The sequence below is a fragment of the Mixophyes fleayi genome, chromosome 1 (genome assembly GCF_038048845.1).
Source record: "Mixophyes fleayi isolate aMixFle1 chromosome 1, aMixFle1.hap1, whole genome shotgun sequence".
NCBI classification, from domain to species: Eukaryota; Metazoa; Chordata; class Amphibia; order Anura; family Limnodynastidae; genus Mixophyes; species Mixophyes fleayi.
Window position 1 is genome coordinate 225,906,216 of NC_134402.1, and position 72,089 is coordinate 225,978,304.

The window sequence follows — 72,089 nt, forward strand, 5'->3', positions numbered from 1 at the left end:
TCTCCAGCAATCCAGCACTTATATTTGAAATTGATCCAAAGTAAGCAACTGCCAATCTGTTTCAATTGTGAAAATCCCCCCAGACCCAATATTGCAGTCCTATTTTTACCCTATATCCACTAATATCCTTCATTTTCATTAACAGTCGTATCCCTGGATACACTTTTTCTGCTAAAAATTTGTCTAATCCTTTCTTAAACATATCTATTGAATCTGCCATCATGACCTTCTCTGGCATTGAATTCCATATCTTGACTGCCCTTACTGTAAAGAACCCCTTCCTTTGCTGGTTGTGAAATTTCCTCTCCTTTAACCTTAGGGAGTGACCACGTGTCCTGTGTATAGTCCTTGGGGTAAAAAGTTCCCATAAAAGTTCTCTGTATTGACCCTTAATGTATTTGTACTTGTGCAGATCAGTCCGTTTTCCAAATCAACCCAAGGTTTTGCATGCCAGACCAACAGTTGACTCAACTGGGTGGCGTTATAATATCTGCAGAACAAAGCTAATCCAAAGCCCTGGCCAGAAGATACCTCTTTAGTCAACATTTTTTATAATTCCAAATAAATTGTGACAAGTAACATGGAGGGTGGTAATTGATCGAGGCAGTACAGGCAAAGGTTGGTTCTGAATTAGATAGACAATTTTAGACAAAAAATTCCTCTTGATTGTATTAACCGTACCTATCCATAATATAAAATATTTCTTCAAGTGGAAGATGTCCTGTTCAATTTTGTGAATTATTGGAGGAAAGTTGGCCTTATATAATTGGTCATAGGACTTTGTAATTGTGACTGGATCACTTATAAATAACTTATGGTATAAATTTATTTAAAGGAAATAGCGCAGGGCGTTTATTTGTATAATTGCAATTGTACTTATTTTTGATATTGTGTGTATTTTGGTAAAGGAAATATCTTTATCTCTGAGACTAGGGGAGGAAATTCATTTTTTGTTTTAACTTTGCTAGAGGAAATGCATTATTTCTGAGGTATATACCTGATGCAATAAGCCTTTGTTGAGGAAGTCTTTTGTGTATTATGGTAGGGAAATTACTTTTTGGGGTTTTGTAACTTTCCTTTGGGAATGTGTATTCGGCAACTGTCTAAAGAAAGGACTCATTTAGTCCTTTTGATGTGTGAGTGTCCAGCACCTGAAGGCACAGGAAGGTTTAATTAGACTTACTGTTAGATTTTCTCTGTGTCTAAAGCAAGATGCAGGAAATCACATCAAGTTCTAGGATATCACAGATAAGTGTAAATATTGTTAGCTTTGCATTGCATGTAAATCCATGTTTGGGTAAGTTCATTGCATCCTGATTTTAAAAATAGCTCAGACCTCAGGGGCTGGCTTACCCTGTGAGGTTGTGTCCAAAAACTGTATAAAAAGCACTGTTTTGTATTGAAAATCGTTCTTCTTGTTTCATCTGACCTGCTCCCTGGCACCTTCAACCAGGGTGAGCAAATAAACATCACTTGCTTCAAAGACCTGCTTGGAAACTTCTCTATCCCTGTAACCTACAGATTAGACCCAACTGTAATCCGTTCCCGGCTGTTTCTGAGGTTTGGACCCAGCTTTCCGGTATCACCACTCTGCCCGCTACCCAGCAGCTCTGGCCAGTGTGATAGGCCAGAGGGGATCCATCCACAGCAACCCGGATCCATAGGAAGAGGTCAGGGGTACCAGCCAGGGTACACTAGCAGTGTCAGTTACCCAGAAGAAACCCTGTAATGGATGCTTGTAAGGAGTACAGTGGTAGCAGCATTTTTAAGCCCCTTCTACTGCGGTTAGAGGGTGCATTTGGGATAACGAAAGGGAATGGTGGCAAAGTGAGCCCAGCTGGTTCCCAGCAACAATAGACAGGGTGACATACGCGGTAGATCCTGTCACAGATTTCTAGTGGCAAGTGGTGGGATAACCCCAGGCGGCTTTTCATGCACTAGTCAGGAGAGCCGAGTTATTCAGGAGAGGAATTACTGTAGCCAGGAGAACGCACAGGATGTCTAAGTACAGTAAAATGTCCAAGACGGACTTTTGAGATACTGTGCCAAGCGAAGAAGTTATAAATTCCTTATACGGCAACAAGGAGCAAAATAAATAAGACTTTGAAGAACACTGACGGCCCTATTATTACAATTTCGGTTTCAGCAGTGAACCCTGCCACCTCTCCTGTTTCTGAGTGAGCTATGACACAGTAAAATGTAACCAAGCCAGAGAGCTCTATTATTTCTATTTCAGCAATGACTCATAGCAATGGAGCAGTCCTCTTTGTCTGTTACCTATATAACGCAGTACAATTTGACTGCAAATTCTGAAGACAAGCCTGCCAGCCCTCCTATTTGGATTTCAGCAATGACTCTTAGCAATGGAGCACTGCTCTTTGTCTGTTACCTATATAACACTTCTGAATTTGCCTGCAAATGCAGAAAAAAAGCCTGCAAGGACTTGTATATTTGTATTTCAGCAATGATAAAATTACCAACGCAGCTCTTCTCTTTGGGTGTATATAACACCCTAAACTTATTGGTGCCAATTCAGAAAAAAAGTCTGCAAGGACTTGTATATTTGTATTTCAGTAATGGAGCTCTTCTCTTTGCCACTCTATCCTATCCCTTCTGTATCCCTCTCTCAAATGGCGCTAGATCGCTGTGGAGGGCGGTATTTATAGATTCCAAAACTCGCGAGATCCGACGACGTCACAATGACGTTTTGCCTCATTTTGGAATCCGAAATAGAGCGAAAGTACCGAGTCGGTTTGTCGAATCTAAATCAGATTGTTCACCTGTAAGTGTCAGTTTATCAGTTATGAGCTCATCAGCTGGAGAGAATTAAATACACTACATGGTTTGAGTGTACAATAAACTCTGCTTTATTAGTTACAAGTCCCTATTTATATAGCAAACAACATGTATTACAGAAAACTACACCCCAAAAAGGTTTTAACCACTCATGTTCCCTTCACACAGATGTTATTCTCTCATTATTTACACTAGAACTCCCTAGGGGGGGGGGGGGGGCTTATCTCCTGTCTGGTATGTCCATGGATAAGGATAGCCTTGCAAATAATGAATTACTCCTACAAAACAGGTGCACCTAATTTGTATTTAAGCTATAACAGAACAAAATGGCTATAAGGCAACAAGATGGCGTCAGCTTAGCAAAATCACATTTCTCATTTCCCATCTTTTTATTCATTATTTGCTCTAACACTACCTATCAGAGATCACATTCTTGCTGTCGCTTTTAATGGGTATTTATACGCATACACCCTTCTAACAGAACATATGAATAGGATTGCCTAAAACTGGATACATAGAACAACCCATCCCCCATCAATAACAAGTCCATTATCCCTCTTCTAGCTGATAGATGGTCAATGAGTCGACAACCGTCTTGCACCCGCTGCATGTCCTGATGTCAGATCTTCACATATATCAGTGAACATAAGAGACTCTGAGGCCTCTTCTGCTTCCTTTTTGTCTTTTAACTATGGATTTTTTTTAGCAAAGGAAAAAAGGAAAGGAAGGGAGAAAATACACAGTGCGCTCGGCAAGTGCTATATGTCACTTATTTCACAATAGTAGGGATTGTCCATTGTGCTGTATATCTTCATAAGGATAAACTTCAGTAACGAGCATGAGTTCACACTCATTAGATGGGGTGTACAGTACAGCGGTTAAGACAGATGTGGTAACTTTAATTTTTCTGGAAGAGAAACACTTAGCTTTAATACATCAGTTTTATTAGTATATATATTATAATAAGGATTAGTAACAGTCCCTGAAGTACAACATGTATGAAACCTGATAACCATCCTCCTATACCCTTGAACTAATCGGCCAGGTACAGCCATGAAAACTATCCTTCTAGATAAGCATCTCCAGTGTGCTCCTTTAAAAAATTATATTTTATGTCTTAAATTTTTGCGTTCATCAAACATTTTCTCTGGATCATCTCCGTCACTAGTTAAAAAGGTGCAACCCTGGGCTTCAATTTACATATTTAGGGTCAGTCAGTACCCTCCAGACTAAGGTGTCGGATAGTCCAATATTAACCTATTGTCTTGTGTAAATGTAATAATGTGTTGGGCCACAATACTCCCAAATACATTTCTGTATTTGGTGTAAACCACTACAGTCATCGATTGCTCTTTTCTTATTTGGTTGGGTTAAACTTTCATATTAGAATTTTTCTCATTATGTATATTGATCTCTACATTACTATTGGTATGAGACGAGTCTGGTTCTGCCAGACCTAGCTTTCCTTTCTAGACTAGTACACATCTACAGACTACAGCAAAGGAACATAATGTGCAATCAATATTCCTCCTGCTGATATCAATGAACACCACTCTCTGGTCTCCCTTGGACCTTTAAAAAACTTGTAAAATACATTTTACTCAGACTCCCCTTGTCTGAAGATCTTGCAGTGGGATACATGTATTCAGGTGTCATTTCCCTGTACTTCCACTATCATGGGAGTCGTCAATAAGACCTGGAAGGGACTCTCATATCTGGGTTCAAGACTCTTACTGACGTGCTTTTTCATGACCACCCAGTCCCCTGGTTGCAGTTTATGGGTACCTGCATCAAAATTAGGGCCTGGAATGGAAGAAATCACTTGACCATGTATTTCAGTTAGTTGTTTCTATAATAAAGCAACGTAGTTCAACAAATCACCATGTACATGCTGTAGTTGCTATGGAAAGTAACAGCCTGTTCTGTGTGCTGTGCCAAACTGTATCTGATTTGGTGCTAAACCCGTGTCTTTCCTAGCAGTGTTTCTTACTCAGTGCAGGGCCATAGGTAAATATGAGATCCATGGCAGACCTGTTTCAGCCATTATATTCTGCATTTTGAATTCAGAGTACCATTAAGGCGCTCCACACATCCCGAACTTTGGGGTCTGTGAGGGGTGTGAAGGGCAGATATGATTCTCATGTCTTTTAACAGTTCCTTGAATCCTTGCCCAGTAAAGTGTATCCCTTTGTCACTTTCAATGACCTCTGGTACCCCATATCTGCAGATTACCTCACTCGTAAGTTTCGTGGCTACTGCTTTAGCATTTGCTTTTCTATACAGCCATGTCTCCAGCCAATGTCTAAAGAAGTCGACACAGACTAGCACATTCTCAAAGCCTGAGCATTTGGGAAGTTGTATAATGTCTATCTGTATCCTCTTATTAGGGATATTATGTCTGGGGTGTGGTTTTCCATAGGACAGACTTACCCAGGTTATTCTTTGCACAGATTTAGGGATCCTGCCACATATGACTGTGCTGCTTGGGCGAACCCTGGTGCTATCCATAACCTGTTCCCAGATGCACTTTCCCATGCGCTATATTAGCCATAATGGGGTAAAGGGCTTTTGGCAGACACAAATGCTGACCTTTACACCTGTCACATTTTATGCAGGAAATATCACTGACTGGTATTAACGCAACTAACCTGAGAGGCGCGGAGTCTAACACACCACCGGTGTTCACCAGGGACCTCCGCAAGGAGGTTTGGGCTTCGCTGCGTGCGATGTGCAGGTCGCGGTTCTCCCGGGAAGTCACCAGTGCAGCGATTAGAGGGTAGTCAGACAGGCCGAGTCGAAACCAAGGAAGCGAGGTACCACTAGGAAAAGGCAAGAGAGTAGTCAGGAACGGTCCAAAGGTCAATACCAGTGCAGGCAACGAAGTACAGGGGATATCTGGAAGAGAGGTCAAACAAGCCAAGGAGTCAAATACACAGGAGGTCAGGAACTGTAAACAAACTAATAGCTGGAGCTGGTAGAACCAATACTCTGGCACTCAAAAGGTGCCAGAGTGGAGTTTAAATAGTGACTGGCAGGAAGTCCTCATGATGGAGTTCCGGCGATCAGTCTCAGCTGATCGCTGGGGAAGCGTCTGGGTTGCCAGGCAACAGAATCGGCGCATCGCGCTTGCGCAAGCGCCGCGGTCACGTGATCGCGTCTTGTTGCTTAGCAATGGGACGTTCCTTCCGGGCAGAAGGTGTCCGTCTCCGGCACCCAGCGGAGGTGGCACCTGACAACACCACTCTCCTTGCACTTCTAGTGCTCCATGTTTTGCCCAAGTCTTTTTCTCATTCTCTGTTGCTTGGCTCTGCATAAGTTGAAGTGTGGTATGGTCAACCTTGGGGTCAGGGGGTCACCATGTAAATAGACTTCCCTTGGGGTACTGGGGCTATGGCGGCTTCTCGTGCGGCTTGGTCTTCCAGTCTATTTCATGTAGCTTTGGGGGTAGTATCTCTGTGTGTGTCTTCACCTTCATCACTGTTTGGAGGACAGCTAGAATGCAGTGAACAGTGCCCTGGTATGTTCAGCATATTGCCTGGTTTGCTTGTTGAACCCATAAGGTTCCTACTTTTCCATATAGGGCCATAATCATGCGCAATTACAAACGCATAACTTGAATCAATGTAAATGTTTACTCTTTGTCCTTTTGCATGCAAGTTTCAGGGCCTTTAATTCAGCATCTTGCGCTGACATGTGACTCGGTATAGTCTGTTGAATCACTCTTTCTGTGTGTGTGGTTACAGCACACCCTGTATAAGAAACACCATCTATGTGGTAGCGTAAGATGTCTGCATTTGGTAGCAGTGTATCTATGTCAGATAAAACCAAAGATCCTTGTCTCATTAGTTCTACACAATCATATTCAAAAAAATTTTGTGTTTGCATTTTTTTCTTCCTGTTCGAGCTGGGATGGGATTCCCCCAAATCTTTAGGGGAACCCCGATATATACAGGTACTTCTCCCATCTTTTGAAACTCGCTGCAATAAGGCAGCAGGATTCAACATTGTGCACCACTTAAGTGTAACGTTACAGGGAGTTAGCAGTGCTACATAGTCTGGCTGCTGAGAAGTGTTTTGTTTGTGCTTGATTTAAAATTTCTGTTACCGCATGTGGCACCATTAGGGTTACTGGGTGCCCTAGCACAATATCTGTACTTTTTCCAAACACCATGGAGCCATTGCTCATATGACTAGGTCTAATTGTGCGGGGGGGCCTGGCTTATCTCCTGTCTGGTATGTCCAAGGTTATAAGCATAGCCTTGCAAATAATGAATTACTCCTACAAAACAGGTGCATCTAATTTGTATTTAAGCTATAACAGAACAAAATGGCTATAAGGCAATAAGATGGCGTCAGCTTAGCAAAATCACATTTCTCAGGTTCGGTACTCGGATCCCCGAACTTCGGGTGGGTTCGGTTTTCAGGAAACCGAGCCCGCCCATCTCTAATATATATATATATATATATATATATATATATATATATATAAATAAATAAAACCCAGCACCTTTCTCTGGCCAGCTCTGACCTATTAGTGACAGGCCCTGACATTGGTCTGCTTCCTAGGGCTCCGCACTCCAGCCCACTCCTGGCTTCCCTGGGATCTCTCTCCTGTCCCTAGGGTGCTCTCTGTGATGGAAACAATCACTAGGAGGCTCTTTGCGTTGTGTGGCGGAGACTAGGATGCTCTCTGCACTATATGGCTGACCTTAGATGCTCTATATATTATATGGTGATCACTAGGATGCTCTCTATATTGTATGGTATGACTAGAATGCTCTCTGCATTATTTGGCAGTCACTGGGATGCTCACTCTATTGTATGGTGGCAGCTAGGATGCTCTCTGTATTGTATGGTGGTAATTATGATGCTGTCAGTAATGAATTGCAGTAAGTAGGATGCTCTCTGTATTATGCTGTAATCGCTAAGAGGCTCTCTGTGTTTTATGATGGCTCTGGCAGCTGGATATGCTGGGACATGCAGTGTCACTGCAGCTGGAGAAACTATAACAAGCCCAGTACACTGAAATAACCTCAAATAACTTCATATATATTTCCACAATTTGCATTATATGGCCAACACATATATGCCATCTATATTTTACAATTCTCTTGATATTTATCAATACATTTGGGCATGCCCCCAAACTGTCCTGATTTAAGGGCTCTGACCCACCCGTGGACACCTTTGTACCATGGATCTGAAAGTTGAAAGGTATGACTGGTGCGAGTAGCAATGAATGGGTCTTCTAAGTGTGGCGGAGTCGGGTAAGGGACAGCCTAGCGATTCAGAAGTGCTATGCACACTCCTAGGATTGTCGCCATGCCCCCATTGTGAAGTCACCACTCCCCCTTAGCTGTGAAGTGCTGTAAGGTGGGTAAGGTATGAATTAGGTAAGAAACAAGTAGGATTTCCACCCAAAATCAAGTGGTTTCACAATACTAAGCAAGCCTATGCTCATCCGAGTTAGCTTTCTGCAGGAACTGCTTGCTCCCTGGAGCTATTACACATACCCACAGATGCCACCCCTGCTGCATTTGTTGACAGTAGCAGTGGTTACCTGTAACCTTGTTATTATTAACTCCATGATTTTTATGCTTATTAATTTAAAATCCACTCTTGCTTTTCCATACTTCCTCAAAAGTCTTTATAGCAAAATTGTACAACATTTGATTAGGAAAGAATACTTTTAAGAAACAAATTGGCATACTACCTTGAGTGGATTGCATTTTTACTAAATATCACTAGATGACAGTAGAGGGCCAGAATGTTTATATATAAATGTGTATCAATAGCTGGGGACTGGACTGAATCAAGTCCGAACGCAACTCGCACGTAAGTTGATTTTAAAAAAGAGCACAGAACTTGACTATAGTTCCAACCGTATTTAAATTAAACCGGATCTCGAGATGCTTTTTTATTTGTATCTGGGTGTATCTCTTCCTAAATGTTACTTGCTGTATGTAGGCAGAACAGAATGCAATATATACACAAGCGTATGTGCAATATAAGGTTATAAGGTCAAATCAGAACGCATACAAAAATTTTATAATGAATGAAAACAACGGATTTTATGTGCACTGTACGTACAATGCCTTTTTAAAGTCTTGCTTGCATACACATTCTGTTCTCTCTAGTGTCACGCATACCTGTAGTTTTTAAAACAAAGACTATGCCGTGTTAGTCATCGCTATCAGTCGGCACTTACACCTGCCCTATAGCTGGTGCAAATGATACGGCTGAAACAATGCGTACTTATGAGAAACCCAGGACTTCAATCGGCATCATCTGCGATGAAACAACCTCGGCACGCCCTTACAATGGATCCTGAAAGTTAAGGAGTAAGTAAACCCACTACTGAAGACCAATATGTATCAAAGCTTGTTAGTCAATGGAATATTATAACTTGTATAAGAAAAGTTTTGATACAATCTGTCCAGGATTTTAGCTGGCCCATTTGTACGTTCAGTACTTACATGTTTAATACTGTATAGTAGGTAATGATTCTCTATCTTGCATTTTTTATTATAGAATACACAAGAGGGGCAGTGCAAAGAAGCAGATGATTACATGCGTTTGCAGACTTGCAGTCTCCTTAGTAACAGAAATGCTCAGTACATATTTGTGGATTTAAACACTGTCAAACAAATTAAGATACTGCATGTTTGATGGAAATTTCAAACTTTTTATAGATACTTCTTGTGACCCATTTTTAATGTAGATTGCTTAATATGTGGTCCATTGTGTATATGAAATAAATACCATCCGTGCTGATACTATCGTCATAGTGATCTATTGAAGAATATGCTAAACAAAGTTCTTCAGTACCTCTTGAATATCTCTGATTACATCCTAAGTCTAAGAACATAAAGTTGTCCAACATGTTAGAACATTAACACGTTGTACATATAGGAATATTTATAAGACAAGAATTAACTATACTCACACAGAGGGGCGTATTCAATTGTAAGGGGCGTATTCAACTGTCAGTGTTAACGCTGCAAAACGAGCGCTCGAAAAATCTTACCGTTAATACGGTAATTACTCGCGGAATTTCAGCTCGCCGCTCCCTGAGCGGCGAGCTGAAATTCCGTGAGTAAACTACCGTATTAACGGTTTTCGCTCGCAATATTACCGTATAAACGGTAATATTTTTCGAGCGCTCGTTTTGCAGCATTAACACTGACAATTGAATACGCCCCAGAAAGTTGGATTACAAAAAGGAATATGAAATCATTGTGATGAACTTTCTTGAAGCAAATGTACACTTTCCTATGTAGCTTCTTACTCAAATGATTTACAGTAAGTATCAAGAGGAAAACACCTGCAAATCTATCATTAAAATGTATATGCAAACTATGTCTGGCTGTTTTTAAACAGCAAAATGGCATTCAATATGGAGTCAGTAAACTTTGAGGGTGATGATGGGCAGACCTACGAGGATGGGGCTATTGCTTAATGCTGTTGGACAGGGAAAATAATGTATTGTACTATAAAATGAATCTAAGAAATGAGAGGGGTGGAGATTACGCATATTTGATAGATTCCAGATTTTGCAGGCTATTGCCTGGCTTTTAAACACCATAAATGGACAGTGGCTATGAAAAACATTTATCCATATTGGCATTTTCCTATTTTACTTTTTACATCATAGCATCAAAATGGATTTGTCAATGGATTTAGCACAAAATAATCTGTAATATCAAATGAAAAACATTTCTTAAATCATTACAAATACAAATAGACAATAATTGAAAACACAAGTATGTGTCCTTTTGTAAGCCACAACTAAATTGCCTCTGGTTTTCTTTAGCTGTCACATAATTAATTGTTTGTACACATCTGAAGATGAGAGACCACACCATTGGTTAGTGTTCTTCCATACAGGAGCTTCAGAAACAAAATCAATAAATATTCAAAGCAAGTCCTAAAAAAAGTGATTGAACAGCACTAGTCAGGGAAAGGATATAAGAAGATTTCAAAGACTTTTACTGTCCCCTGGAACACCCATCATAAAGAAATTGAGAGTATATGGCATGACTGTGAAATCCCTAACGTGAAGCATGGTGACAGGACTATAATGCTATGAGGATGCTTCTCTGGGATTGGGAAATGTGTCAAAATAGAGGGCAAAATGGAAGGAACAAGATGCAGAGAAATCTTGGAGGAAACCCTGTTGCTGTCTGCAAGAGATGTATTCCTTGGGAGAAGATTTATATTCTAGCAAGACAATGACCCAAAGCATATAATACAGCAAAAGCCACTTTGGAGAGGCTTAAATACCAACAAAAGAAAAATCAGTGTCTTAGAGTTGCTCTATTAAACACCAGTCTTCAATCTCATCATAATCCATAGAATAATTTGAAAACTTCTGTTCGCAAACGGTTCCCATAAAAACTGAAGGAACGGGAGCAATATTGCACAGTGGAAATGGTGCAAATTAGTGTCTAGATGTGTCAAGACTTAATAAAATAGAATCACTGCTGTAATTGCAACTAAATGACTTCTACTAAGCATTAAAACAAAGGGAAGCCTTTGGGGTAGATTTATTAAAACTTCTAAATAGGAAAAATGGAGGTGTTTCCCATAACAACCAATCAGATTCTAGCTATCATTGTACTAGATAAATGATAGTTAGAATCTGATTGGTTGCTAGAATCTTAATTACTGCTACATGTAGCAATTAGGGGTGCCCATTGTGAGAAGCTCAACCATTACATGAAGTTATGTGTTGCTGCAAGCTGAATGTTTTGCCAGCTAGAAGTACAGAGAAAGGGAATAGATGTGTTTCTATTGAGCTCTGCAGGAAAGGCATGGATGGACTACCTCTCCCTGGTAAGACAGCTCTCTGTGAATCAGGTAGCAAGGGGGTGTAGGGGAAGTTGCTACAAAAAATGCTACATGTAACTGGGAGGAAGAATAGGCAGTAATTATCCAAAAGTGGACATGTCCTTTATAAAAGTACACTTTGCACACCATATATAAAGGCCTGCATCACACAAATCCTAATCTTCGTAAATTAACAGTGTTTTACATACAGTTATCCTTCAGTCAGTAAGGTTAAGAACCTCAACTGGTTCCAGAATACATTTTTGAGGTCCCCTGGTTGTCAGAAATTCAATACATTATAATTTTTTGGGTCTCAGAACAATAGCACACTTGTGGTACTAGAATAATGGCACAATGACACTTCTGCTACCAGAACAACTTTGACACTTGCAGTACCAGAATGATGGCGCACTTATACTTATGGTCCAGGACATTATTAAATGACTGCAGGTGGTGCGAGAGGTACTATTTGTAGAACCGGAACAATGGTACACAGACACTTTGGGTACCTGAACAATGGTACACTGACACACTACAAAATTATTGAGCATCACTGAGTGTTCAGAAAAAAAACCAACTTCCATGAACATTGTATCTAGGGAAAAAAAAATCACACGTGATTAATAGTATGCTAGTCCTGCTGCATTGGTATAACAAACGCTTACTACATAAGCTTGGTGGCTGAAGACCCTAACAATTCTCCGATATCCTCATTAACAAATAGCAAAGCAGAACAGGATAATCGTGTGCAGTGCACAGGTTCTTTCCATAAAGATATTGAATGTCAAATGGTGGAGGTCATTTACAAAGTTCAATAGCCACTCCAGAGTGTAAATGCAGCTTTGGGCCCACTGTGGGCCAAGAACTGTGCAAATGCATCTAGATTTCCACTGGGGCCCGTGGGGTTACAAAGCAAGATGAGAAGCAGATGGGAGGGTTTTGTGGAGTATAAACATTTCAAGAGATAAATGGGCTAGGTGATATGCCTGGTTTTGCATAGCAATATTGACAAGATCAGTATATTTTACCACCTTATATTTTCATCATTTATCTGTGTTTTTACCAATTTGCCTTGTCTTTTGCTGCCATAAACTGGATATTACTGACCACTCCTACTGGTGTTACTTAGCCACCAGACACTCACCAACTGTAAATGCCAGCTGTGCACCAGTTATTATTATTTATATAGTGCAATCATATTGCACAGTGCTGTACAGAGAAACGTACACACATTAGCCCCTGCACCACTGGAGCTTACAATCTAACTTCCCACAGACACACACACAGGTCCATTTTTGTCAGAGCCCAATTAACCTTCCAGTATGTTTTTGGATTGTGGGAGTAAACACTTGTACCAGAGGAAATCAATGCAAACATACATGGAAAAACAGAGAGCATGTCTTTTCCACCACCAAATCAACAAGCCACAGTGCTAGACAGCCTGGGTTGCTTTTCACAATAACATTGAGACCACGAGTGTTATAATGAAAACCAACTTGAGGCTGGTCAGAGCAGTTCTGGTGTAACTATGTGGTAGAATCTGCAAAACACAGCGTACCACTCCCAGTGGCTATCACCCCATGCTGACAAGTTTTGGGGCTGGTCCCAGCCCCCCTGGATTGTGTTGACTGGTGTATTGTTTGGATTGGGAGCCTTGCTTTCAACTCTGTCAGCCCACTGGTCCCAGAATAATGGATAGGGGTGCCCACTATACCAAAAGAGTTAAAAAAATATATATATATATATACACATTCAATATGATAAAAAAAAAATCATTGTTCATCTCTTAAGTAAATATTGAAAAATCTTCTTTGCTTCTATCTTGATCGTTCATAGTCCAAAAGAAAACAAGCCCCTTATCAAATGTAAAATCCACATAAAATAACAACCCTCCTGGACTCCCCATTGTTTCCAGCTAAACACAAGGGTTTTCTGTGGAATCCCAAATTTGATTAATTTGCTAGTAGGTTATTTTTTTTTTATGGGAATTTTGGGGGATTGTTGTACCATTTGTACTATGACACATCAATAAATATGATGATATTATGTTCACTTTGGTCTACGGTGGTTTAAGAAAGAGGAACACATTTTTCTAAGTAATAAAGTGGTGAACAAGGGTTTTAGTGAGTATTTTATGAGTACTCTGTAGGGACGCCTTCACTGCACCCAACTCCTTCATTCTGCCTGTACAAAATGCTTGTGCTCCCCACTTTTGCCATCTTGATTCACAAACCTTTGCACACTGGTGGTGAGCTAGACACTTTTACTCAAATTGAGATGCAGAGATCTGAAGTGGTACTTGTGGCATGGAGAGGCCATTTTAACTTTCCCTTCCCATTTAACTTCACTTCCCATGTGTTTTTTGAGTTTTCAGCAGGTGATTTCAGGTAGAAGCCCAATTTCAAGTATCAGGAATTATTTCAGCAAACTGTAGTACCCTGCATAATGATTTTAATTAGACATTCTTTTTTTAATAGACTTACCATTTCATAATTGAAAATCCCATCATCCTTATAAAAATTATTAAATGTTTCTTACACCGTTACAAATCAATATCTTTCAAACAGGTATTTCCTGTTGAGGATTATATGACAAATTAGTTGATCTACTTTTAAGTATAAAAAGAATTGTGTTGTTTTTGTGCTTGTAGTCACTTTTCTGTGCCTGCCACAAATCGTACTTCCTTTCAATAAAGGACCAAACTTTTCATTTTAATTATTTTATTTTCATGGATAGAAAAAAGAGTAAAGACACAAAGATAGAAAAATAGAAAAACAGCACTGCGATCTCTGACCTTTACCAGTAGGAGGCAAATTACACCCGAAACTGTGAACAGTAGATAAGGATTAAACAGTGATTAAAAGTCTGTTTATGTGGCTGTGATATACTGGCGTGAGTTTTGCCAGCAGTAGATGTTTCCATATTTGTACAGTTTTATTATATGGTGTAATATTTTTACAACGAGCAATGCATTCTGAAAAGACATCTTGTGTGTTTCTCTCTGGTTCCCTGTAATAAGTCTATTTCCTTTGCTTTGCTTGTGTGTTATTATGTAACTTGGCAGTAGCAGGTACAGTCTGCCAACATTGTAGCTCCTTCCTATCTCTGTCACTATGCTAACTGCTGAAGCAAAAGATAGTCTTTGTGTCGCATAGTTCTCTCCTATGTCATTATGTGGTAGCAGACCAAAGATCTCTATATAGTCTTATATCATTACAACAAATCATGGTATGAGGTACAACTTACCTAAACCATCAAACAATCTGCCTGTGTCACTATGCCACCCTGGAACAGAGGGAAAGACTTCATTTGCTGCCCAAGAAACACATTCAAAGTGCCCCTTAAAAATTGGATGCATCCACCAAAACATAGTAGCAACAGATTCACCTTGTTTTACTACAAAAAGTGATATTTCCTACAAGATATCACCTTAAAATATACAGGAGTTTAGCACTTAAACCCTGCTATGTATGCTCTTGGGTAGAGGAGCCTGGTTGATACATATAAATAACACGTCCAGTTAATAAATATGCCTCACTGTATGTACAATTTACACATGGAATGCCCGTGTGCTTATTCTGACATCACTGTGACATCATAATGACCTCACACATAATTCTTCACTGCATCATCGAGATCCATGGAAAATTTTGAATGCACTGTAAAAGGAGAGAAGAGACAAGTTTTAATACTAATAATGATTCCGTAACATATACTAGGGACAAGACACAGTACTTTTTGCTACATGCTGAAAACATGCAGTTACAACATTGAATGTATTTCCAGGATGACTATCAAAAATGGAAAATATGAGATTTAAAATGCTAGCTAAAAAAATGAAGCACCCAGAAAAAGCAATTAGGCAGTGATATGAGCACAAAGGAAATTAAACAAATCATAGAATGATGGTAAAAAATAATTTCCATTCATAAAAGTACCTGAAGCCAAAATTGGCAGTGCTCGGCCTAACCTATATATTTTGAGTTGGCCAGCTGCTTGTAACAATATTCGTGCATTATTTGCACCCAAGACACAAGAGGAACAAAAAAAGTTAAATGCAACAAACCAAATTGCAAAAAAACAAAACACTTATATGGAAACATAATAAGAACCATTGAAATCATTGGTGTATTATTACATAGAAATCAAAACTGTAATGCACATTTACATAATTCTAAATGTTTACATTGGTTGAAATTAAAAAATGCAGCAGTGCCTTGGAAAATGTATTTTGCTCATGTGCATAGAGTATTGACTTGTAAGTAAGTGTGCAATTATTTCTCTTACAAAACTGTGTATAAAACAACATCATTTATGTTTAATATAAATAAACATGAAACCATTTTAGAGTCGATGATAGAAAAGAGGGACACATACCTGCACAGCTGCCCGTGTGACGGACCCCTATAGATCGTCCCAAATAGCAAGTGGCTCTTCGGAGATGACAGGCAGAGGGGTAGCTGACATTGTTGTTCCCACACAGCATATAGTCAGAAGCAAGAGGCATTGGACAGGGGACGGAACGGCACATAACACAATGGGCACTTCCAGTCTGGTCCACTACACATGAATGTGTACCTGGGCAAACCACGTTGGAGCAGGACTCTGGAAGAGTATAGAATGGCTTACTTACTTTAAGAATACACAATACCATCATATTTCTTACCCAAAACAACAAAAGCATGCTATTAGATTAGCATTGTAGCACTATATCCTCTGGCAACACGGTATTGCATTATCTCAGTTAAACACACAGGGTCTGATTCATTCATTCTTAAAACGAGCATGGGACTTGAGAGTACATGCGCCCATATTCAAATCCAAGTAGATCTCAAGGTACATTTCCATTTGAATATGGGTATATATACGCTCTGCCTAAATAGTACTTGTCATATGTTAACAGACTGCAATATACGCACATGCATATGTGCAATATCAAGTACCATCAGAACGAATAATCATTAAAAAAAAAAAACATGTTGCTGGGTTGTTTTTTTTGTAAAAAATTGTTTTTCTTTTACATTAAATACATAAATCAAGATGTTCTTAATGCGTACTGTACATACAATCTGGATTTATAGTTTCTCTTACTTGCATACACGTTTTGTGCTATCTAAAGGGAGGGACACATACGTGTAGTTTTTAATGCAAAGATGATGCCATGACAGTCATCATTATCAGACGGCACTTACATCTGCCCTGTAGCTGGTGCAAATAATACGGTTAAAAACTACTTTAACAAACTTTAGAGAAATCCAGAACTTGAATTAGCCATATCTGCGTTGGCATGCCCATGACGCATCCTTACTGTACATTGCCTATGTTCATCTGCCCTTCAAGTCGTAGGCGGTGGTGTCACTTGCAATTAGAGACAAATTGCATACAGTTGTGTTCTTTGGCTAAAGTCCGTTTCACGCAAGATACGACATGCAAAGGGACTTACGTCCAAAGATGAATCAGGTCCACAGACTTTAAAAGATGGTGAAAAAGACATTATAGATCCATCTTTATAGTAATACATTTTTTTTTTTAATACAAATGGATGAAGAAAAATTATGCAAACAGTAGGACAGGGTCATGGTTGCGAACACTCTCTAATTTCCATTAACCGTTCCAGATGTGAGCCTGGAACTTTTCTCCCTGAAAATCTGATTATTTTCCAATTTTGAACAATTTTAAAGTATGTTCCCTCTTAGGGCTAGATTTACTAAGCTGCGGGTTTGAAAAAGTGGGGATGTTGCCTATAGCAACCAATCAGATTCTAGCTTTCATTTATATAGTACTTTCTACAAAATAACAGCTAGAATCTGATTGGTTGCTATAGGCAACATCCCCACTTTTTCATACCCGCAGCTTAGTAAATATACCCCTTAGTCTCTATACTGGATACCATTTTCACTACCTATTCTTAGTCTGTGTGGTTTATAAATTTATATTTATTGAAGAGCAGTTCTGTGATGATTATTTACTAATGAAGAGTAAGGGCCTCTTTTAGAGTTAGGGAGTGAGAAGCAAATCTAACTCAAGGATGCATATTTGCATCTGGACAAACCATGTTGCAAAGCAAGATGTGTAAATGCATTCTTTTTTTTTTGCATTCAATGAAACTACTGCTTGACTTTGCAGAGAGCACATAAATATTACAGTCTGATTTAGAGCTGAATGAGGATGACCCACAAACCCACTGCTTAATTTTCACACACAGACACATGGCTGCCGCTGCGCAACATTGTTTTGCCAAGGTGCAATATTGCTCCATTAGCTTGATTTACTTCTTACTCAAAATGAGGCAAGAGCTGATACAGAATGTGACTTATGCCAGTATGCGTAGCGTATCTTGCATGATATACACATACGCACCTTTGCAGACTTGCGCAATTCTGGCATTTAAGACTACCTGTGCCTGAAGAGACAGGAAGGGGGGAGCAAGAAGCATTCTAAAATTGGGCGAGTACAGTAAAGGCATGTTTACGCAAATGAAAGCCTGCCCTAACACACATGTACGCCTGCTGGGGAGGTATATTTTGTACCTGCTGCAGGTCAATAGTCCTTGATGGTGATGACTTATTGTAAACCAGACACATATGCTGTAGCTGCAGAGACAGATGCATCTCAAGTCCTGCAGGGCTCTGCATATGGGCAGAAATACGCTTATTTTCCTTGCTCTTTTTTATTAGTAATTTACTCTCATTTTGCGCTAACTTTGCACCTCCACCTAAGGCTAGATACAAACTACTGAATTTTCTAACCAATGTGCTAGCTACAACAATTTTACCTACAACTGAATTTCGAATCAGTCTACTGATTCATGTGTACACACTATACACGATTTACCTTCAGATCCGTGCTCTTCGTCTGGTCCAAGAGCAGTGTAGTCAGTCATTCCTGTCACACTGAGTATAGCACACAAAATAAACTTTGACTTTTCCACAATGTCATTATAAATTTTGTGTGCTTCTGTAACTCTGAAACAAAATATTCCTTCTCAGAACGAACTGACAAATGAATCCACCTACAGCACTCTCTACATGTAACGACACAGACAGGTTCCTACTATATCTCTCTGGGCAGACCGTCATGTAAGTGCTTAAACACTGCAGGATCGGAGCCGATTGGAACAAGATTTTCAAACAGAACGAGCAAGCAAATGAAACAACAATCAGTACTTTGGAACGACTGTCGTTGATCGTGCAAGTATACACACTAATATTGGGCCAAAAGATCATTTATCAGGTGTTTGGCCCGATAATTGGCTGGAAAACCTATAGTGGGTACCTAGCCTAAGTGTGCAAATCCAACCAATCAGATATTTTGCTTTCATTATGTAACTTGCACTAGAATGATCAAAGCTAATTGCACATTGGTTACTATGGGTTAATGCACCCTGTTAGTAAATAATATTTTTTGTGACACATGGATAAGCCATCAATGTCTGTGGAGTCATGTGTACACTAAAGTACTTGATGAAGGAAACAACACAAGGGTATCATCACATATAGTGTGTTTAACTATAACAGATGCTTACTGTATTAATTAGCAGATCTGCCACTAGTTCAGATAATAACAGCAATAGAATACTTAGATTTTTTTTCAATGTCATTGCTTCAATCTGCTACTTCCTAAATCCAGATACAAGCACCTCAGTCTTGCTTGCTATGTGCTCTGTTTACATGCCTAAGGGGGAAATTCACTAAATTGCAGTTTTGTTAAACCACAGGTGTTTCTCTGGGCGGACTACTAAAGTTGAGCAACCAAATGATACTGTCACTTGTAGTGGACTTTAAAAGTGTTGACCCCTTAGTTATTGAAACGGATACTGTGCCCTCATATTATTAAAAATATATAACTGTCCCCCTGATTATTAAAAATCTATACTTGTGCCCCTTTAGTTATAGAAATATATATCTATGCTCCTATATTAATCACGATATATAGTCCAAATGTAGAGTAAAACTTGGTGGTTTACATCAGCTTTTATCAGGGGGTTTTCTGTAAACCAGATTCAGTTGGGCTAAACCGCATATGATTTGGGGGTTAGTGTGGCGGTTTAAAAAGTGCTTAAAAAGTACATTTTAGTAAATTTCATACTTGTCAACTTTGTAATTCTCCCATCTAGAATATCCTGAAGGGGAGGTCAAGTGACAAGTGCAGGGTGGGTGAGGAGTCGCAAATCGCATCATTTTGCCTCCAGTACATCACAGCACAGGGGAAGGACCAAACAGATACAATTCATCTTCGAGGCCTTCGTCCCTCCTACTTCACTAAGAAGTGGCCGGATCACTCCCGGGGGTCTGGGAGAACTGCCGGAAGTTTCGGGAGTCTCCCAGACATTCCAAGAGATTAAGCAATATGCGCTAAGTGTTTAAGTGTACAATATGTTTATTAGACCATGTGACTTCAAATCACAATAAATAATAGTTGTTTGCAGGTTTATTTCCCTGGAACATAACAGCAGAGGTGGAGCTCATTATACAACTCCATGCTGAAGTCATATTAAATAAGTCCTGCACTAGTTTCCCCACTCTGATAATGAATGCAATCAGTGTGTTCCTTTAAGCCGGAGGAGTTAGGAAGATGTAAGACATGTGTTTGAGCGGACGGAGTGTTCCTTCTCCTGCTGCCAAATGTTTACACTGATTTCTGCAGCTTTCCTTGAGAATACAAAATGTGTTTCTTTCTTTTCACTTTCCAAGAAAAAGGGGGGAAAAAACCTCAAAGTAAAGCGCACATTCCTTGGGAGAGAACTGATGAAGAGAAACACTATTATATATCCTCAGTCTGGGTTCTATTACATTAGGAAAATACCTCACAATATTACCTAATCTGTAACTTATATAGAAACGTGGCGACAGTAACATACTGTAGTTTGTTTCCTTTATAACAGGAACCAGCTTGTGATATTACAATGTATGGCCATATTAGTCAGAAATCATGAGAATAATTTATATATTATAGTGTTTCCTGAAGCATTTTCCCTCACAATAACATCTGTGTCTCATTGATAAACCCCCTCTACATTACTGGTAAGCAAAGGTCAAGATATCTTGGCTAACTTCTATGTCCCTGTTTTATGTACGCTTTGCTTTGCCCACTGTCCAGCAATGTTTCAAATGAATGACATAATACAAAAAAATAATAAAAATACCCATCATGATAAGCAACTGAGTATGTGCACATATCTTATACACAATTCTATACATATTTTAGTTCCTTAGAATTACCACATACCCCATCTTGTTCATGTGCTTTGGTTCCTTTCCATTTTGTTTTTCATTCCCTCACTCTTTATTTTAAGCAGAAACGTAAAGTGTAAAATACAGTGTAACACAAAAACCAGTGGAGAAGGCAAGCTGAGAGCATGGGTATTAAAATGTGTTTAAATATATTGAGTAAGGTATTAAAACCAGAGGATAGCTACCAAATACAAAATGTTAATTACACAATAGTAAATATGTGGGATGTGCAGGGCATATAAAAGGATGCTACTACCATCCAGTTTGATGTTATTTGTAGGATTGCTCAGATTGGAATGCAAATATGTGCAAAAGTACAAATGTCACTTTAAAGTTCTAATTTCTTTCACATATTACTCCACCCCATTAATTACAACTTTTATTTACATATATTTTAAAATACTCCTTGTTAAATATTGAATGAGAGTAAAGGAACATTAGGGTGCAAATTTATCAAGCTTCAAGTTTGAAAAAGTGGAGCTGTTGCCTATAGCAACCAATCAGAAACTAGTTATCATTTATTTAGTACATTCTACAAAATGATAGTTAGAAACGGATTAGTTGCTATAGGCAACATCTCCACTTTTTCAAACCTGTACCTTGATAAATGTACCCCTAGGACTGTATTTAAAGACACTACATTAAAACATTTTAATGCTTTTATTGCATTGATATTTGTGTGCATATAATTCCACTTCATGCATTAAGAGCACATGATTTGTGCAAAAAACATTTAAAGTGCTGGTTTATGCCACATCTTTGCCACCACCAAAAATGTCTAAAAATTGTTGCAAGAGAAAGCAGCTCAGAAAGTCCACATTACACAGGGAAAGCCCACCCAAACACACCACTACTTCTTGAAGCTGAGTTACTGCCGATATCTTGTTCCACAATATGAAATCTCGTGTTTGTATGTGAGCAGTCCTGACAATGTGTATGTGAGCAGTCCTGACTTCCTACTTGTCACATCAGGAGGTGGAACATTTTGTACCCATGCAGGCTAAGCTATGTGCTTTCCCATACAAACGTACATAATAGATGCATAAAGTCAAAGTGGCTTTTAGGATGCATGCCCCCATTTTGCAGCTTTGTAAATGACCCTTCCAGGAAGAAACTCTAAAAAGCATTATTTTACTTTATGTTACTGATTTCTCTTTAAAATCATAGGGTAAATGTCACTTGCAATGCCAATAATTTACACATAGCAAAGAAAAATACCTTCAACTCACTATTAAATGTGTTTTCCTACATTATTAACAATGCGGGCACCATTTTAAAAACTGAAAAAAAACTTGTACTAAGTAACAAGCTAACAGTATAGTAAAAGGAAAGTTACATTTTCATGGTTATTAGCTGTTGGTCTTACATCATATCAAACGCACTAATTTGGCAGCAGTAGCAACGCACTTAAAAGAATTTTCAATTCTCACATTGGGGGCCTCACGGGGGAATAGAGGCGCCCTTAGCCCAGGGGCCTCCATTCCCTTAATCCGGCCCTGCACGTGATTGGAAGAGTTACTGCCTCCCTCAAGATTACTTCTAATGTGATATTCTGATTGGCTACAGAATGTTATATCACTGTCTTCAAGTCTGGGGACATATGAACAAGCTGAAGACAAAATATGATTATAACACATACTCTGACCCTAGTCTAACACAATAGATATGTTCTGTTGTAATCAATATGAAGGGGAGGGGCATGTGAAAGTCCAGACTTCTATCTTTTCAAATTCATTAGATACATTATAGCACACAAGTAGATTGGTTAGAAACACGTTCACTACATGCTTAGTTTTCCACCACAACACAGCAAAAACGTTAATTAAAAAAAAAATCAATGTATTATTATTAATTTGTGTGCAGCTCTCTTAAAATATTTGATTCGCCATTGTCAGACTTCAATGTGATACAGTCTTGATGTTGGTTTTACATATATATATATATATATATATATATATATATATATTGGCCTTTTTTATTAAAGATTTTATGATTTATTTTTACATTATTAGAGAAAGATATTCATCTAACACTTGAAAGAAATGCATTTTATTGTATGTCTACAATTGTAGAAAACTGGGATAGAAATTGACTAATTGGCAGAAAGCTGAGTAGCAGCACACAGTGCCAGGCAGCAACTGCAGAGGTGAATACAATCTTAGAGTGCAGAAAGTTGGGGATATACACTCAGGATGCAAACTTAGTGAATACATTTACAAGGTCAGATCTTGAGCTGAGATGGGCAGCGTCATAACGTACATAGGAGGATTAAGTAAGAGGTCAGAAAAACTATGTGGATGTGACCTAATTAACACATCTAAATTAAGTAGATTTGTATAAAAACATTTTGTTTGTGGATGAAAGATGGTTCACTATATGCATACCTATGGTTGCTTCACTGTAAGAGTTGCTAAAGTGTGAAATTCATGAGGTGGTGATGGCGCATTCATTTACAGTATCTAAAATGGTTTGGATGCCTCTCTTACAAAACATGGTATCTGTAGCTATGATTAGTAGAGGTCATTATGAAGGTGACTGATCCAGGGAATAACTGTGAGGAAGGATTTTGTTTGATTGTGTAAACAATTGGAAAATGTCCTGCTGATAGCCATGTGTCTTTTTTTTAACCTTACTAAATATGTAACTACGTATGTTATATATTTAACAGCAGCAAATCTATAGCACAGAAGTGCAATGAATACAGCAAGCAAGATAGGGTTGGACCATAAACACTTGCCTGTGATACTGCACCATAAGACATATTACTTCTACCCTGCTATACATGTCATATACATATCACTAGACATATTACTTCTACCCTGCTATACATGTCATATACATATCACTAGACATATTACTTCTACCCTGCTATACATGTCATATACATGTTACTAGATATATTACTTCTACCCTTCTATACATGTCATATACATGTTACTAGACATATTACTTCTACCCTGCTATACATGTCATATACATATCACTAGACATATTACTTCTACCCTGCTATACATGTCATATACATGTTACTAGACATATTACTTCTACCCTGCTATACATGTTATTACATGATCACTTTACTTTCACAAAGTTCTCAATTGTACTTGATTTCTAGTCAGGTATTATAATTACTATCCTTAATAAAATCCCTGGTTCTTAATAATGACCAATGTAACTGCTATCTTCCTATATTCTATATAAGTATTATTATAATTTTTAAAATACAATATAATTCTATTATGATAATATCCAGAAGCCATATTTTGTTGGGTAATTGTAGTGTTCTATATCTGCAAAGAATGTTCCTCACACATGGCGTACATATGCACCTGCCCAACAACATTGTCTCTGAAATTGTTTTCAAATGTTGGCAAGTAAGCTTTGACAAATAGTTCTGCCAACATAATATCTGTATATTTCAGCGTCTGTTTGGAAGCATGGTGAGGGGAGAGTGGTCATGAGACCACGTTCAACGCTCTATTGAGGGAAACAGGTCCTCTTTTTACCACCAGAGGAAATTACTTTTACATGCTCCTATAAGTGAGGGTAAGGGTCAATGTTTAACCTGACAGAGAGTTGAGGGGTGCAAGGAACAGAGGGGTTAATGTGGAGTCAGGAAATAAGGGTTATCTACCTTTATATACTGGAAGAAGCCATTTTCTATAAATGTAGCCTATCAATTTGCTAAAAACAATAGTAACCTCCAAAAATGCTCTTGTGTGGCAAGGAATCAGTGTTTCCCACTGAATGCTATATGTGATTAAAGGATAATTTTACACTATGTTTTTCCAGTCAAATATGCTAATTTGATACACAGAACTTGAGGTGGCATTTAGTTTATACAAATATTGCCAAACTAATTAATTCTATATATTAATTTTCTAAAATTCAAAGTTAATTGCAATAATCCATATTTAAATTACCTGAGCAATACCTGAGTTTTGTGAGTACCAAAAACACCACAACTGACATGACATGATGCCCCCCCCCCCCCCCCCCAACCGGTCTATTAAGTGAACAGTGGCCAACAAACATTTGACAAAAATGTATGCAGCGTTTAAAAAAATTATGTGAAAATGCATTTACACTTTATAGTTTTCCAATTTAATTTTGTATTTTTGGGTGATTTTCTGTGCTGCAAATTAACACAATATGCTCACTTTAATTGTCACTTCTTCATTACTTTGACATATCTTAAAATATTTTGAAAATCTTCTTCCATACATTATACAAGGAGCTGCTTGAGCAGAGTGACACCCAATTAAGTAAACATAAACTACAAGTTAACCCGTGCATGATACTCATGCATTCTAGTCAAATTAAGCTACTTAAGGTGTTAAAAAGGTTCTTGTAATGCATTTGGGCCATAGCACAGGCCTCCTCAGGGGTAGAGTGTTACTTCCTGACGTAAGCGCCCTTTTTTAACGTGGTTTTGTCCACATGTCACCACCTCATCATTCTTCTCCATCACCTCATCCTTTATTTTCATCGCCACATCTATCCAGATGTCTATCCAGACACAGGGATCTCTCTCAGCGGTCCTGAGTATCACACTCCTCTCACTTTGTCACCCCTGGCAACCACCAACCACTCCCCACTGTCACTTCTCCTTCTTCAAGAAATATATATATATATATATTTTTTTTAAATCTTTATAAACACTTTTAACAATTAACAAATTAAATTAACAAATTAAAAACATCTTAGTATACCAAATTTCAGCCCTTTCTGAATTTTTTTTTCCACACACACACTAAGAATTTAGTAGGTCAGTGTATAACTCCGCCCAGCAGGTGGCGCTGCAGCTTGGTTTTATTTTTTCCACACACAGACAGACTAACACACGCCACTAGACATTTATATTATAGATAATCATAATCATCAAAGTCATCTGACAGGCTAAACAAGATGCTCCACACAATACGGTCTGAATGCTTCCATGAGTGCAGGCAGGCCAGCATATTATGATTATATATGGAAAAAGATTTGGGAGGGTGTTTAGGATTTTGTTTCCCACTGTTTGCTGGGCCTACAGATTCCAGAATTGGGGAAAAATGCTAACTATATCCGAAAGTGTATTAGTATGAGTTAGGTTGCATCTCATCACCACATGGAGATCTGTAGACCTTTTCTGACCTGTAGCATCAAGATATATTAGAGTAATAATATATGCCTCCTGGAGCATTTGATAGAACTAAATCAATGCACTTCTTTTAGATATTGCTATTTATAATTCAGGGTTCATCATTTCCTATAACCAACATACTCAGTGGTTGAAGTAGGGGTGGATATGGAGGTATACCATACTGCCTTATCAAATTCCTGTCACTTACATTCCCATTACATTTTTCATTCCGTCACTTCTAAATGTCCACTTGGACCCATACTTAATAGTGATTTTAGGGCTCAGGCATAAAACATACCTACCAATATTTAGAATAATGAAATGTGGACAAAACAAACCCTGCCCCCAGACAAATCAGCACATTTGTGTACAACCACACCCACTTTTCTTTAAGGCCAGTTCCTTTATCAGCCCCGCAAATTGTTAGTCCCACCAAAATTGGGAGGTATGTAAAAGCATCTCCATTTACCTGAGTTGAACAAAGAACTAAGTGACCTGTGTCGGATCACACAAGATTTCTAAAAGGTGCTTGATAAGTCATAAATGTATCGGCCTTTACTTTTCACTATTCATGATTTATCATGTACTTTTAAAATTCCCATGTACAGTGAAGTACACAAGTACACTTAGTATATAGATGAATAATCAGATCAGTTATCATAATTTGGAACATTTTGAAGATGTGCATGGGCCAGGGCCCTGAAATTGTTTCATATGCAGAAACTGTATGTTATCATCATCATGTTATTTATGTAGCACCACTAATTCCGCAGCGCTGTACAGAGAACTCACTCACATCAGTCCCTGCCCCATTGGAGCTTACAGTCTAAATTCCCTAACACACACACACACACACACACACACACACACAGTCAGAGAGACTAGGGTCAATTTTGATAGTATTTTGCTAAATTTACTAAAAGACAAAACAAACCCATGTTAAGTTTAATATACATTGCAGTCTTGATTTTGTACCTAACTCCTGTGATTTCCCAGTAAGTATAACTGATGTTATAGTTGCAAAACAGCTTTAAATTTAATCTAACAGTCAGCATTGCTGACTCTTAAAAAGTAAAAAAAAAAGCCAAAGAAACAGTTGCTGTGCCTTTACTGCAGCTGGAAGTCCACACTTTTAGCATTAGTCTGGCAAGGACCTACTTACAGCTGAGTAACACTTCTGCAGCCAACTTCTGTATGCCAAAAATAAAAATATTATTGTTAGATTAGGTCAGCACTGAAAGCATTTATTCTTGAAAACTACAAAAAAGAGATAAGTAGTCTTACATGGCGGAGGTTTACTAGATAAGCAGCCTCTGACTAGTGGAACATTTTCCTGGACTCTACTATAGTGGTGTGGGGCTGGGGTAATATCATGTAGCCCCCTTGTCTTTGCAGGGGGCTCCTAACCTTGTGGTGGATAAGGGATAAATGATGACTCTGTAAGGATTCTAAAGATTCCCACCTGGTGTCGTGTGGAGCGGGCTATACCAACCTTCCCGTGCCCCTGGGGTGGTCTTTTCATCCCCTTAGAAACAATAGGAGACAGGCAAACTAATCGCCCTAGCCTAATGCAGGGGGCCCTATCTGTGCCCCCCTGGTGCAAGGGCCAATTACCTGTTCTCCACCTAGTGTATAAGGACCTACCCTTCCACCTGGAGGCAGTGGAGAATGGGGCAATCCTAAGATCTCTAGCGAGTAGTATCTGCCACCCTTTGGTTGCCAGGTAAATGACACAATTATGAACCCACAGAAGTGGCACTGTTAGGACTTCTTTTCCCACAAGTAAGTTGTCGGATGGGCGCTAGACCGCCTGTGGTTCTCCAGCTGCTGCTGAATTATCAGTCCTAGCATGCTCAGACTTGTAGTTCCACAACAGCTAAAGTGCTGCAGGTTGTCTAAGCCTAGGTGAATGAAAATCAATTTGAATATTTCAGATCAAGAAAGGATCAAGCACTTCAATCAAAATATGCTTAGGATACCATATGATGAAGACTGAGGAAGAAGGCTTCAATTAACGATGGATAAAATGCAGGTCGGCAAATACTTTTGGGTTTTATTACAATATTGAGGAGTTTCTGTTCTTTTATTTTCATTTTTGTTGATTTATTTTGTTGAGTTGTTGTTTCTACCTTGACCTAGGCTTAGGTGACCCTCAGCTGCTGTGGAGGTAATCATTTCATCATTTTGAAATAATACAATAAATAGTAGTGAAAGAAATTGATAATAATATATAATATAATGCTAATTTCTTGAATTGTTATATAACACAGATGGTGACAAGTACTTCTTAATGAAAAACTAAGAAGCAATTCAAAGTACTGTCTGTGATTATAAGCTTACCATAAACAGAACAGAAAAGTTATAACTATCTGCACAGTGCTCTGGTGGAAATTATACTGCAAGATTTCTCTGGTGAAACAAACAGAGTTCTGTACGGAACTGTACAATTGAATGCATTATGCTGAAGGTGTTTTCCCATAATACGTATTTTTTTTACTATTGTCTAGGCCACACTGAATGTCTGGTATGCTGGTATTCATTCAGTAGGTGGTGTGGTATGCAACTCCTCGTTGAGTGCAAACAACTAAATTTGGTATGACGTCATTTCAGCTCTCCTATTAAGCCTTTGTCAAGACTTGACAGTATGGGCCTCATTTAGACTTAGGGACAAAGCTAAAGGGTGCAAATCTGCACCTGGATAGACTATTTAACGATACAAGGGGTGCAGATGAAATTTATTATTTTCTTTATGCAGGGAAAACACTGCTTTTGCATATAGCACATATGTCAAGGCAGTAGTATTTTAACACTGCACTTTAGAATAAGGCTAGTGAGCAAGTTCTATGGCCCTTCCAATTGGGGGTTGAGTGGCACTTGTGGGATCAGCAAAAAGCAGAAAACATTGCAGGAAGTTGGTGAAATGATTGACAGATGGAAAACAAAATAAAAAATAAGAGCACTAAACAGAAAAAACAAATTGCACATATAAATAATTGGTTCCATAACAACTTTAACACAACTCCTGACTTACAGGAGGCTCCACCTGGCTTGTCCACCAGGGCTTTCTCATCCCTCTCCATCCCACGACTTCTTACCCATTCATTACAAGAGTCCTTGAGCAGTGAGCTAGTTTTCCAACTACTGGTACTAAAGGTGTAACCTACAATATACTGCTGCAGTGAAGTTGCTAAAAATGAAAAACAATGATTTTCAAATTAGCCTATTATGATCAAATGATTTATTTTATCAACTTTGAGTGGAGATTTCCTTTAAGCCAGTGGTTCCCAAACTTTTGCAGCTCGTGGCAACCTTTAGAGTTTCCATCATTTTTTCAAGGCACCCCTCCAAAATAATTACCGAACAGTCCCATTTTATAAGTAGCTGGGTCAAAAAACGTAATATGTATTTAGGTCAGTTCAGAAATACTTATTTAGTTGTATGGAAAATACACATAAATCCAAAGGAAAATAATATTTTTATATATTTTTTTCAATTATATTTCTGTCAAAGAATTATTTACAGCTAACTCACTCTGTGCCCCTGCATCATCTCCACACACACTGTACCCCTGCATCATCTCCACACTCTGTGCCCCTCTGCATCATCTCCACACTCTGTGCCCCTCTGCATCATCTCCACACTCTGTGCCCCACTGCATCCACACACTCTGTGCCCCACTGCATCCACACACTCTGTGCCCCACTGCATCCACACACTCTGTGCCCCACTGCATCCACACACTCTGTGCCCCACTGCATCCACTCACTCTGTGCCCTCCTTCATCTCCACACTCTGTACCCCTCTGCATCATCTCCACACTCTGTGCCCCACTGCATCCACACACTCTGTGCCCCACTGCATCCACACACTCTGTGCCCCCACTGCATCCACACACTCTGTGCCCCCTCTGCACCCACACTCTGTGCCCCACTGCATCCACACACTCTGTGCCCCCACTGCATCCACAGACTCTGTGCCCCCTCTGCACCCACACACTCTGTGCTCCCTGCATCCACACACTCCGTGCCCCCTGCATCCACTCACTCTGCCCCCCTCTGCATCTTCGCTGTACCCCCTCTGCATTGTCACTGTGCCCCTCTGCATCCTTGCTCTGCCCTCTCTGCCCCCTCTGCATCCCGCCATGGCCAGGAAGAGAGAAAATAAAACAAAACAAAAAAAACTTACCAATTCAGCGGCACCCGGGACCCAGACCTTGTCACTGAATGTCGGGCGTCATCACGCCCGACATTCAGTGAGAAGCGAGAAGGGAGGAGGATGCTGGGTCCCGGGCGCCGCCGGATTGGTAAGTTTTTTTTTTGTTTGCTTTTTTTTCCTTTTCTTGTCCGCGGCACCACTGTGACAGCGCCGCAGCACCCCTGGGAGCAGCTGCGCACAGTTTGGGAACCTAGGCTTTAAGCAATGATATTACAAAGCCCCAGTAATGAGACATGTCATCACTACTCACCATCTATGTCATGTCATTCATTCAATGTTCATTTGTGTATTGTAAGGATTAATGCATAATCTCTGCTGCAAATTATTATGGATATTTGACACCAAAGATTGTTATGGCCTGTGCAAAAGCACTCGGTATATGGCCTTGTGATTTTATATAGTCATTATTACATCTATTAATGTCACTTGTACATTATAAGGTAAACGTGTTCAGGATATACAGGAGATATAGAGAAGATAAAAAAAATATACAAATAAAAAACAAATACATACTCTTGCAATTTCCATAGTACATAACCTCCAGGTCAGGCTGTCCACGACATTTGTTGGTGATTAGCTCACATTCATCCTGGTATGTGTTACCATCAGAGCCACATACGGGAATATCGCTGTTGAGCCCTGAACAGTCAGGGGCACATTCACACTGTGGGCGCCCATCTTTCAGAAGACATGTCTTTCCAGTGGGGCATTGTACCCCTTCACAGCTTTCTGTGGGGCAAATATTAACATAATTAAATACAGCTCAAAGATATCATACCTTCTAAAGCACAACTTCTGCATTCTAAACAAGCTGTAACCGGTTCAAACATGAACAAATATTTAACCAATATAGCTCATAGTTGCCTACTCTCCCGGAATGTCCGGGAGACTCACAAATTTTTGGGAGCTCTCCCAGACTCCCCGAGATAACAGGCAAAAATCCTGGATCCAGCTGTCGCCGTTGTTGAAGATGGTGGGGCGGGACTAAATGCGGCATCGTGGCCCCGCCCCCTGCTGTGATTGGCTAAAATTGCCTAAGATTGACAGGGGTGGAGCTTAACGGCGCACCACTCATGGCCACGCCCCCCTCGACAGACCCCCTCCTGGACAGCCGCCTACAAAAGTAGGCAAGTATGATATAGTTCATATAAATCTATAAACTTTACCAATTGTATTACCGCATCATTAATATTTTTATTTATGACAGTCAGCTGTAGCACACACCCTGCACTAGCCGAGAACAGGGGTTTGCCAGCTTTATGTGATGCCTTTTTTTTTTTTTTAAAACAACATAGTACTTCTGTGCCCCGCTTTTCCCAGGAAAGCATCTGTAAAATATCACTGTCGGTTTGGTAATACTTGAACTTGGATTCTAATTCAAGCTGTATAATGCTCTATGCTCTCTACCAGGTCAGCTTCCATTATGCAGCTATGAAGTATGGAGGAAATTGGCACAGGAGAGGACAAATTGCAGTATACAGAGTTGAACTATTAACATGCAGGTGCTCCCCAAAACAAAGAGCAAACACAAATAAGTAGGTAGATATATACACAAAAGAGACACACATTTTTGTGCTACACCAACCTAGTTATAATTTACCCCTGTGATGCCAACTGCTTCAAATAATCTAATGGGGACAACAAAAGTTAGATGTAACTCACCTCTGCAGGGCTGACAGCTGACCAGTCCTAGAAAGCCTAAAAGACTGATCTTGTTCATGGGGTCAGTATAGTTAGACCAGGCTGTGTCTAGGTGTCCATCTCCACAGCATTCATCCCATGTCACTGCAGTGAGCAACATTAAGCTGCACGTTGAACCTGAGCCCTGTAGGAGCCAGCATGTGCCACCTGTAAACCATAGATCAGACAGTAATGTCAGTGTTATATAACAAGAGCAAATGGACTGAAAGTCCTGCGTTTCATCCCACAGTCAACGGGTGTCAGAAAAATCATTAATATGACTGCAAAACTGAAGACCTTTGTTCTCTACAGTAGTAAGACAAAATCTTTGATACTATGCAAATATTGTGTCAATTTTTCTTTGAATTTTCATAAATTGCACATCAGAAAGTCTCTTTAGCTTATATGCAGTAGAAAAGGATGTTAGTTTGCATGAATATCAACTAAGCATTTCTCGATTTTGCATATCTAAACATGCATAGTAGTCTACAATGGCATGTAACAGAGCCTATAGAGGTTAGATTTATTATTAATATCGTTTATCTGTATGGCACCACAGAGTCCGTAGCATCTGACATAGTAGTACAAATATGACATACATAAAAACATTAGACATAACAACATGCACATAGGTACAGAGCAGAATGATAAATGCACAGATGCAATTAACCGAACAAGTCGCATTACATACATATATATTCAGCATTAGTCAGCGACAAACGAGGGAGATAGAGAGTGGGAAAACATGAGACATAGGGTAGAGGACCCTGCCTGTGAAAACTTACATTCTAGAGGAAGGGGGTAGTGAGAAACAATAGGAACTAAAGAAACCTTAAGGTTAGGTAACAAGACAGATAGCAGAGGAGGTGGAGGCTAAACATGAAAACGCATGTTTCATGTCGTTGCCCTAAGTCTCATGTCTCCCCACTCTCCGTCCTCCTCTGTGTCTTATACTGATTTTTTTGTATGCCATGTAATTTGTTCTGTCAACTGAATCCATGCATTTATGTTTTGGTTTACCTGTACCCATTGTACTGTATGTACTTATGTAATCTTGTAATTTTGTTGTGTTTTCTAGCCCCCTATGCATGGGGAGTTTGACTGGGGCGGTACACCTGTCAAACCGTAACGCAGGTGTCCTAAGGAGAGCTCAGGTAGGACAGAAACCTCCCGTGGAGCAGAAGGGCACCACTGCGGAAGCCTTGTGGTGCCTTATAAACACAAGATAATAATAATAATAATGATAATAATAATAAAACAGTTAGATCAACAGTTAAATGGCAGATGGCCACATCACTGTGGAGTCAACTAGCTTGACAGCCATGTGGTAATGGACACCATCCTTGATGTTCTTGCTGAGTGTGAGGTTTAAATAGAAAGCATGCAGAGTAAGATGAAATGACATGTGTACAAACACTTCGAACTGTCATAATACAGAAATAAATCTTTGTGAGAAATTAATTCCTTATATGTGTGCATGAAAAATATATACAATTACTAATTTAAAGGTGTTCTCCACCGTCAAATAACTTTACTTTACTGGTTTGTACATGCCATACACAGATTTTTACTATACATGTTTCTTTATCTTTCAGGAAGTGTTAGTACAAGGCAAATATGACAAAATGTCCCCCAAAAAACAAGTGATTAAAAAAAGAATAGAAAAAAAAGAGATAAAGAATTAAAGCAGGAAAGAAAAAAAAAATCAAAGAAGAAAGGAGATAAGGGGGTATATTTACTAAACGGCGGCTTTGAAAAATTGGAGATGTTGCCTATAGCAACCAATCAGATTCTAGCTGTCATTCTGTAGCATGTACTAAATAAATGATAACTAGAATCTGATTGGTTGCTATAGGCAACATCTCCACTTTTTCAAACCCGCAGTTTAGTAAATATACCCCAAGGGGTTTCTTTATGAAGCCCTTTCTGTCAGTGATTGCTTTCGCTGACTATAGCTATCAACATCTCAGGATGGCAAAAGCTGGGGGTTACCACCAGTAAGAAATCTTTATTAATAAAATAAATCATTTTTTTCTCTTTTTTTTTTTAAAAAAATTGGTTATTAATTTTTTGTTTATGTGAAAAACTGAGTAGGAGAAAAAAAGAAAGAGCAAGAAATGAATTATGAAAATGTTTGAAAGAGAGTGAGAAAGAGTGAAAGAGAGAGAGAGGATGAAGGATAGTAAGTGAGAAAGAGAGAAACAGGGAGAGGGAAAGTGAGATATCATGGTGAGTGCGGTGAGGAAGTGAGTTTGGGGAAGAAAGTGAGCTGGAGAGAAAAAGCTAATTTGAAAGAGTGGGCAAGCAAGAATAGCGAAAAAGAAAGAGAAAGAGGAGTGAATGAAAGAGAACAACACAGGGAGAACAAGTGAGAAAAAGAGCAAGTATGTGCAAGTTAGAAAGTGAAAAAGAGATATCGTAAGAGAGTAATAGAAAGAGCAAAGAAATAATAAGTGAGAGGACAATATTCAGAAAGAAAGAAACCGAGTAAAAAGGAGAATGAGAAAGAGACAAACAGTCAGTAAGAGAAGATTGAGTACGAAATAGAAAGAGCGAGTGAGAGACAGGGAGAGAAAGAAAGAGAACACTGAGAGTGATTGGGAAAGAGAGAAAGTAAAAGAGTGAGTAAGAGAGGCAGAAACTGTGAGCGCAAGCAAAAGAGAAACAAGAAAGAGTGAAAAACATAGTCAGATAGGGATGCTGTTAGATAAATGTAAAACACATCTCCAGAATACACACATACCTCACACTGACACTGCAAAAACCTTAATTCATGCACTTATTTTATGACTATTGCAATTCCCTTCTTACTGGTCTTATTGTAACCAGACTTTCACCCCACAATATATGATGAATGAAGTGCCTAGAATAATCTTCTACTGCAGCTACAATCTGCTAATGCCTACATTGGTTGCCTGAATTTTAAGGAATCCAATATAAAATAATTCTACTAACATGTAAAGCCATTTACAAAACTAAAATTGCCTCCCCTGTCTATCCTCTCTTCTCTTGCCTCAAAATATCTCCTGTCTGCACTGCCCAAGATCTCATCCACTACTTTCCTGTTTGCAAGACATTTGCAGGACATTTTTGTGCTGCACCCACTTTGTGGAATTCATTTCCTTGTATTTCCCTGGGCTATACTGTCTGATTACCATCCCTCTACAGAGTTTACTTACAACTTACATTTACTCTCTTTCTATACTTAAATAACTTTCAGACGCCCAAACAACCATTCTTGTGTGATCATACAGCACCCCTGAAAGCACCCATCGCAATCTGGTTGGACTAATATGCAATAGGTGGCACTTAACCTCATGTATCAAACTCTTATTATATTACAGATTGTAAGCTTGTCACCAGCTTACCCTCCTAAAGTATGACAGTGCTATATAAATAAATGTTAATACTAAAATAATAATAATGATAGTGAATGTGAAAGAGAGATAAGGGGGCATATTTAACAAATAATGATAGTGCACTATCGTGCACTTACCATTAAAAAAACATCCCACTGTGTCCCTCGCATATTTAAGAAGGGTGCATCGCAGCAGATACGGTGGATATCTGCTGCTTTGCATTCCTTTTCATTTGTGGGAGCAGTCACCATTCTACAGTATGGTGACTGCCCCTGGCCGCAACAAGTTCCGAAATTATTTTTTTTCCCCGGAAACTTGTCATGTTGAAGCTGGCGTACATTATTATAAATGAAAAATTCCAATGCTGTCAGCTCTGTTCCGAAGAGAAGAGCTGGACAGTGCATGTGTGGAGGGATCACATGATCCCTCCCTGTCACTCACCGCTCGCTCTCCAGAGCGGAGATCTTTGTGCGCATGTGCAGTTCGAAGAGGAGCGATAAGGATTGAAAACTCTTTTTCACTTTATGAAAAGATTGATAAATGTGCCCCTATGTGTGAGAAAGTGTAAAAGAGAAAAAGTTAGTGAGAAAGAGAAAGAGGTATAGATGGCAGGAGAGGAAGAGAAAACAAGTGAAAGCCAGTGAAAGAGGGCAAGAGCAAGTAGGAGAGAAAGAGTGAATGAGAAAGAGCACATCAGAGAAAAGGACCAATAGAGGTGGGTCAAATGCTGTCAGTGATGGGCATGACAGTTCTTTTCTTAAGAGGAGTAGCTGCTCTTTATTTTAACCTTACATCTTCCGTCCTAAATAATAAGTTTACATCATCTTCCCAAATATGGTGCAAAAACAAATTGGTACAAGACAAGGCTGCCTTCTGTCCACACTCGTTTTTGCTTTAATGATTATTGCTTTAATGATGGAGCCTATAGCAGCTAGACTTCTTCAAAACTTACCAGGGATATATTTACTAAAGTACGGGTTTGAAGTGGAGATGTTGCCTATAGCATACTTACCAACTTTATCAAAATGTTTTCTGGAAGCCTGCCGGTGGCGGTGGGCGTAAGGGGGGCGGGGCGCCGGAAATCTCGTCATTTTGGCCAAACGCTGCGATTCCAGGTGAATTGTGGCGTTTGAACCGAATTCTACCCACTTCACTAGGAAGTGGGCAGATCAGGGAGATTGCCACACTCTCCCGGGAGTCCGGGAGACTCTCGCGATATGCGGGAGTCTCCCGGACATTCCGGGAGAGTTGGCAAGTATGGCCTATAGCAACCAATCAGATTCTAGTTATCATTTATTTAGTACATTCTACAAAATGACAGCTTGAAACTGATTGGTTGCTATAGGCAACATCTCCACTTTTTCAAACTTGCAGGTTAGTAAATATACCCCCCAGGAATAAAAGCTGGCTACTGGGAGTATAAAATCTTTTTATATGCCAATGATGACCAAAATCTCCCCCACATTTCTGTCTCTAATTTGCTACAAGAGCTGAAGCTGTTTAATAGAATATCTAAGGAAAAGATTAATACCAGTAAATCTGAAATTATAAACCTTAATCTGCTCCTGGACACCATACAAAACCTGATTTCCAACTATGACTTCTTCTGGCATCCCAAAAAACTGAAGTATCTAGGGATCTATCTAACCACATCTCACAACCAATTGTACACTGCTAATTTTACTCCCCTAACAGAAGCGAAAAGATCACATCTTTTCAAATGGAGTAAACTATTAATGAATCGTGTCATCAAGGCCCCATCCTCTTTAAAAGAAGGCTGTTTATGGATGGCAATAACAGAAGAAAATGAATGAAAAATTGCTTTATTATGTAAATAAAGCATTTTTCATTTGTGAATTACTTAAAATATTTTTTTTATTTTAGTTAATATACATCTATTTCTATTTTATTTTGTATATATTTATTTATTTTCTCCAAGATATCACACTGCGTTACACTGCGCATAGCTAGCTGGGTCACGCATCAGTTTATTAACTGAGACACTCTGGGCTGGTATCAGCGAGGCATCTGAGTATCGTTCAGGTGCCTTAGCGATATTTTAATGATAAATAGAGGCAACTAATGATTTTCTATGACTGCGATAAACATGATAACCTTAATCGCTGCATTTTAATAAATAGAACCCTTTGGGCGGAAGATTAATTTTTTGGCCATCCAATCATACTGCATACGGTGATTTATAATTTGCAGTTTACACTGCATTTCACTGTGTGCAGAGTGCTGGGAGGTCACAGGTGCTGTGATGTGTACAGGCACATGTCTTCTGTAGGACAACACTATCATTTTACCAAGTGCTGGTCATATTTTTGTAGAGAAACTCTTTAATCCCTTAGTTTTTCCTGCTGAGTTTGGAGTAAGGTATTCTAGATATATTATTAATCAATTGTCTCCACTGGTGCTGCTTGATGATTTATACATTTCTCTAGCTGAACTGTAAGTATTTGCTTCATTTATAATAACAAAATTGCTTAACCTTAGTAAATAATTCTGAAGTCTCTCTACACATGTACATATGTTTCATATGTTTATCCAGCTGTTCTGCAGACCTTTCAAATCTTTAGTTATCCAGCTATTAAACAGACCTCCCAAATGATTAGAGCAAAGACATTAAAGGGCCAATTCAAGTCAGCGCAATGTTCAATCGTGTCATATTACGGTACCCAACGTGGCAGATTTTGCTGTGCACCTCTATGGGGTGTATTCTGTAGCCGAAAAGACGTGTTGTAAAAAACATATTTACGTGCATATGTTGAGTCAGCTGCAATTCTAGATGCCTTCAGCTCAAAAACAGAAGCATTTGTGAAGGCTTATATCAGGCGTAAAAAGTGTTCATATTTATACCCCAGGATACCAATAAAATGGCGTTGAGATAGTGTGGAGATATGGCTTGACAATGTCAGTAGAAATGCTAAAATCATATTACCTGATTACACAGAATAATAATATAATGAAGTGTCATATACACAAGTTCCTGAAAGACTTATACAAAGACACCCATGCTTCATTTTATTGCATTTACATGAACTCGCTCTTATAGTGCTCGGCCTACACGTGCCTGCCCTCTTCCACTTCCTTCTTACTGAACATACCCAGTACGGAAAGAAAACAGACATACCTCCAACTCTGAGTGAGCCCCTTTATGTCCACATTCAATTTTTCAAGATGAGATATTTGAATGGAGATTCGGGCTGCATTTTAGGTATTGTTCCTTGGTTTCTAGGCACCTGCAGAGAACTTTCACATCCTATGTAGTTGGGAAAATCAGGTCCCAGCTAATACTTTCAAAGACACCTCTTTTGCACCCTTCACATGAACTTTAAATGGTAAAGGTGCAGATCTAACAATGTAATAAAAATATTCTAATGTACAATATACAACTGTGATACGTGTAATAAAGTCAGTCCTAGTCCCTCAGTCACACGATTGCGGCTCAGTTTTACGGTTTACACCATGTGCATTTCAAGGGCTGAGCTATACTTTTTTTTTAAGGGGAATGGTTTCCAATCCCCTCACACCCCAGATCTGTCTCAAGCCCCCCCCCCCCCAACATTGACAATTAAAGGTATTTGGGGATACTTACCATCACTGGATCTGCTACTGATGTATTTAGTGCCAGACCCATAAGTACTGACAAGATGATTTTACAGGGGACGGAATGTGGAAGTAGTCATTATTATGCTTGAGGAGGTTACTTAGGCTCATCTGAGGGGGTTGGCTGGTGGGGGCCGGTCTCATAGTACACTACCACCCCCACCCACCCCCCAGATAAAGTTTGCCAGCCACCGCCTGAGCATGTATTGCTGTAAGAAAAATAAGAAATAAATAGCTCCTACACTGCATTAATTAAGCAAATAACATCCCTGCATGGTCAGGATCATGTAAACCTATGCTGCCTGATCTGCCCCGATTGCTTATAACTATGTTTATCATGACTTAAATAGACCTAAGTGACTTTGAAAGACAAGGGACACTTTTGGCAGGGGCTTAGTGACGCAGACATCACAACTTGCTAATGTTTAACAAATAATAGTGCCTAAGGTGGTATCAGCACAGAACTCCAAGGCAAAAACCTCCTCAGCAAAGGATAAAAGTGGGCGGAAACTCATATTGTAGGAATGTGATGTCTGTGTATTACTTAAAAGTGCAAAACAAAACAGGAAAGTAACTGCAGATCAGTTGACTGCAAATTTAAATCTGTGGTGCGAGCAGCCAATTTAATCAAAGATGGTCCAACAAGAACTCTACAGAGCAGGATATCATGGTTGGATTGCAGTGCATAAATCCCTCATAAGACCCAATAATGAACATTTGGAAGTTCAGTGGTACAAATAGCACAGGTAGTAGACTACAGAGTGGTGGAGGAAGGTGATATGGTCAAATAAATCATCCTTCATAATGTTTTCTACAAATTAATGAGTGCATGTCAACCTAAGGAACTCTCCAGCTCTTAGTACTTGTTTCCAACAGTAAAGGGTTTTAGTGGTGCCATAATGTTGTGGGCACATCTTCCTGACATGTTTTTGGTGCAGTCCTTCCCTTAGAAAGCAAGGGGAATGCTTATCACTACTTAATTGTACTGTGTGATCATCTTTACCCCATGTTGCAGTTTTTTCCTGAAAGGAAGCATGACTTCCAGGATAACAATGCTCCCATCCATGTGGCCACCCAGTGGTTAGGAGCATGGCACTGAGTGCATCTGTATGTTATGACCTCAGTCACCAGATCTGAACCCAATCAAGCATTAATGGGATACTCTGGAGCAACACCCAAGACAGCATTTTCCACCACCACCAACCAGGCATCAGTTGAGTGACTTTGTTGTTGAAAAATGGTGCTGCATCCCTCCAGCTTAATTCCAGACATTGGTAGACTCAATGCCATGGCACATACAGACTTTACTGACCTATTAAGTGACTTTATATTGGTGTTTCCATTTTTCTGTCCATTACCTGTATATTTGCTTATTTTTTTGTACTCTACACCAGAGCTGTTTTTTCAAATGCAGAGAGCTAACCTAACCATAGCTGTATCATATTCATTAGCAGCAAAATATCTTCCGATATACACTCGGGCACATTAGTCATCAACCATTACAGTTCCCTGACAATGATGGCTTGCAGAGCAGTCTCCCTTTCTTCCTAAACTCGTTTTCAGTTAAATTGTAACAGGAAGAATGTTAGCACTCCCAGCAGACTGAAAAAGTAACTGCAGACATAATGAGAGTGTCACACCGATGGCTGGAGATAATAGAATCATGAGAGATTAAGTTGAAGCTGATAAAGACTCTTTGTAGCACCAGAAGAGAAAGAAATTTCTTGTGCAAAGATTGGTCGGAGGGAGGGAATTATAAAAGCTGTATACAGGTGAGGTCTCATATTCCTAATTGACTTGACTTTTAGCAAAGTGCTGATTGCAGTAAGAGAAAAGGAATATGTCGTTGTTAGATTTGATGTTGCACTGTCACCTGTCATCTGTATTTGTTATTTTGATTATTCCTCACATGTTGCAGTTGCCAGTGTTGACGGTGTATTGCCACCTGTCAAGTGTAGCTGGTATTGCGGATCCTGAAACATAGTTGCTGAAGGTTCACAACATCGCACCTGTGACCATGTCAACTTGGAAAGCAAAGCCTGTTTTGGCATTATTTTTTTTAGTTCTGTCTGCTTTCTTCGTCCATTATTCTATCTTTTATTTTTTTCAATATGTCATTATTTCTCACTATCCTCCTCTCTATTCTCTCACTTTCTACCTATGTCTCATTTCTACTTCTTTCTTGCTTGAGCTATCCTTCTCAGTTGTGCTATCTCTAGTTATTTATTTTAATTATTATCAGACATATTAAAGAATGGGATATAGAAATTAAGGAGGTAAAAAAAATCAGTATAGTAAATATTGCACAGTAACATATGCTTTGCTTAAGGTTTAGGTGGAAACTTGCAAGTAACCACATTATCAGTCAATAAATTGAGTAAATAGAAGAATTCACCAAAGCCTTTAGACATATGAATACAAAAGCAAAATTAATAAAAAAAAATTGAAAGATTTAGTTCAGTCGAATAAGTGTAAGGTGAGGGTGAATAAGAGAAGAGGATAAAAAGATGGGAGAGGCAGGAATAGTTTATAACGGGGGGATGTAGAATATATACATTTCATTTCATCTTGTAAGAGAGGTGTCCCCAGTGATAGAAAATATTTCATATTGCCCACTATTCGTAAATAGACCCCTAGGTCATAAAGGTTTGATATAAGACCTCTGGTAGATTTTGTATTAGAGAAAAAACTTTCTAGGGGGAAGGATGTTGCAAATTGGGATATAAATGTCAAATTGTATTGTAAAAATATCTAAGTTGTAGGTATTGATAGAAAGAGTTGGGAATTTGAAACCTTGTTTGTATATCTGTGAATGATGTAAAGCATCTAATAGTGCCAATGTCAGGCAGAAATCTGCTATCAGACTGGGTCCAGTTGGTGAAGGAGCTGGACCCTAAGTGGCATATTTATCAATATTCGTCAAAAATGAAAAATAGTTATCAATCCTTATCGCATGGATAAGGATTGAACAGTCACGAAAAACTGCTGTTCCTGTGAAGTTAATAACTTACCTTTTCATTGTCTCTTCGTTCCCGAAGCTGCTGTGCAGTCCGAAGAAGCCTCCTGCGCATGCTCCGTCTGAAAACTTCTCTGCACTTCAGTGATGCAGAGAGTGGAGTGTGACAGGGAGGGATCATGTGATCCCTCCACACATGCGCTGTAAAGCTCTGCTCTTTGGAGCAGAGCTAAACAGTGCAGAAAATAGCAGTAACGGTAATGTACGTCAGCCTGGGCTGACGTACCTTACCGTACATGTAAAAGGATTTTTATTCATTCTTAAATTGCGGTACATATGGGGACTTCTATGTATTACGCAGAAAAGTGCAAAGCAGCAGAAATCTATGATATCTACTGCGATGCACTGTTGATAGATTAGAGAAGTACTTTAATTGGCGCCTCTTCCCCGAAAACGGCTGTTTTCAGGTAATTAACATGAAACTGAGGTTTAATAAATAGGCCTCTAAACCTGGAGGGAACTGGGATTTATTCATAATGCTGTCATGCTCCAGGAGTTAGATTTGAATTCATAAGTGCTAGTTACACAAGTTCTGTTGTAGAATTTTGAATGTGCAAACAGTAATTTGAATTGTCAGGGTTTGGAAAAGTCGTGGTAAAATATTATTTTTCAGAGATGACATTCTTTCAAACCAATGCATCTCATCGGGCCTCTTTGCGAGGGTCCTCATGAAATGATTCGCATCATCATGAACCCTTCCCCCATGAGTGATGATGCGATTCCCATTGTCACATCACCTGCACTTGCCCTTTGGACATCCCTTCTGGGATCTATGTACTCATTCCAATTACAGGACCTCAAAAGAGTCCTCTATTGTTATTATTTTTGTCACTACCTCCTACTACCTTTAATTTGTGCGGCTGCAGTCATCCTTGTATCTTCCAGAGGGAAGGTTCATATAGTCGGCATGTATGTGTCAAAATATATATTAATATCGAAACATGATTATTATTTACTACACTAATTAGCAATACCTAAAAGTGTTAAAGTGAGGATCCTAGAAACCCACACTAAATGACATAGCAACCCTTGTTTCAGGTCCTGACTCATAAGCCAAGAACCCCTGCTCTCATACTTGCCAACCCTCCTGGAATGCCCGGGACACTCCCGAATTTCGACACCCAGGAGAGCAGGTCTTTCTCCCGGATCTCATCCACTTCCTAGTGAAGTTGTGGGATGGGGTCACTCCGTCAATCATTTCGCCTCGGGACCAAAATGACAAAATTTTCAGTGCCAAATCCCCCCTGAATTTTTCACTTGGTTTTTAAAGTAGGCATTTAAGCCTGCTCTAGATAGCTATAGGTTTTAACACTTCCCAGCATACCATGACCACTGAACATAATTATTTTATATCTAATGTACTTAATAGATGTAAGTCAAATTCATGGATAATTCTCCATTTTCTATAAAACGTGTATAGTATCTGTTTTGCAGAAGAAACATCAACTTTTTCTGAGTTGTGCCCTTAAACCCAACAAACGATTAAACCTAACTGGCACCACCAAATTTATACTTTAAAGAAGCATCATTTTTAGTAATAACATAATATTATATTTTTGTATTAAACACAACATTAACAGCACATTTTAAATAAATGTTAGTGTCTCCTTATCTCTGGTTCCCACCTTGTTCCACTGACAAGATAGTATTTACATATATGCCACTGACTCACTTTCCTCCCTACATACACATAAACGCCTGTATAATTGGGTCTTGAAATTCTCTCTATATTTACATTTTGGGGGACCATTATATGCTAGTTTAAATGCAAGCCTACTGTATTTTGAATTTGTGTTTAGATCATTAAACATCACTTACGTACTAAAATAGTAGTTTCTGGTAACTACAAAAATCTTTCGGAAGCAGCCATCTCATGTTTTAGTCATCTCACACTCAGCTATACGTTTGAGTCATGTTTTATGCTATGTAAACATAGGTGGAATTAATTAGATTTGTTGAAGGAAATAGTATGTGAATATGGTAAATGACTAGTATAGGATGAACATGTACACAGAATAGATCTATAAACTGCATGCTTAATGTATATCTTCAATTGTGGCAAATGGGGAGGTTTGTGTCTGAATTGTTATATATATATATATATATATATATATATATATACTGTGTGTGAGTTAATATTATGTGTGCAGCATAGTGTTGTGTAGTCTACATTTTAGATGTGTTTATCTGTAAGGAGTATTGGAAGGTTAGAGAGTGGATGCTATAAGAGAGGGTTCTTGCTCATTGAGATCTTGAGATGAGTACAGGGGGTTCAGTCAGTGCATGAGGAGTAGGAATAGGGAGGGGGGTCTAGTGTGACTCACCCGGCTGCATTGTGTCCCCTCCAGGGATAGGGTGGCATCGGGTAACAGTCAGGAGCAATAGAGGGAGCAGCAGGAATTGTAGCATGGTGGAGGAACTTCACAGCTTCACTGTGTCCTAGGACCTCTTTAGGTGTCTGAGAGCTGTCTGAGAGCTGTCTACCTGAGTGAATGATTGAAGTCTGTGTGTCTGAGAGACAGAGTGTCTGTCTGTGGCTGATGTCTGTTTTTTCTCTGTGTCTGAGAAGGTCTGTGTCTCAAGTCTCTATATATCTTGACAATTCTGTGTTCAAAAATGTATCCCTGTTCCTCCCCTGTTTGTTTCCCACTTCTGTCTCTGTCTCCCTCTCTGTGCCTCTCTCCCTCTGTCTAGTCTGTCAGTATCTCCCCCTTATTTGTGCCCCTATGTCTGTCCTGTGTCTAAGTGCTGTCTGTGTCTAAGAATTGTGTGTACAAATCTCTCTCTGCCCCCTCCTCTCCACTTCTTTATTTCCCCTTCTCTGCCCCCTCCTTTCCTTTCTCTCCCCTTTTTCTTTTAGGTCCCCCTCACTGGGTGTCTTTCTCTATGTGTCTCTTCACTTTTTGTTTGACTATTGCTTCAACCTGTCTATCTATGTATCTGTCTGTCTGCTCTCTGTCTGGATGCGTTAGAATCTGTCTGTCTGGGAATGTGCATATACTCTAATATGTGTCTGTCTGACTGTCTTCCCTCTGACATGTGAGAACATTTTTGTAACTTTATCTACTTTCCTGTTGTGTGTGGGTGTTTATGTGTGTGTGCGTGAGTTTGTGTGTGTCTGTCTTTCTGTTGTCCGGGGTTCCTGTTAAATTCTTCACCCTCTGTCTGGATCTTGACTCGTAAACTCCAGGACTTACACTGTGCGCAATGTCTTCTGTCTCACTCTCTTTTGCCATGTGGAATCTGCTTTCCTGCCAAGGTCTGTATTGTTGTAATGATGCATGCGTACACCTTTTAAATTCCTTGCACATGCATGCATTACATGTTTTTTTAGGAAGTACTATTCATATTTCTATGCAGAGTAACCAACATGTGTCTTTTATTGGATTTGTATGCGTCTGTGTGTGTCTGTTTTTATAGGTTACTGTCTGGCTTTTTGTCAATTATATTTCTGTAATATCTCTATATTTTTGTATGTTGATATTTGTATCTCTACAGTCTTATCTCTCAATCTGGTTTATTTGTGTGGTTGATTGTGTATATGTCTATCTAGGTTTATCTATCTTGTGAGATTGTTTCTGTACCCTTCACTAAATATGTATCCTGTCTAGAGTTCCAAATAAGAATCCCCTATGCTGGCCCTTTGAAAATCTCTTATCAGTTATTTTGCTATGTGAAAAAGGCAAATGTCTGGCTGCTGCTCTTTTAACCCATGGAGTTCTGGTCCTTTAACCTATTAATACACACAAAACAATTCCAGCATATAATGTGCTTTCATGTACATGTGTATATGAAATTATTATACAGTATCTCGCTATATTTATGCAATGTATTAACCTGTGTGCATGGTAAAATGTGAAGGTTGTAAACACTTTACATTAGCAATGTATTTTCACAACCTGATTCTGTTTTAGTTCTACGCTGAAAGGTGGAAGGAAATAACTTGTCCTTTCCAGTTGCTGCAGGGTGGATTGTTTTGTGAATTGCCAGGAAAAGGAAAAATGTTCTGCCTCTTTCATCGCAGGCAAAATAACCACAGAGGGCACCCAATGGTGCAGGTAAAACATAGGATCGTTAAATTTAGTGTATAGTGTATCTTGCGGCAGGGTCAAAACTTTAACTTTTTTTTACCAGTGAGAAGTGTTTTATGTGGAATTCTGTGTTCCTGCAGCAGATGGTTTTGACAGGAATCATCCAATAATATTAAGCAATCAAACAATATTACATAAATATATAGCAATATTTTAGGATATAAAAATAATAAGATATTTATCCACACTGCAAATTTTATGTCATCCCCCCATAAACTCACCCTTCTTCTTTTCATTTGAAATTCACACCATTTGTCTCTTCTCTCTGCTCCACATTGATGTTACTGTCATTTATTACCAGGACAAATCTCCCAATTCAATGACAATGTCGCTACCTGGCTCACTAAGGCTGGGTACACACTACAGAAATTTCTCCCGATGTGATATCGTGTACTGAAAGTCACGATCAGCATGCAGACACGTGTACACACTATACACGTTTTACACTATTTGCTCTTCATCTGTCATAACTATCGGCTGAATAGAACCTGACTTTGTAAAGTCTATAGAGATCAGCCTACACTGCCGGCTGCGAGTGCGCACACACTGCAGAATTTGCCCCAACTTTGTTCCATTGTTCAAAGTGATTTTTAGCCAGTTTATAAAATCAAGTGAAATTACATTATTTCTTTTGGTGCAATAAAACATGATTGTGGGAGCATACACAATAATGCAATATTGGACCTAATGGTCGTTTATTGTGTGATTGGCGCAATAATCAGGTAAAAAAAACCTCTAGTGTGTACTCAGCCTTATTACCTATCCTTTGTCTTATCTAGTCCCATACTAGGTGATATCAACATTTCTATTGACATCCCTCTGCTTCCACTACCACTAAATTTATTTTCCTTATTACCTCCTGGGGCCACTCTCAGAGGTCTTCCATCTCCCAACCACTGTAATGAACACTGCCTTATCCTCATCTTTTCCCGCTACTGCTACATCTCTTGCTTCTCCTGCTCAGCCATCGCACTCTCTGACTTCAGCCTCCATCCTTTGGCATCACCTTACATTATGCTCTCACCTGCACCCAAAATTCTCATGCACACTAAATGCTGTCAATCCGAAACACTGCTCTCCTCTTTTTCATAACTAGTCCTTACTTCCCTGATCTAATTGATCTTATTTCTTCAACATCACACTCACTTCAGAGTCACTGTGATATGGCAGATCCAGTGACCACACACCCCCAGAGAACTTCAACTGTGGCACAACAAACAGACCCATCTCCTGCAAAAGACAAAATCAGCGCCATTCTACAGGTCCTCCTCATGCTAGAACCTGAATGCCCCATGCTAATTCTCAGGCACACTCCAATTCACACGCAGATCATTCTCACAGAGGATTAAGTCTCTGCCCTCCTCTCATCCTCCTACCCCACAACCTGCCCCTACAACCTATACAAATCAACTTCTCCACTTACTCTCCTGCACTGCATGCCTGCTATTAACTCACCTCTTCAACCTGCTTCTCACCACTGATCCATTCCCATCCTCCTGTAAACATATTCTCATCTCACTAATTCTAGAGAAACTGTAGCTGGACCCCAGCCTCTCTCTCCAAGTACCCCACTATTTCTCTCCTCCTCCTCTGTCTCCAGACTGCTGGAGCAGGTTGTGTACAACAGCCTAACTCAATTTCTCTTCTCTCACACATTCCACAGAGACTACCTTCACTTAAGTGACTTACAGCAAAGCCTAAGGGGCCAATTCAATTGTGCCAAGAATAACGTAGCGTTAACAGTGTTACCGTTAATACGGTAAAACTGCGCATAATTACCCTTAATCCGGTAATTTCAACGGTGAATTTTTACTCGCGGCTCCCTGAGCTGCGAGATGAAATCCAGGCTAAAATTACCGTATTAACGGTAATACTGTTAACGCTGTGATATTCTCGGCGCAATTGAATTGGCCCCTAAAGGTCAAATCTCACTTCCTGTCAACAACACCACAATTTCCTGAGTTTTCCAAGTCCATTGATTTGGTGTCACGCTTGACTCCACCCTCTGCTTTATTCCTTCCATCCAGTCTCTTGCAGTCTTGTTGTCTCCACCTCTGAAATATTACTATAATACAACCTAATTTTACCTAAGATGCAATTATTTTTTTTTAGCCATTTTCTCATAATCTCCTCTCACTATTACTTTAACCTTTTCCTATCTGACATTACCCTCACTCACTTTCCACACTTCAATCCATCCATAATGCCATGGTAAGACTGATATTCCTCTTTTACTGCTCCATAGTGCTGCACCACTATACATATCTCTACACTAGCTCCCCATATCTTCCAGATTCCAATTGATATTACTCACTTTCACCTGCCCTCTTAGATCTGTCCCGGACCTCTTCTTTGATAACCACTCACTCACTCCCATCTGCAAGACTTCTCTGTTACTCACCAATGTAATTCCGTAACATGTCTGATCACAATATGCCCAGCTTTCAAATATTTGATAACCCAGATCTTTACTAAAGCTCAACCTACTCCCACTTATATTAATCACCCTTACCGCTGTCACAAACTCCATTCTTAGTCACACTCACACCTCTTGCCTCTACTCTGCCCTCTTCCCACTGGGTTGTAAGCTTTTATGAGCAGGGCCCTCCCTACACTTGTTTTCTTATCTGTACTTAATTTGTTTAACTTGTATGTTCCAGTTGTATGTATGTATGCTCTGTTTTCTCCAATCTCCAGCAATGTGGAGCACTTTTGCACCTTACAAATAACTGAGAATAATAATGATAATTTTATATATAAGTGCTTACTTCCAACAGAGGAATAAACATTACATTCTATTTATAGTCAATAATTTATAAAGCAAAGAATAGTAATTTTGTGATTATCAGAAACTGCAAGGAGTCCAAAAAAAATATCAGCATTTAATGTAGCACTTACCTATCACACCAGTTAAAGATTTGGTTAACAAATCTAAAAAGTGGGTCTCTGGGGATAGCTAAAAGCTCCATATCGACTAAACTAAAAGAAACATCCTATAAAATCTATTATCGCTGGTATTATACCCCCACCCGTCTCCACGCAATGTTCCCCTCCTCGTCACCTGACTGTTGGCGGGGTTGTGGCCACAGGGGATCAATGCTACACATCTGGTGGACTTGTCCAGTTATCACTCCTTTCTGGGACGCGATCCATGGCTTTATCAACACTCTATTTGAGGCTCCCGTGGCGAAGGACCCTTGGATTTTCCTCCTTTGTTATCCTCCTCCAGACCTTGATAAATTTTCCAAAAAACTGATTGCACATATCCTCACAGCCGCTAAATCCCTTATAGCCCTTAATTGGAAACGTATCTCTTCTCCATCTCTCTCTGCCCTTAAAAAGCAAATCTGGCACGTGGCAGCCATGGAAGAAATTAGGTACTATTTACATGATAGAGGTTACGCTTTCAACCAAGTGTGGGCTCCCTGGCAGTTCGCAGAACGCTCGTTCCCCTCTGGCCCTTAACGACTCCGTTGTGACCCATGTGCGGCGGGCAGGACTCTGCTCCTGTACCGCCATCTCCTGATCCTCTAACATTCATATTTTCACCTTCTTTCCGATTACACTCATGCATCAACGTTTGTGGTCTTCCCTTCCCCTTCCCTCCTAATTTTCCTTCACCCCTCCCCCTTCCATTCTACTTTTTCCATTATTGTTTCTTACATTTATACAAAAGCAAAAAAGGAAAATATGGTCGATATATCTCTCAAGTTGTCAAAAGACGTTTTCTTTAGACTCCATTACAAAGTTAATGTCCTTCTATGTATACTTTGTAAACTTTTGACTTCTTATTGTATATACCTTTTGTTGTCTGACTATTCAAAATAAAGAATTTAAAAAAAAAAAAGTGGGTCTCTCACATCCATACACACTTAATCGCTGCCACCACTTGTATTATGGCAATAGGGCACTCAAAACTCTTACACAAATGTTCCCAGTGGCACACACAAAGTGTTAACAGTTCAGACACCAAAATTCAAGGGGTTAACATTTCACACCCTAGCATTAAAGGGGGTAACATAGCATACCCTAGCACTCAGACAAGCAATACGTATTTTCTTGAAACTCTTATGGGTTCGTAGAGTAACAAAGACAGGCTTATTAAATTTCAGATTTTTTATAACAATATATAGGTCATTGGATATAATAAAAAAACATATAATAAAATGACATACAATATAAACACAATACAGTTAGAAAATAATGGGATACAAATACAGATACACTTCCATGTATCTTATAATCTGTATGCCTGTGATAAAGCAGTGGTGAAATGGACAGTTTTTCAATTGGACAATTTATGGACAATTTTCCATAACACACATTGAGTTTTTAACCATGTTCCCCCAAGCAGTCACTAAGAGGGGCAGTGTAAATGCTAATATGGGGAGGGAATTCACACCTCGGTGTGAATCATTGTTCAAAAATAGTCCAAAATTATACTTACATAATTAATAACTAATATACTTAATCTTGCCATATCGTCTCTCTGACACATCACAGAGACATAATTCCCAATTCAATAAAGGTGTTATAATTTCCCACACAATTGCATATTAAATGTGACGTTTCAAGGCCCCCAAGGCCCCATAGGCAGGAAGATATGTAATTTGGATAGTTTACCTCTCCAACTGTTAACCAGAATAGGCACACCTTAAGTAGATTCTGACCATGAGTTCAGATTGGCAGATCTCGCAAAACATGAAATATAAAGTTCTATATTTTCTAGATCAATACATAGGCAGCTTGTAGCAATAGCTGACAGGTGGATATTCATATGCTAATAAACATATTCCTTTGTTGCCTCAAGCACACCTCACTAGGAAGTGTCACCTCTGAGTCTTGGAGCTGCTTGCAGTCTCTCTTTTTGTCCCGTGTATGGACACCACTGAGTCATATCTTTTTGTTAACTGACCCTAACACATTTCCATGCCCGCATCCCCTAGCTTTTAAAAAAAAAATCTAGATAGTTATCAGATGGGGAAACCCAGATGTTAAGACAGGTTTTTCCCATGCCAGAGTCTGTTTGTCACTTTTCAGGCTTGGTGCACGGCGATTCATCATCCTCCCCACTGTGCCACCCACTAGGCTTTTTAGCACAGCTTTCTAACACAGTTTCCTAGCATAGCTTCCTTGTACAGCACAGCTTACAGGTTCCTATATATCTTGGGGTAAAGTGACTGCTGATGTCACTAGGCAGTTCAATTACTATTTAAACCTAACTCTGAGCACTATTTAGTGCCAGAGTATCAAGTCTCCTGCCTCTTGCATCCGATTCCTGGATTTTGATCTCTGTTGATGTTTTGAGAGTCTCCAGAGTCTGACTTGGCTGTTTGCCTTCCCTTTTGGTGCGACTCAGTACCACTGATTCCTGGCTTGGGTTTGTGCTGACTTCCCTCTTGGTTCTGCTTTGGTGTTTCAGTTATAGTTTGTATGTGAATTCCCGACTTGCATGACCTTTCTTCTCTATACTGATTTTGAGCTCCATCATCAATTGTCTCCAATGCATCAAGCCAAAGAACAGGACAGAGGACTGTGATCTGTGGACTCCAGGCATTGAACCTCAAACCTCCTTTGAGGACTCCCTGGAGGAAACCATGTGGGTGGGTTTGCACATTATATGCCTCTGTTCTGCCTGTGCTAACTTTGGCTGGCTTAAGAATCCGCCATCCTGACAATAAGATCCTGAGACATTAATTAGGTGTGAGAAACCCTTCGGGTCAACATCTGTCCACAGGGTACCTGCCATGAGGGGAGATGTTAATTAAATCATGGCCACAGTAACTTCAGAAATTACACTCAACAAATACCTCAGATATATTATGAATTTTCATATTTTATTTTGACTAGTGACTTTTCCTTTACCATGACAGTGACCTATGCACCTTCCAGCACAAGCATACATTTAAAAACACACCGTGCATTAGTTTGTTGCTTAATTATATATATACACCGATCAGCCACATAATTAAAACCACCTGCTTAGTATTGTGTAGATCCCCGTTGTGCCGCCAAAACAGCTCTGACTCATCAAAGCATGGACTACACAAAACCTCTGCAGGTGTCCTCTGGTATCTGGCACCAAGATTTTAGCAGCAAATCCTTTAAGTCCTGGAAGTTGCGAGATGGGGCCTCCATTGCTCGGACTTGTTTTTCCAGCACATCCCACAGATCCTTGACCGGTTTGAGATTTGGAAGCCAAGTCAACACATTGAACTCTTTCTCATGTTCCCCAAACCATTCCTGAACAATTTTTGCATTATGGCAGGGCGCTTCGTCTTGCTGAAATAGGCTACTGCTATCAGGGAATACCGTTGCTATGAAGGGGTGTACTTGGTCTGCAACAATGTTTAGGTGGGTGGTACAGGGCCAGTGCTAGGGTTCTCAGCGCACTAGTCAAAATTTCAAAATACCGCCCCCACACCCCAACCCCAAGACACGCCAAATACCCACTTCCCAGTCCCTCACACACTTCACTTTTAGTAAACAAAAAAAAAAGATAAGCCTTACCTCATACAGCGGTCTGGCTGCCGTGATGTTTCATAGAGAACGTTGTCCAGACTCCACTGCTGTCCAGGGGCAATCACAGGATTTCTATAGGGGAAGTATCCAAGTATTAGATATGGGAACAAAAAACTTGTGAGAATGACCCATCACACTGCTCCCCCTGCAGCATACTGTCATCGTCGTCCCCCGCTGCTTCTCTCCCCCCCTGCAGCACCATGCATGTCCTCTCTTCCCCCCATGCAGCACCATGTCCTCTGTCCTACCCCCCTGCAGCACCATTTCCTCTGTTCCCCCCCCCTGCAGCACCATGTCCTCTGTCCTCCACCCCCTGCAGCACCATGTCCTCTATCCTCCCTCCCCTGCCGCACCATGTCCTCAACCATTTCCGCACCATGTTTAGACATATCATTTGCCCCAACTACAGGGCAGGTGCAAATGTCAATGATAGTGATGACTGTCACGGCATCGTCTTTGTATTAAGAATTACATGTATGCATGCCAGTATATAGAACAGAACATGTGTATGTAAGTAAGAGAAACTATAAAAACAGATTGTATGTACAGTCATGGCCTAAAGTTTTGAGAATGACACAAATATTATTTTTCACAAAGTCTGCTGCCTTAGTTTTTATGATGGCAATTTGCATATACTTCAGAATGTCATGAAGAGTGATCAGATGAATTGCAATTAATTTCAAAGTCCCTCTTTGCCATGACAATGAACTTTATCACAAAAACAACATCTCCACTGCATTTCAGCCCTGCCACAAAAGGACCAGTTGACATCAGGTCAGTGATTCTCTCGTTAACAGAGGTGAGAGTGTTGAGGAGGACAAAGCTGGAGATCACTCTGTAATGCTGATTGAGTTAGAATAACAGACTGGAAGCTTTAGAAGGAGGGCTGTGCTTGAAATCATTGTTCTTCCTCTGTTAACCATGGTTACCTGCAAGGAAACAAGTGCAGTCATCATTGCTTTGCACAAAAAAGACTTCACAGACAAGGATATTGCTGCTAGTAAGATTGCACCTAAATCAACCATTTATTGAATCATCAAGAACTTCAAGGAGAGAGATTCAATAGTTGTGAAGAAGTCTTCAGGGTGCCCAAGAACATCCAGCAAGCGTCAGGACCGTCTCTAAGTTGATTCAGCTGTGGGATCAGGGCACCACCAGTGCAGAGCTTGCTCAGGAATGGCAGCAGGCAGGTGTGAGTGCATTTGTACGTACAGTGAGGCGAAGACTTTTGAAGGATGGCCTGGTGTCATGAAGGTCAGAAAAACATCAGAAACAGACTGATATTCTGCAAAAATTACAGGGATTGGACTGCTGAGGACTGGGGTAAAGTAATTTTTTCTCATGAATTCCCTTTCAGATTATTTAGGGTATCTGGAAAAACGCTTGTCCAGAGAAGGAAAGGTGAGCGCTATTGTGATGGACCGCCTATGCCACCCTGTCTGTTGTCGCTGGGAATCAGTTGGGCTTACTTTGCCACCGTTCCCTTTCTGTATCCCAATTGCACCCTCTACCCGTAGTAGGAGGAGCTTACAATGCTGCCACCACTGGACTCCTTAATGGCATCCAAAATCGTGTTCCTTCTGCGTAACTGTCGCTAGTGTACCCCCTTGCTGATACACCTGGGCTGGTACACCTGACCTCTTGCCTTTAGATCAGGGTTTCTGTGGATGGTTCCCCTCTGGCCTATCACACTGACCAGAGCTGCAGGTAGCAGGCAAAATGTTGATACTGGAATGCTGTGTCCACCTCAGAACAACTGGAGAACGGATTAGATTTGGGTCCAATCTGTAGGTCACAGGAGTTTACAGTAGGGTAAGTAGTTATCAAAGCATCTTTTGCTTGAGGCAAAAGATGGTTTATTAGCTCAAGTAGTCCTGACAAGGAGAGTTTATACGCCAGTCTGTGGTACTAGTGATCTTTCCAGAAGTATAGATGGCACTATAATGATACATTGCAGTACAAGCCAGTGCTGTTTTATACAGTTTTGGATGCAGTCTAACAGGGGGTAAGCCAGCCCCTGAACTCTTTACTGACCCCAAGAAATCTGATTTATTTTTAGTATGAGGATGCAATATGTTTCCCAAAACATGGATTTAAATGCAAAGTTAACAAAACTTACACTAATCTGTTATATCCCAAAATCTTCTGTGTGCATTATTCAGACATGACAAGTCCTGTGTCATGCCAACAGTAAAGCATCCTGAGACCATTCATGTGTGATGTTGCTTCTCAGCCAAGGGAGTGGGCTCACTCACAGTTTTGCCTAAGAACACAGCCATGAATAAAGAATGATACCAAAACATTCTCCAAGAGCAACTGCTTCCGACCATCCAAGAACAGTTTGGTGACGAACAATGCCTTTTCCAGCATGATGGAGCACCTTGCCATAAGGCAAAAGTGATAACTAAGTGACCGGGGATCAAAACATCAAAATTTTGGGTCCATGGCCAGGAAACTCCCCAGACGTTAATCCCATTGAAAACTTATGGTCAATCCTCAAGAGGCGGGTGGAGAAACAAAACCCCACAAATTCTGACAAACTCCAGGCATTGATTAGGCAAGAATGGGCGGCCATCAGTCAGTATGTGGCCCAGAAGTGGATTGACACTATGCCAGGGCGAATTGCAGAGGTCTTCTAAAAGAAGGGTCAACACTGAAAATATTGACTCTTTGCATAAACTTAATGTAATTGTCAATAAAAGCCTTTGACACTTATAAAATGCTTGTAATTTTACTTCAGTAAGAACATCCTGATTGTTGTATGAATGTAAAAATAATATATATTTCTTTGCATGTGGTCTTATGGTACGTGATATTGCACATATGCATGTGAGTATGTGCATATCCTGAAGAGTGTTCTGCCTGTCTACATACAGCAAGTAACATTTAAGCAGGTCGTACTAAATAGCCTGAATCACATGGAAATGTATCTTGAGATCCACTTGGTTTGGAATATGGGCGCATGTACCCTGTTCCTTGCTTTTAAAAATACAACTTGCGTGCAGGTTGCGTTCGAAGATATATTAGGCCCAATGAGTTGTAGAGTTTTGGTATATTTTTAAGCTCTCCCTAAGGACATATCTACTTGCATAATGTAAGTAACCAACTCATTGAAACTTTTACTCTATATATACACACATGTTTCTGTTTTTGTATATTGTAAAAAGTAAAGAAAGAACATTTTTAAAGAACAAGAAAATACTGTGCCTTTTATATGATCCAAAATGGCCAGACTAAAGTATACATATTTGAGCCAATACATCATTCAAAGTACATATTTGTGGCACTAAAAGTGGCAGCATGCACATGGACACATGTCCCCATCTGGAAATATTAAGTGTTGTCACATCAGAAAAAAATATTTCCCCAATTGTGATTAAATAGTATTCACTTTAATATAATAAAATAAAAATCATTTCCCTTACATATAATCAGTAATGAAATTTGTCCTACTAATTTATTTTAATTTATTCATAAAATAATTTAGCCCCCGTAAGATAATTAATAATATTTTGTGTCCCTCTAAACAAGAAATCATGATTACCCACATAATTAAAACTTGTATTGTTCCTCCTGTTATGTTTACATTGGCCAGCAGAGGAAGGCTGATGTGCTTGCTAATCTCGCCAAAGCAGTGCTTTGATTTTGGTGATTGTCACAGCAATCTTGGGCAGGTTTGCAAAATCGCAGCTTCATACATATGGCGACTTGTATTCTTAGAATGGCCAAAAGTATGGACAGCGATTTTTAACATGTCGATTTTGGTTACATCACTTTACTGGCGATTTACTATCAACTCACACTTTGAAAAATGCTGAAAAAATAAATCACAGCTTTATCCATTTTGCCCCTGGAGTTGTTACATGGCCTTTTACATGCAACTGTTTATTTCTGGGGCTCTGGCAATTTTTGTCATTCAAAAGTGTCAAATTTATTTTATTAACACACATTAAATGGTCATGGAGGGGATGCGTGAGCAAGAGGACCAATCACATGCCACAATACTCACCTTTCCTCCCCTCCCGCGTTTCTGGCCAGTGCTGTTAGAGAAACAGAGGAGCTCTAGGAATAACGGCTGCATGCTGCAACCCCCCCGGAGTTCTGGCTAGGGGGATTGGCTAACTTAGGCAAATATTTTCCTAGGTGGTATTGCAGTTTTCACATACAAAAAGCTTTTGTCAAATCTGTAGTACTTTTTGCAAAAGTTATTGTATAAATACAAAAACAGACCTTCAAATGCATACATTGTTGCAAAGGAATTATTTTCCTGTAACTGAAAATACATTTGTCAGCAATATGTTAAAATATCGCTGACATTGAGATATGTTCCTGCTTATGCCCCCCCATTATCTGCCAGAAAAACATATTGGGGAGAGATCTGTTATTGAGATGTCCTATGTCCTGTGTGTGTCATTCTGGATAAAATCTGCCTGGAGATTTTCTGTCCTGAGTTCAGTGATATCTTGTGGTGAGGAGTGCAGTGCTCAAGGACGGGCTACTCCGAAATGAGGATGGAAAGAGCTGTTTCCCATAGATTGTAAGCTTGCGAGCAGGGCCCTCTTACCTTTCTGTCTGTATGTATTACCCAGTATTGGTTTATTAATGTTTGTTCCCAATTGTAAAGCGCTACGGAATTTGCTGGCGCTATATAAATAAATGTTGATGATGATGGTCTAGGTAAAGAGAGAAGGGGAATCTGTGGAAAGTTTATAACTGGTGAACAACCAACATAGGGATAACTCAATAAATGATATATTTCCCCTAGTTTGTATTAAGAAGGAAATGTTTGGTAATACCATTTCACCTTGGCTTTTTGGCTTGAAACAGCAAGGAGATAGACAATAATAATAATAGCAGCATAGTGGCCTAGTGGTTAGCACTTCTGCCTCACAGCGTTGGGGTCATGAGTTCAATTCCCAATCATAGCCTTATCTGTGTGGGGTTTGTATGTTCTCCCTGTGTTTGCGTGGGTTTCCTCCGGGTGCTCCGGTTTCCTCCCACACTCCAAAAACATACTGGTAGGTTAATTGGCTGCTATCAAAATTGATCCTAGTCTCTGTCTGTCTGTGTGAGTGTGTGTCTATATTAGGGAATTTAGACTGTAAGCTTTAATGGGACAGGGACTGATGTGGATGAATTCTCTGCACAGTGCTGCGGAATTAGTGGCGCTATATAAATAAATGATGATGATTATACACAAGGATTCTGTTGCATGACAGAAATTTATCTCAAGTTTGTATTTCTACAATGAGACATATTTAAGTCACTTGAAAAAAATCATCCCATGTCCGGATTGTAGAGAAGAAAGACGGGTCAGGGAGAGGCCAGATAGCAGGAGGATTTGGTAATGTCCCAGCAATGTTACTAAGGAGGAGGCAACAAGACAGCCGGATTGGATCTGTGGAGTGAAGAGTCAAGGATCACACCAAGTTAGTGGGCATGGGGGGGGAGAGTGTTGTGATGTTGTCAACTGTGCACTACGCAGTTTAGGGGGGTAGCTTAAAGTCTTTCCACTCCCCGTGTCATTTCCCCCTTCCCCAGAGACCAGGAGAGGAGGGATACTGACACTGGGAGAGGGAAAGACTTTATGCTACCTTGTGTGATCTATGTAAGTCAAATTAGCATTTCCTGCTTTAAATCACCTAAAAAGTTTGCATGAATGAGCGATAGTCAACGGACGTGATTAATTACTTGAAGTTAACACAAACTGATTACATTGCAGCATTACGCAACCAGTTTTTGTGCTGCACAACAATTAAAAAATCACCTGTGTAGATTATCTGATAGGAAAAAAGAAGCTGCAAAATGGGCAATGATCAGTTGTCAGCTATTAGCCTTAATGGTACTGAATTTATTGACATGTAAATATGTAAATGTTTACTCAGTTCAGCACCACATAGTTTATCTCCTATACTGTTTGTACCTGGTAACTACTTAAAATCCCTCCAGAAAGCTGCAGAAAATTATTCACTTCCAACTAGTGTTTGCAGGTTATTAATATATTCACTGATTTGAATGTGTTGCACTAGTTTATCTTGTGTCTTTAATGAAAGCAAGAATGATATGGTACAAATACAGAGATCTGCAGTCTGTGTACTAAAATGCAGCAAGTGAATTAAAAAAAAAAAAAAGGATGAAAAGTCGCCATATAAGACTATAGCTCAGTCAGGCTTCAGATCTCACCATTCTCCTCCAGTGAGTGAGGTGAGTCTAGAGGTACAGTTTCACACACTCACTGTGGAGGGTTCCCTGCCTGTTTCAGACAGATTGCATGGAATATCTTTCCAGACATGCTGGGCGCTGTCTCTGCCTGTCACACACTAAGGTCTTTGTTCAATACCTGTGCTCCAGACATCTCAACACCTGAGAGAATCTACTCTGTCTGGATCCTGTAACCCTCTCACTTCCACAGAGGTTGGCTATGGACTACCAATTGGTACAATAACACAAGATGACATGACAGTATAATTATTTAATGCACATACATGGTACAGGTAATGTTAAGATTGCTCAGGCCTCATAAAATAATGGGAATTTTGACAAACTGCATGTCACCTAATTACTGATTTTGTGCTGTGTGCAAACGATTACCTATTTTTCCCTTTACACCATCTAAAATGGCTTTGCTACACTTTTACACATCATACCTATGCTCTCTGGGTGCAAAGTTACATATAAGCTCTCACAATCATGGTCCACTCCCCTTATTACTGTTGTGCTGTTCATTTGCCCTTGTTTTATTATTGAACAAGTAAACAAATGCGCTCAATAACAGACTACGTGAAACATCTGCAGCAACGGTGGGACCAAGGAATCCCTCCTTGTATAGGAAAGCAAAAGACAAAAAAAAGTCTCAACTGCGCTTACAAGATGAGAGAATAAACCGAATGAAAATAAATAATAATACTAGAGCAACGAATAGCAATAAAATATAAAATAATTTTGGACATGGAAGTAACCGTAAATAACTAAGGTGGTGTATCAATGTGTAACTAATAATACGTAAAATAACAGAAAAAAATAATAATAATACAGAAAAAAAAAATGGATATCAACGGACCATGTGAAATGATCAATTGTATGAATATGAACAAGTCTTTTGGATTAACTGTTGAAGCTCTAATTGATAACGCTGGTGTGCAGGTGAATGGGGATCAATCCAGACTACTTCAATAAGTCTACAAATGCTTGGGATGATATACCTCAAAAAGAAGGGGGAGACAAAAACGGGGGAGGGGGGAAGGGAGGGAAATGAATGGTATTCAGCAGAATATATAAACAGTAAACCAAAATTTAAAAACAAAGGTACAATATTGACATGTGTGACACAATCTCAACTAGAATAGAGACATATAATGGGAAATACACAGGATATCCACAAAAGATTGGAGGAGAGGTGAATAGTCAAAAACTAATATTTAATACAAAAGAATTGGCCATACAGACCGGAACAACAATAAAACAGTGAACCATAAAAACATATGTGCAAACAATTGGAACAGAGAACAAGTCCCAAGTGTAATGGATCAAGTATCAACTCACGCTGAAGGAGATCATGCCGGCGTGGGAATGCGGTTTGAAAAGACAAGGGCCAGAATCAGGATGTCTTCCTCCAGAATGCGAGTCCAGAACGGGCGGGGGACTCGCATTCTGGAGGACGACATGCCCTGGCTGCCATGGGTATGCTGCTCTTGTAGTTCTACAAGACCAAGCATGCCCAGACTGTTAATGGCAGCCCATGCTGGCTGGCTGGGACTTGTAGTTACACAAACAAAAATGATGTTTTCTTTATTTTTTCTACATTCTTGCTCCATTATTACCCTACACCCACCACCCTAGTGTTGTAGGAAGAGTCCTAGTGCTTTCAGCACTGGTCTGGTTATTCCTAGAGGGGGAGCCTGATTTTTATTTTGCGGGGCCCCACTCTCTAGGGAATCCAGCCCAGTGCAGAACAGCCTGTGGTTGGTTGTCATTATGGCAGGGGGATCCCCTTCCGCGTGTCCTACTATAGTGCCATCCACCCAGGCTGGTTTGCCTAGTGATGGCTGCGTGGAAATCGGGGAGACCCCACGCATTTTTTCTCCCGATTTTCGTGCAACCAGCAGTAGGGTGGCAGCGCTAGAATTAATAATCTTTAGAGGGGGGGAACCCACATATTTAAAAAAAAATAAAAAAAATTCATATGTTTGTGAGGGCAAAATCGCGCAATATATCAATTTTCAGCTAAACACAGGCGAGTTTAAAGAGCCACAAATCGCGAGAGATGAACAGCGATTTTCAAGTTCAGACTACTTAATACATATAGAGACTTGGGGACTCAAATCGCCAGTTATCTCTCACAATTTGCGGCTATTTGAAATCATTGAAAAAAACGGAGCTTGATACATTTACCCCCTGGATGGAATTGTAGAAAGTGGCAGATACAAAAATGTTACCGAGCCTACAAGTGGTGCACAACTACTGTTACGCGTCAAAGCCGAGCTGCAAGATAACAGTAAGGCATTAGAGGATAATGTTTGCTCTGAATCAGAAATGACACCAATCCCTGTGGAGAGTCCATCCAACAGTGGGATGTCTAATCGTGAGCATTCTGTTAGTGTACCCATTAAGAAGGGCCCTTTCAGTAGTTCTGCTGATGTGTACCTGAACAGCCCGAGTGTAGCCGGTGATACACCAATTGAGGATGCCACTTTGGAATTAAAGGAGGATGAGGGGGAGATTTGTGTAGGCGACGAGGGCGCTAATGAGGATGTTGATGAGGATGAGCTTGTTTGTGTAAGTCTTGCACCAGTGGCAGCAGTTCTGGCACGTGACAAGAAAAAGGCCACTGTCATGCCTGGGTATAAAACAAAAACATCCAATTCTTATGTGTGGAATTATTTCTACCCAAATCCAGACAACAATTGTCTAGCCATTTGTAGTGTATGTCAAGCCACAGTCAGTCGAGGGAGGGACCTTAACCATCTTGGAACCTCGTCTATGTTACGCCATTTAACTAGAGTTCATGGCAAAGTGTTGGGAAAAGCTGAAAGTTCTTCCAAAAAAAAAAAACAGCACTCCATCATCAGCTAAGACCCTCCGGTCACCAACATCCCGACGGCTACAAAATACACCCACCACACCATCCTCATCAATATCCTCAGTAGCGCTCGGAGTTAGCCCTGCATCCTACTTGTTAAGGCTGGATGACTCCTCCACTCTAATTGATTCCTCTGAAGAAAGCGTTAGTCCTGCTGCTGCTGCTGTTGTTGCTGCTGGGGGTGAATCGTCAGCCCAGAGGCAGGTCAAGAAAATGAGTAGTCCTACATTTCAGCAATTAACTGTGAAACAATCATTTGCTAGGGGAAGCAAATATGACAGCAGTCACCCAATCACCAAGCGAATCACAGACGCCATGGCTGCAATGTTAGTGTTGGATCTGCGTCCAATCTCCACAATAAACGCAGCTGGTTGTTCACAGTTAATTGAGGTTTTGTGTCCGCGTTACAGAATTCCATCGCGATACCATTTTTCCCGTAAAGCTATTCCACAACTATACCAAAAAGTGTGTAAAAATGTAGAGATTGCGCTGAAAAATGCCATTCTGCCCACTATCCACTTAACCATAGATATGTGGACAAGTGGAAGTGGTCAAACCAAAGACTATATGACTGTGACAGCCCACTGGGTTGGTCATTCACCTTCACCAGCAGGAACAGCAGCAGCATGTACACCACTACGTAACATTTGTCACAGGCAGGCCACTCTTTGTATCACCGGCTTTACTAACAGGCATACAGCTGACAATTTGTTACGCAAACTAAGAGATGTGATTGATACATGGCTTATACCACTTGGACTCTCCCCAGGATATGTCATTTCTGATAACGCCAACAATATAGTGCGAGCATTACAGCTGGGTGATTTCCAGCACATTCCCTGTTTTGCTCACACCATCAACTTGGTGGTGCAGAGCTTCCTATGAAATAACCGTGAGGTGCAGGAGATGCTTTCTGTGGCCCGTAAAATTTCAGGCCATTTCAGGCATTCAGCCACAGCATGTAGGAGATTACAGCAGCTCCAAGAGCAGTTTAACTTGCCCTGCCACCGACTTAAGCATGAGGTGGTAACTAGGTGGAATTGCACCCTGCACATGCTTCAGAGGATGGAGGAACAGCGCAAAGCCATCCAAGCATATTGCACAAGCCATGACATTGGGAAAGGAGGGGGGATGTATTTCACTCTTGCACAGTGGGAAATCCTTTCAGTGTTGTGCAAGGTGCTGAAACAATTTGAAATTGTGACATGTGAAGTGAGTGCAGACTCTGCTAGTTTGAGCAAAGTTATTCCTTTAATTAGACTTTTGGAAAAGCAGCTTGAGAAACTGAAAGAGGAGGTGAAAGCAAGCAATTCAGCAAAGTATGTTGGCCTTGTCGATCAAGTACTTCATTCGCTTCACAATGATCCTCGAGTTATTAAGATCTTGAACTCGGATCAGTACATTTTGGCCACTGTGCTTGATCCAAGGTTTAAGACCTACATTGAGTCTTTACTTGTATATGAGCGAGATGTGAACTGTTGCAAGGAGCTATTGCTCAGCAAGTTGGCCGCTGAAATGGGCCTCGGCTTGACTACGTGTCCTCCTTCACTCTCTTAAGCTGCTGCTGCTCGTAAAAACTTAAATTTCTAAAAAAGAAGCAGGGAAGACACAGGGGGCAGACCAGAAAAATTTAACATCTGGGCTGGTTTGAAGGATTTTTCTAAAAAATGTGTCACCTTGCCCATAACTCCATCCAATACGAGTATAAACATGCAAAGGATGGTGGCGGATTATTTTCAAGAGGTAATTGATATGGAAATGTCAGACAGTCCCTTTCCTTACTGGGAGGAAAAGGAGGCCATTTGGAAACCCATGTACAAACTTGCTTTGCAATACCTAAGCTGCCCAACCTCCAGTGTGTACTCTGAACGAGTATTCAGTACAGCCGGGAACTTAGTCAGTGATCGCCGTAGAAGGTTACTTCCCAAAAATGTGGAGAAAATGATGTTTATAAAAATTAACTACATCTTCCACGAGGAAGGCCTTCAAGGACATCCAAGCACTGACTGTTCTCTAATGGCGGATTCCAGCGGCTATGAATTGATAGTCTGTGATGATGACGTACACACTGATGAGGGTGAGGATGAAGATCCAGATGATGACGATGACATCTTTTTAAAACTTTCTATTTAAGTCTAGGGTTCAATCTACCCCCAAAGAGGAAAGGGACTTGGGGCATTTCCATATCACGTACCATCTTGAAAGGTTGCTGTTTTGGCAATTTCTCATTAGGGTGTCATACACAGACTGACCACAAACTGCCTTTGTCCATTTCAAATAATATTGTACAGTCTATAACGGCTGATTTTTTGTGTGTTTTCTACAACTGGAGGGGGGCCTATAGAGACAGAAACCAAACTGCCTTTGTCCATTTCTTTACATATTTAACTATAAGTGTAGGGTGGAATATGCATCCAAAGACGATGGCTGCATTGCCAATATGCATAGATGGAGAGGAAGACAAACTGGTTTGTGTGTAGAATTAATGAAGGCCTACCTAACAGGAATTAAACTGTTTTTTTGATAATTTATTAGCTTTACAATTACATTACTTATCCAAGAAACAGGTGGAGCACTAAATTTTGTTATTTTAGGCCCAAAAACATTGATTTTCCAACAAAATAGCAAAACAAATCCAACCAAAACCAAAACACGCAATAGCGGTTTTCCAAAACACAACGGTAATCCAGATCCAAAACCGAATCCAAAACCAAAACACGGGGGTCAGTGACCATCTCTAGTTTGCAGTGAGGTGGGGAAATCTGAAGAGATCAAAGTCCAGCCTCCTACCACTTTAGATCACCCCTCTCATTAAACTTTTTTGCTTTATTGCTAAAATACTGTTTGGTCTATCCTTATTGATAAACTAAATTAATTGTGTTAATTGTAAGGGGACAATAAAGCTGGCTTTATTATATGTTTTAATTATGTGCATTTGAAGCTTCTTTTAACATTGCCCAGCAGCCCAGTGCAGCTAGAAATACACTTTGCCCCTAAAATTGTGCCCTCTTCGCACCTTTATCTCATTTTAATAATCTTACTCCGCAATATTAGATCTAATTTTTGCACTGCTTTGCATTGGTGCGCTTATTTTATTAGAAACACCCTTGCTCCACCTGACCCCCATCCGCCTTTGCAACCTTCTCCATTATCACTGAAAATCCCATGCACTTTGAGGAATGTTATCTCACCAAAGAAGATTTGACATTGTACCTTGGCTGTTTTATACTTGTATTTGCGTCTCAAGATATGCCACAGTGTTTGTACGAACATCTGGAATAGATTGCCAAAGATATGCGATTTCATGATCATGTAAATGTTTAAAAAAAAAATAATACATACTTCACAAAATTTATAAGCACAAAATTGGGACATATTAAGTCCCGCTCCCACCCACCAAAATCAGGTTAATATTTTCTTCTCAGAGATGTATATTCATAGGCCTGTGCTCTGGAAATGTTTTGTGACTTTGTGCAATTTAAAGCAATGCTTCAAAGGATGCTAGTAAATGCCCTTTTCCATGCTTAGACTTCAACACTAATCTGATGTTTTGTTTTTGAACTGTTATGGTGTTCTTGGCCCAAAACTTTAAGCCTACCTAGTTATGCCTAGCGTATTGGAAGATGCATGTTGTAGCATAATAAAATAAATGTTTTATTTTATGGTCATTATATAGGGAAAAGCAGGCATTTTTGCATAGTTATTCCTATACTTACTGTAACATAATTGAGGCAACCCTATGAATATACAGCAAAACCGTTTTACAGTATTAGGATTATGAACTATGTGTACTTTACTGAATATGTGATTCAGTGACTGAATGAGCGCAAGTTTGAGTCTGTCCTGGAAGTAGAGATGCTCAGGCTCGGTTCCTTGAGAACCGAATTCACACGTGCTTTTTCGGAATCAAAAACGAGGCAAAACGTCATTGTTACGTCGTCGGATCTTGCGAGTTTTGAAATGCATTAATACCGCCCTTCACGGCGTTCTAGTGCCATTTGAAAGTAAGACACAGAAGTAGTAGCACACTGTGTAGAGCAGTTGGTCAGCCAATTAGATAGAATTGAAAGAGGAGGGGGTAGCAGTGTTCAAGAAAGTGTACTGTGACATTCAGGAGAGCTCCATTGCCAATTCTCATTGCAGAAAAATACAAATACTAGTGCTGTCAGGGGTGGTGTAATTCTGCAGTCAAATTCTACTGCGTTATATATAGGGATGTGCACCGGCCACTTTTGGTGTCTCGTGTTTTGTGTTTTGGGTTCAGATTTGCTTGATGTTTTGGGTTCGGATTTGTTTCGCAAAACACCTGTCAAAAGGTTTTGGTTCGGATTTAAGGTTTTGGATTCGGATTTATTTTCAAAAAAGCATAAAAAGTTCCAAAATCAAGTTTTTGGGCTTATTTTCACTCCTACGCTATTATTAACCTCAATATTCAATAACAATCATTTTCACTAATTTCCAGTCTATTCTGAACACCCTCACACCTCACAATATTGTTTTTAGTCCAAAACGTTTCACCGAGGTAGCTTTCTGGACTGCATAGTGGAGTGGTCCCGGTACCCAATTTGGTACCGGGACCACAATATATCACCCTCAACTGGTCTCAATTCCACCGAAAAAGTATCTGGACTGCGTAGTGGAGTGGTCCCCACAATATAATAAAAAAACCCTCAACTGATCTGAATTCCACCAAACAAGTATCTGGACTGCGTAGTGGAGTGGCCCCGGTACCCAATTTGATACCGGGGCCACAATATAATAAAAAAAAGACTCAACTGGTCTGAATTCCACCAAAAAAGTATCTGGACTGCGTAGTGGAGTGGTCCAAACAATTAACGTAGTAATAGAAATGACAGGTTTTTTTTTTTGTTTTAAATATAGAAAGAAAGAAGGTAGTACTAGAAATGGCAGTTATTTAGTTTTTTTTAAATAGAGAAACAAAGAAGGTAGTAATAGAAATGGCAGTTATTCGAATCCCCAGGATAAGTGGGGTGAGCCACAGAGAGATTATTTCCCTCAGTTTCTCTAACAGGTTGTCAGTGTTGTGCCTCTTCTTAAAACCTGTGATACATAACTACACACACTCGGCAAAGCTTTTACAAATTATCTGCGGCACAGGAGAGTACCACTGGACTGTACTTTAATAGCAGTACCTATTATTTTTGGGTACAGCAACAGTGAATGATCGTAGTTAGACTTTTAAATAGCAGTACAAGCTAGATTTTTTAAAATTGTGTAATATTTTTTTCCAATTATTTTTGGGAAAATTTTTATTATTTTTTTACATTTTTTTTTAAATTAATTTTTTATAATTTTTTTTATAAAAATAAATTTGTTTTTTTTGAACTTTTGGATAACTTGGAAATAACAATGCCCTTAGCATAACAGACCACAGGACACAGGAAATACAGAAAGAAAGAAAGAAGGTAGCAATAGAAATGGCAGTTCCTCTTTTTTGGAACTGCAAAAACAGTGATGAAAATGAAGGTGGAGCTGGTGGCATGTCATGGCCCTCTTCAGAGGACAATCTCCTGACCAGCAGGTCTTTGCACCGCTGTAGACTTGTGTCCGTCAGAAACAGAGACACAACAACCGCTTTAAACCGAGGATCGAGAACGGTGGTCAGAATGTATTCCTCTGACTTTAAAAGACTGACCACCCTCGGATCCTGGCAAAGCGTACGAAGGGCTTCATCCACAAGAGCTACATGCTTGGTGGAATCGCAATAGTGTACCAGCTCCTCCCTCACTTTCTCAAGCTGCTTCTGCAAAAGCCTAATCAGGGGAATCACCTGACTCAAGCTGGCAGTGTCGGAAATGACTTCTCGTGTGGCAAGTTCAAATGGCTGCAGAACCTTGCACAACACGGAAATCATTCTCCAGTGCGCTTGACTCAGGCGCATCCCCACTCCTTTTCCTATGTTGTAGATGGCTGTGTAGGCTTGAATGGCCTTTTGATGCTCCTCCATCCTCTGCAGCATATAGAGGGTGGAGTTCTAGCACGTCACTACCTCTTGTTAATTTAGATTGCAAGGCTTGTAAATACTTTGAAGATAAAAAAAGCAGGCTGCACAGACTGTGGAGCTAGAAAGTGAAATTAAATGGACCACGTTACTTTGGTGGCTATCTATGCCCCCCCCCCCCCGCCCTACACTTGTAGTTGAATATAAAAAAAGCAGCCTGCATAGACTGTAGAACTAGAAACTCAAATATACAAAGAAATGGACAAAGGCAGTTTGGTATCTGTCTGCATCAGATCCCCTCTCCACTAGGAGTAAAATAGAAAACTATTCAGCCGTTATATAATCTAGAATATAAATAGAAATTGAGAAAGGCAATTTGGTATCTGTCTGCATCATAATCATCAACATCCTCCTCAGCACCAGCTACATCAATATCCTCCCGCTGCACAACATTCACACCTTCATTAGCCAAATCTGTAACTGGACTGTGGGTGATCCCTCCAGCATATGCAGAGGGCGTGCTGCAAATGGTGGAAGGAGCCACCTCTTCCCGTACAGTGATGGGAAGGTCAGGCTTCGCAACCACCAACACCCTTGGACTCGCCTTGAGGATTTGTGATAATTTCTCTTTAGAAGGCAGAGTTGTTTGCTGTGTTGTTGTTGACAGCATAACTCTCTTAAATTTTTTGTAGGGGGGGGAGGAGAGCTTAGTTCCTTGGGTGAAGCTGAACCACTAGTCATGAACACGGGCCAGGGCCTAATCCGTTCCTTACCACTGCGTGTCGTAAATGACATATTGGCAACTTTACGTTTCTCCTCAGATGATTTTAAGTTTCTCTTTTTGCTACTTTTACTGAACTTGGGCTTTTTGGATTTTACATGTCCTGTACTAGGAGATTGGGCATTGGGCTTGCCAGACGACGTTGATGGCATTTCATCGTCTATGTCATGACTAGTGGCAGCAGCTTCAGCATTAGGAGGAAGTGGGTCTTGATCTTTCCCTACTTTATCCTCCAAATTTTTGTTCTGGATTATATGTAGCACAAGAGAGTGTACCCCGAAGCCACACACACTCGGCAAAGCCTTTAAAAATTATATGCGGCACAGGAGAGTACCACTGGACTGGAGTTATACAGCAGTACCACTGGACTTATACTGCAGATTGAGTGAACTTTGTAATATTGCAGTACCACTGGACTTATACTGCAGAATGAGTGAACTTTGTAATATTGCAGTACCAATGGACTTATACTGCAGAATGAGTGAACTTTGTAATATTGCAGTACCACTGGACTTATACTGCAGAATGAGTGAACTTTGTAATATTGCAGTACCAATGGACTTATACTGCAGAATGAGTGAACTTTGTAATATTGCAGTACCACTGGACTTATACTGCAGAATGAGTGAACTTTGTAATATTGCAGTACCACTGGACTTATACTGCAGAATGAGTGAACTTTGTAATATTGCAGTACCACTGGACTTATACTGCAGAATCAGTGAAATTTGGAATATGGCAGTACCGCTGGACTTATACTGCAGAATGAGTGAACTTTGTAATATTGCAGTACCAATGGACTTATACTGCAGAATGAGTGAACTTTGTAATATTGCAGTACCACTGGACTTATACTGCAGAATGAGTGAACTTTGTAATATTGCAGTACCAATGGACTTATACTGCAGAATGAGTGAACTTTGTAATATAGCAGTACCACTGGACTTATACTGCAGAATGAGTGAACTTTGTAATATTGCAGTACCACTGGACTTATACTGCAGGATTGTTTTGGGATATTTTTTTTTTTTTATAATTACTTTTTTTTTTTTATAACTTTTTTGAAATTTTTTATAATTTGGATATAATGGGGAAATAACAATGCCCTTAGAAGGACAGAGCACAGGACACAGCACCACTGGACTTAACAGGACACAGCACAGGACCCAGCAGCACCACTGAACTCAGAAGGACAGAGCACAGGACACAGCACCACTGGACTGAACAGGACACAGCACAGGACCCAGCAGCACCACTGAACTCAGAAGGACAGAGCACAGGACACAGCACCACTGGACTGAACAGGACACAGCACAGGACCCAGCAGCACCACTGAACTCAGAAGGACAGAGCACAGGACACAGCACCACTGGACTGAGCAGAACACAGAGCACAGCACAGAACTGAACAGCACGAGATATAGCAGGACAGAGGACCACCGAACACACCCTCCCTCTACCCTGATCAATGTCCGAGTGAAGATGGCGGCGACTAGCGGGGAATTTATAGGATCCGAGTATCGCGAGATCCGACAGCGGAATTATGACTCAGAGCCTCGGTTTCAGTTTTGCAATTGGCGGGAATACCCGGATCTGTCTCGGATCCGGCTCGGATCCGCAACGTTCGGGTGGGCTCGGATTTCAGAAATCCGAGTGCGCTCATCTCTAGTTATATATGTAACACACAAAAAGGAGATCTCCACTGGTAATTCTCAATGCAGAAAAATACAAATACTACTGCTGTTAGGGTTGGTGTAATTCTGCAGTCAAATTCTACTGTGTTATATAGGTAACACACAAAAAGGAGAGCTGCGTTGCTAATTCTCATTGCAGAAAAATACAAATACTAGTGCTGTCAGGGTTGGTGTAATTCTGCAGTCAAATTCTACTGTGTTATATAGGTAACACACAAAAAGAAGAGTCCCATTGCTACGAGTTATTGCTGAAATACAAATAGGAGGGCTAGCAGGCTTCTCTTCTGAATTTGCAGGCAAATTCTACTGTGTTATAAAGGTAACACACAAAGAGGAGTGCTCCATTGCTAAGAGTCATTGCTGAAATAGAAATTATAGGGCTGGCTATCTTGGTCTAAATCTGCAGTTATATTTTACTGTGCCATAGCTCACTCAGAAACAGGAGAGGTGGCAGGGTTCAGTGCTGAAACAGTAATTCTAATAATAGGACTGTCAGTGTTCTTAAAAGTCTCCAGTGACATTCTACTGTGCCATAGCTCATACAGAAACAGGAGGGGTGTCATTGTTGTTGTCACTCTCCAGTCTCAGTCATGATGATACTAATCCCTCTACATCATGTGCTAAAGCCTATGTTCAAGTGCATAATGGTTTTAAGTCAGGGAAACAAAAATGTAAATAAAACGCTTGTACCTTTTTAAAGAAAAAAAAATCTTTCGAAAAAAGGTGAAAGTTTACTGTAGAAAAACATAAAATTGCCAAGATGCCATTCTACCCAAACTATTACCAGGCATACCAGCATCAGGTAACTCCCTTCTCTTAGCTAGATTTCAGCACCTGCAATCTACACTGTCATCATATTCACCCTCATCATTGTGTACATCTTATTTAAACAATACTAATTCATCCCCGCTGGAATCCACAGAAGTCTGTGTACTTTGATGTAATTTCCGATAATGGCCTTTCTCATGGAATTGTAGTTCATTTTATGGCAGAGCTGTCACGATTTTGGCAATTCTTTCAGAGCAGATCAAATGTCAAAATGTTGTGCTGACTCACCTGCATCACCACTGGGTGTCTCGGGAAAGCTAAGTTTTTTCCTAGAAGCAGTTGCCAAAGAAACTGAAGGAGGAGACGTCATTACAAGATGTTGATAGCTCTTTGATCCTGGCGAAGCAAATTAAGTACTTAATCTACAATTACAATATAGTTAGCGGATTAGCTTAGTTTAATATCCTCCTTCAATATCTCTAGCTGCTTCTCAAAAAGTATAATTAAGGCAATCACTTGACTCAAACTAACCGTGTCTGCACTCTCTTCACAGGTGACTACTTCGCTGGACTAAAGTAAATTCCCCCTCAAATTCTAGTCTTCTTGCAGCTGCTGCATTCTCCTACATGCTGCTGCACAATCCTGAAAATGACCCTAAATTTTCGGGACACAGACAGCATCTCCTGCATGTAATTGTAATTTTTTTAAAAGTTCTGTACCACCAAGTTGATTGTGTGAGCAAAACAGGAAATGTGATGGAATTCCTCCCACCGCTGTAATGCTTTAACAATATTGGTGGCATTATCACAAATCACATATCCTCAAGAGAATTGAAGCAGGATAAGCCATGTTGCAATGACATCCCTTAGTTTTTAAAAAGGGTTGTCAGCGGTATTACCTCTGACCTGCGCCTTGTCTCGTGTCTGATAACCATCTCTCACTCTCGCCTTCAATACTTCTCCCGTGCTGCTCCCCACTTACAGAATTCCCTACCAAGCTCAATCCGACTTTCCCACAGCCTTAAAATCTTAAGATGCTCTTTGCAAACCCATCTCTTTTTTATAGGTGACCTTATCCTCAGTAACACTATTGACACTAATAATAATTTATATAATAACAATAATATGCCTCTTAGTGAAGCAGATGATACACAGAGTAGTCTGCCTCCGAAAAATGTGATGTACTTGGGTACATGCTGCTGCTGTTCCTGCAGGTGAAGGCGAATCGCCGACCCAGTGGGCTGTCACAGTCATATAATCTTTAGTTTGCCCAGTTCTGCCTGTCCCCATATCTGTGGTTAAGTGTACAGCGGGTAGAATGGCATTGTG

The 72,089-nt window shown here is 40.0% G+C and overlaps 1 protein-coding gene across 2 annotated transcripts; it reads right to left on the reverse strand.

Annotated features, from left to right (window-relative positions):
• Positions 1-14,328: 14,328 nt before the first annotated feature.
• Positions 14,329-45,138, reverse strand: FSTL3 (follistatin like 3). 2 transcript variants are annotated; one of them, XM_075206076.1, is made up of 5 exons: positions 44,190-45,119; positions 31,861-32,046; positions 30,712-30,927; positions 16,003-16,230; positions 14,329-15,284 (listed from the first exon to the last, which is right to left on the reverse strand). In XM_075206076.1, the coding sequence occupies exons 1-5, from the start codon at positions 44,272-44,274 to the stop codon at positions 15,232-15,234; spliced, it is 768 nt and encodes a 255-aa protein (XP_075062177.1). In that variant the 5' UTR covers positions 44,275-45,119; the 3' UTR covers positions 14,329-15,231. The 2 variants fall into 2 exon arrangements, with proteins under 2 accessions (XP_075062177.1, XP_075062169.1); XM_075206068.1 differs by lacking the exon at positions 14,329-15,284 and adding an exon at positions 15,307-15,617 and having other exon boundaries at positions 44,190-45,138.
• Positions 45,139-72,089: the final 26,951 nt, after the last annotated feature.

Bases quoted from the DNA above. Each gene is read 5' to 3' on its own strand.
- FSTL3 (XM_075206068.1), bottom strand. From the start codon at position 44,274: ATGCTACAATTCCTGCTGCTCCCTCTATTGCTCCTGACTGTTACCCGA. The intron at 32,047-44,189 runs GTGAGTCACACT...TATGGTTTACAG, and splicing joins AGGGGACACAATGCAGCCGG to GTGGCACATGCTGGCTCCTA. The intron at 15,618-16,002 runs GTATGTGTCCCT...TGTTACAAGCAG, and splicing joins TCACACGGGCAGCTGTGCAG to CTGGCCAACTCAAAATATAT.